This window comes from Acomys russatus, chromosome 4, assembly GCF_903995435.1.
Source record: "Acomys russatus chromosome 4, mAcoRus1.1, whole genome shotgun sequence".
Lineage (NCBI taxonomy): Eukaryota > Metazoa > Chordata > Mammalia > Rodentia > Muridae > Acomys > Acomys russatus.
The window spans coordinates 65943659-66015747 of NC_067140.1; the positions used below are offsets into that span (position 1 = coordinate 65943659).

Sequence of the window (72089 nt, forward strand, 5' to 3'; positions counted from 1 at the left end):
ACACAGTTACACACACCCACACATATTTTAAAATAATACAAATGAAATACTTTTAATTTTGAAAAATACTACACACCAAGGAATGAAGAAGATAATCCCACTCACAGAAGCACAGGAGAAAATATATTTCATGAGAGAAATACATGAACATAGGAGATCCAGGAATGAATCCTTCAGATAAGCCAGGAATAGCCAATAATCCATCTAACCAAAGTAACCGATAAAGCTACAAGAACAGCAACGCTCTCAATAATAACCTTAAATTAAAATGGCCTCAATTCACCCATTAAAGGATGCAAACTAACTCCCTGGATGTACAAACGTGATCAAAGTATTTGTTGCCTCTAAGAGACATACCTCATCGACAAAGACATCCCAACAGAAAGTCAAAAGATGGGCAGCAGTCTGTGAAGCAAATGGAAGCTGTGAGCGAGCTAGCATAGCTATTCTCGTATCTGACAAGGTGAACTTCAAACAAAAATGCATCAGAAGTGATAAAGAAGAAGGCCATGGCGTGGCAAGGAAGGGAAGAATTTGCCAAGAAAATACAATTGCAAATATGCACCAAATATTGGGATTCTCATCTGTGTAACATTAATAAGCACGAAAGTAGGTCCTTATACAGAAATAGTGGGGGACTCTAGTGCCCCACTGTCATCCATGAAGAAATTAAAAATCAACAGGGAAATTTCTGTGGTAAACTGTAGCACCGATTAATTGGATATATAGGATTTCTACATAATATTGTATCCAACAGAAACAGAATCCACATTTGTCTCAGCAGCCCATGGATCCTTCTCCAAAGCCAATACAGTACGGACCTTAACAAATGCAATAAATAGAAAATTTTTTCTATCTTATCATCCTATAGTAGAATAAAACCAGAAACCAATAGTCAAAAAGTTTGGAGATTAAACAATATGAGCAGTGGGTCATTGAAGAAATCCAGAAAGAAAGAGTCCTAAAATACAACCAAAATGCTATCACAATGTATCAGAGCTTTAGGATACAACTGAAGCGGTTTTAATAGAACCATTTATAGTTTATAGTTGTATGTGTTTCTGTCTATGTTGTCAGGACTAGAGCTGGGGACCCGGAAGGCCTAACATCACCTCCCCATCTCCCGTCACTCCCTCCTTGCTATAATCTCTTTTCTACATTCATGTATTTTGTTTTGTTTTGTTTGTGTCCCTCTAGGTTTGACCAGGGCTAAAAAGTGTTCGGATTTGAACTATTTATTGGACTGTGATGGGTACCCCAGTGCCTATTACAGCTGAAGTTAATGGTTTCTCCCCTCCCACAGACCAGCAGGGGCCTATAACTCAGCAGGAAGGAGTCTCCTCCTCACCCATCACTGACTGTTGAGAAGTGCTGTCTTACACAAGCCCAGGGAAAGGTGCAGCAGCTCCCATGAGTATGTGGCTACACTTGCTGTGCCATGCCTAGCTGACTTCTCACTGCCTTCCTCTATCTTATGGCCCTTACGTTCTTTCTCTCTCCTTTTCTCCAGTATTCTATAAACCTCAGAGTGGGTATTATAAATAATGTGGGTTTTTTTTTTAATGCTGACACCTCATCTGTCATTTATTCTCAGTATTTTGGGTGGCTAAGAATCTCTGCATTTGTCACCATTCACTGACATAGATGCTTCTGTGATTGAGGTTGAAAGTAGTCTTAACTGAGGCTGTGAACACAGGTATTTAGAAGGTAGTTTGACATGACACCTACTGAACTAACTATCGGTGGTGATAATGAGCCATACAGGACTTAATCAAACTGGAACTGAACTGGGTACTTCTTCCCTATTTGCTAGCTTTCAAGTGCCTGGCGGGGGGGGGGGGGGGCAGTGCTGCTATAAAGGCTGCTGGGGAGGAAAAGGCGTCCCCGGTGTTATCCACCAGTGATAGAATATACAAGAAGCTTTTCAGAAAAAAAAAGTGTGCCCAACTATTATGGGGATAAACAATGACTCTGATTAGATTTGAAGCCTGAATCACAAAAACAATCCTACACTTGGTACTATGAGTCTAGTGAAAAACTCATGCCTAGAAATTGTCCATATTATTTTTATCTCAATCTTTTTCTTTAGTTATTATTTGTGTATATACATACATATAAAAATATAAATACAACCTGCTGAGTCCACTTAATGTTACTCCTATGTACACGTTTTTAGGTCTGGTCACTTGGTCAATTTGGGGAAGACTAATTATCCCTACCTCATCAACCACTGAGGTGCAATTTCCTAAGTAGTCAAAAGCCTAACAAAAATCAGTAGGAGCCAAGCAATTATATTTTTAAAAATCTTATAAAATCTTGAAAAAATTATACATACCAATTTAGTTAGTATTTATTTTGATAAGATTTAAAAAGCATAGCCCCTGTTTCTATTACATACAGAGTTCGCTTCCATAGAGCCTGAGTGTCAGGGTTGATGGAGTTCTATCTCCTGTGACTGCCATTGTGAAAAGGAAAGTTAGTCAGAACAATTTTGACAAATGTATGTGGATAGACACATCTACTATTTTAACAAAAAAAAAATCTCACATTTATCACTTGCATACTCCTGAAAAACAAAACCATAGCAATATTGCAATTAAGTAGTTTTAATACACATTATTTAGGGTTATTAGCATAAGGCATTTCTGAGCCCTCATAATTTTCATTACACTATTAGAAAAGTAAAATATAATTTAATCTCATTTTATAATTCATCTTGGGAGAAAATCCTTATCAAAATTTATGTTCCCAAAAAAAGATTTTTTTAAGAACACAATTTTATTTCTACAATGAATGTTGTTTTTAAAAATAAACCACTTCCAGGACCATTTCCAGGGCTAGGAGGTAAGAGAACTTGCATGCAAGCCTGATGACCTGAGTTCAATCCCTGGATCCTACAGTGAAGCAGGAGAGAGCCAACTCCTCAAAGTTCTCCTCCAAACTCCCTGTGTGGACTATGGCATGTACATATGTGCATTTTACACACACACACACACCCAGACAGAGAGAGAGAGAGAATGAACAAACAAGTAAAATGGACTGAAAATAACATCATTTAAAAATGAAAATAAGTACTCTACTTTCAATAGTTTGTGTGTTTATTGTCTCTTAAAATATTTATTTTTAGAAAATTATCTTGTAGATACTGTAACTAGATTTTTTTTCCTCAGCCTCAGTTTCCAGAATTACCATTTGAAAGCACCAACCTCAAACCATTCCACTGGGAAGAAAGCTGAAAATCAGCATTTTAAGTAGCTACTGTTTAGTTAGGCGTGACTGTGGTACAGTCTGCCGAGTTAAATTAGCTACTGTTTAGTTAGGCATGACTGTGGTACAGTCTGCAGAGTTAAATTAGCTACTGTTTAGTTAGGCATGACTGTGGTACGGTCTGCAGAGTTAATTTTCTTCAGCTCAGAATTATAGGGCTAATTATTAAGTTCCTGCATTTTAGTTAATTTGTTTTGCAGAGGAAAATACAAAGATAATAGCATCTATACTTTGGTGTAGTTTGAAAATCGCCCCCCAAACATTATGTTTGCACACACACTTTAAAATAGGCGTGCAAATCCACTTCTGGAGGACACCCCAAAACACATTTTGGAAGAGACAAGGTCTATAAATGAGCTTGCTGATACAGGAAACTTTGGGATCTCTTAAGAGCGACAGAGCCCTCATCAGACACCGGATGGATTTTCACTCAGGAACTAACGTATGAGACACAAAACTCTCACCGATTCCATGAACTTCAAATTCTTGTCTTGAAATCTCAAAGAGTGAAACTTATGGAGGGCGAGTTTTTATAAATAACTATTTTTTTTTTTTATAGGAAGCTATAAAGAAGAGAGAAGGCAGAGCCCTGAGTGGCAAGTGGGTCTCAGGAGGGAGACATCACTCAAGATCCCCGTCTCTGAGTTAATAAGGCATTTGTGGGTGGAGGCGCTGGAGAGGGGTGATCGGGTCAGAGGTCACACCCTCACATATGGTGTCTATGAAAGGAGTGCTCTGTTAAAATAAGGAGGAAAGGGCTCATTAAGAAAAACCCTCTGCTCAGTCTCCACTTTGGTACTAGGGACCCTCCAGAGGACACGAGGCTCAGACCCAAGTAGTTTACTTAGCCCTCCCTCCCCTCCTCTTTCCTAGTCAGCTTGCCGAGGATAAGGCCTGTCCTCTTGTCCTAAAGCCATTGCTCTGGGACTATCCTCATGCCAGCTCCCTGGTACCAGAGACCGTATAGCCACACGTGGTTTAGACCCAGGGAGCCTGTCTGGGCTCTCTCTCTCTCTCTCTCTCTCTCTCTCTCTCTCTCTCTCTCTCTCTCTCTCTCTCTCTCTCTCTCTCTCTCCATGACTCCATCCATTCCAGTCACCCAAGTCCCATGGTGGCATGTCAGGGATAACTTTTTTTTCAGCCTGTCCCCTTCCCTCACCAGATTCTACCTGATCCCCATTAGGGACCCTTCAGCCATCACATGTGACCCAGAGTCTCACAGCCCTGCCAGCTGCCTTACTGGAACTTTCCACTTGTCCTATCCAGGCTTGAGAGCCAGGACAAGACCACACTGCCAGGAAAAATGCTAGAGACATCAGACTGTAGCAAAGAAACAGAGGCATGGGGAGAAGCTGTATCTCCAAATCAGCAGGCAAACAGAAAACGGAAATCCCAACCACTCTATAAACTATCATCGCCCCTGATTAAAAAGAAAGAAGGAAGGAAGGAAGGAAAGAAGGAAGGAAGGAAGGAAATTGCTCTAACAACAGCAAAATCACAGATTGACCCCAACACATGACAGTGGGTGAATCCAATACCCTACTCTCACAAATAGACAATTAATCTGGGGACAATGCTAAATAGAGAAATTATGTTATTAAATAACATTGTGAATCAAATGGACCTAATATCTACAGAACATTCCACAGAAAGAAACTAAAGAATGTTTCTTTCATTAGCCTTTGGAACTTCCTCCAAAACTGAGTATATATTAAGACATAAAGCAAGACTCAAAACTGGAAAAACTGAAATCACATCACACCTTCCATCCCCCTAAAACGGGATGAATCTAGATAGCAGCATCAGTAGAAATGACAGAAAGTACACAAACTCATGGAAACTAAACAATACACTGCTGAATGGTAACTGGGCAAAGAAAGAAATCAACATCTCAATGCGTTGGAAAAGCAAAAGCAAAAAACACCACACACATACCAAAAAAAAAAAAAAAAAAAAAAAAAAAAAAGAAGACAGGAAAAAAATAACTGCTGAAATCAATGAAATAGTAACAATAACAAAAAATACAAAGAATCAATAAAACCAGTTGGTTCTTTGAAAAGATTAACAAAATTGACAAACTTTTAGCCAAATTAACCAATAAGAAAAGAGATCTAAAAGAAATATATACATCTGTAGATTTATATGCCCTACAAAAGCTAAATCAATATGACAAAAACAAGTTTTTAAAGAACCCTAACTCCCAATGAAATATAAATGGTAATTTAAAATTTCTCAACTAAAAAAGCCCAGGGAAACCAGATGTGATGGTCCACACCTGCAATTCTAGCACTCAGAGAGGCTAGGATTGAACTCTGTGAGTTCAAAGCCAGCTTGGCTTACAAAGCAGGTCCAGGACATCCAAGACTACACAAAGAAACCCTGTCTCAAAAAACCAAAAAAAAAAAAAATTTTTTTTAAATCCCAGGGAAAATAGATTCAGCATAGAATTCTATCAGAACTTCAAAGAACTAAATTATTCCACGAAACAGGAAATGAAGGAACACTTCTAAAACAGGAAATGAAGGAACACGTCTAAATTCTTTTCCAAGCAGCCGGTATTACTCTGAAACCAAGACCAGATGAAGACTCAACAGACAAAGGAAAATTTTAGATCAATATCTCTGATGAACATTCAAATATTCTCAATAAAATACTTGCAAGCTAGATTTTTAAAATGCATCAAAAAGATAATTCACCATGATCAAGTTGGCTTCATCTCAGAGGTAGAGATGTTTCAACATAGGGGGGGGTCAACATATGTAACTCACCACACAAGTAGACCAAAAGGCAGAAACTACATAATCATTTCATTAGACAAGATTTCATTTGACAAAATTCAATATTCAATCATGATAAAAGTTCTAGAGAATCTAGGGCTACAGAAGACACATCTCAATATAATAGGCAATACACAACATGCTCGCAGTCACCATCTTGCTAAGTAGAAAAACATCAAAGCACTCATCACTGAAATAAGGAGTAAGAGAAGAATGTGCACCCTCCCTTCATATTCAGTGTTGTGCCTGGAAGTTTAAAACAGAGCAAGAAAAACAGATAAAAGCAATAAGGAGGATGCAAAATGATTCTATAAACAAAAGATCTTAAAGACTCCTGCAATTAAATGCATGCAGCAAAATAGCAAGATATAAAATTATATGCAAAAGTAGTAGCCTTTTTATACACAGATGACAAATATATCAAGGAAAAAAATCAAGGAAACAGTTACATTTATAATAGACTAAATAACTTGGAGAAAATCTAATCAGGAAAGTGATTAGATTAGATTTTTTAATGTCTTAAAGTAAAAACAATTTTAAAAATAAAGCAATTAACACATTCCGTGCAATCCTCATCAAAATTCCAATGAAATTTTTCACAGAAATTGAAAAAATAATCTGAAACATCATACAGAAACATTAGGCTGTTCTAGGACAACCAACACACACACACACACACACACACACACACACACACACACACACTGCTGGGGGATATTTCACTGCCCCATAGAGCTATATAATTTTTTAAAGCATGATACTGGAATAAAAATAGATTCTTTGACCAATGGAATAAAAATGAGGATTCACACATACACCCAAACTCTGATAGTCACCTGATTTTTGACAAAGAGGCCAATAATACACACTGAAGAAAAGACGGCATCCTCAACAAATGGTTCTGGCTACATGTAAAAGAATGAACCTTGATCCTTATCTCTCAGGGTGGAAATATAAGACTCTCACAAAACTCAACATGAAATGGATCAAAGATCTCAACATAAAACCTGGAACCCTGAATCTGACAGATGAGAAAGTCACGCATGTACTTGAGTTCATTGGCACAGGAAGAAACTTTCTGAACAGGTCCAATAGCACAAGCATCAAGACCAACAAGCAATAAATGGGAGCTCATCAAATTAAAAATCACCTGTAGAGCAAAGGACACCATCATTTGAGTGAATAAGCAGCCTACATGGAAAGATAAATCCTTACCAGCTATTCACTGGACAGAGTGCTAGTATCTAGAATATGCAAAGACCTTAAAACCTTAAACATCAAGTAATAAACCCCATTTTAAAAGGAGGGATGGAGGACAGATGGTGATACTCTCTAATTCCATCAGAAAGGAGGCAGAGGCAGGAAGATCTCTGTGAATTCTAGACCAACCTGTTCTGCATAGTGAGCTCCAGAACAGTCAGGGTTATGTAGAGAGACCCTATCCCAAAGTGATGGGGGCAGGAGTAGTGGTGGTGGAGTAAAACAGAGTTCTCAAAAAGGCATAATACAATGACTGAGAAATTTTGTTTGTTTGGTTGGTTTGTTTTGTTTTCAAGACAGGATTTCTCTTTGTAGCCCTGGCTGTCCTAGAACTCACTCTGTAGACCAGGCTGACTTTGAACCCATAGATATCTGCCTGCCTCTGTCTCCCAAGTGCTGGAATTAAGGTGTGTGTCACCACTGCCCAGTCCCCCCAAAAGTAAAAGTATTCAACATCCTTAGCCATCAGGTGTATGCTGATTAAAACTTTTCAGATTTCATCTTACCCAAATCAACATGGCTAAGAACAAAAAAAAAAAAAAAAATCAAATGACGAAAATGCTGGTGTGATTGTGGGGAACAAAAAGCTTTATTCACTGCTGGTGGAAATGCAAACTGGTGCTCCTACCTTGGAAATCAGTGTGGAGATTCCTCAAAAAGCTAGAAATCGATATATCACATGATCCAACTATACCTCTTGAGCACACACCCAAAAGACTGTATTCTACCATAGAGACACTTGCTCATCTGTGTCCATTAATGCTCTAGTCCCAATAGCCAGGAAATGGAAGCAGTCTAAATGTCCATCAAATGATGAGCGTAAAATGAAAATGAACTACAGTTACAAATAGAACATCACCAGTCAACCAGTTAGGAGAAATGAAATCATAAAATTCACAGATAAATGGAAGGAGCTGATAGCCGCCATTCCAAGTGAGATAACCAAGACCCAGAAAGATAAATGTTATCTCTTCTCTCTCTTTTGTAAATGTTAGCTTTAAAGCTTTGGATACATAAGCTACTTGAAATACCCACAGAGGTCAAGAAAGTTAGTAAGGGTGCATGTGAGGAGGGGAGAAAGAACAGAGCGCTATAAAGGTTTAAAGAGATAATGGTACATGAAGAGTTTAATGCACAGGGGGATGGAGGGTGTGAGGGATTGGATGTAACTAACACTAAAGACATTTAAAAAGTCAGGCACAAGAGCCGGGCGTGGTGGCGCACGCCTTTAATCCCAGCACTCGGGAGGCAGAGGCAGGCGGATCGCTGTGAGTTCAAGGCCAGCCTGGTCTACAAAGTGAGTCCAGGATGGCCAAGGCTACACAGAGAAACCCTGTCTCGAAAAACAAACAAACAAAAAAAGAGTCAGGCACATATATAGAGTTTAAACAACATTACCCCGTAATAGAATAACAGTGTCTCTACAAATTTCATAGGATAACAAACAAAAAGATCAGTTCCAGGAACGGGTTATCCTCTGCGGATTTATTGGCAAGGGAGCTCCAATGGACTCCCAAACTTTATGGGATATTTCCGATGATTTTGGTTAGCCCTCCATAACTTGACCGGAAGACCCTATTGATGAGGACACCATACACTAGATTCTTATAACATGGAGAAATCAAGCTGATGCTCACCTGAAAATTACATCCTACTTGATAGCTTTCATAGTGCTGAAACTTTCCATACTGTGAGAAGAGAAAGGGGATCACAAATCTTAATCTGTGGCTCCTGTGAGCTACAGCAATGGGCACCCTGCCATGACATGTCTACTGATACAGCAGTGGCATGGATGTGGTGGGGGTGACCAACTATTTTCTTCTTGCTTCTAAAGTCTGCTACACAGTCGAAACCTTTCCCTGGCAGTGTCATTATGGCCCATAATCTGTGGCTAGACAGGTCATAGAGCCTAATACAATTACCCAGGTAAATGAACATAATATTAAACCAATTCCTAATGACTTATCGTTAGAGTCACCCTTCGTTAGCGAAGCTTCTTCACGCAGTAAATGTTAATTAACACAGAGACCCACAACTGACCAAAGCACACAGAATATGAGACTCTGGAATGCTCAGGCCTAAACAAGACATCTATATTACGTCCCCTTTGCCCAAAGCTCAGGAATTATGGCAGAACTGGGGAGGGGTAGAAAGATTGTAAAGCCACAGGTGAGGGATGATTACAAGGAAACATGGTTTGCTGGAAACAAAGGGGTTGTTGTACGTATTGGATTCACACCAGTCAAGATGGCGTGGAGAAGACCTGCGCAGGATCAGACCAGACAAAGTTTCTGCATGTAGAGGGGAAGTGTCTGTCCTCAAAGGCCCAGCCCTAGCAAATGAGCTACAGAGACTTACCAGCTGCAGGAAGAGGGACAGTCAGTTTTCTTTAAGGCTGTGGCCCCTTGTGAGTAGTCCACCCCCAGTGAAATCCATCCACCCAAGAGTATAGGGGCAGCAGAAACTGTACTTGATTGGTTAACAAAAGAAAACGGACACTAAGTTGAGGCGAAGTTGAGAGGAGTCAGGGACAGTGTGAGAAAAGGCATTGTATGAAGTTCTCAAAGAACTGATAAAAATGAGAACATTTTTAAAAAGAAAGAATATGTTGTGAACACTACAAATGCTTCAGCTGAAAGAATATAGCTGATTTTTTTTAAGCAAAGAAATAACACCAGATGCAAAAGAAAATCCTAAGACATTAGCATAAGAAACAAAAGAGCCAAGACGTAACTCCTCCAATAATTACTAACCCTACAGTAGTAGCATCTAATGAGAGTGAACTATAGAAATTTGTGGACAGAAAACTAAAAAAAAAAAAAAAAAAAAAAATGGTTATAAATATGTTTAAGGAAACCAGAGGATTAAGGTCATTATGGAGAATACAAATAGCTAAGCAAAATAAAGAGATGCGTGGTGTAAGAGAGGAATTTGATAAAAATGATCTGAAATCTAGAAATGAAAAACACAATAGGCCAAAGAAAAGAGCTCTGTGGAAAGTCTCACCAACAGAATGGATCAAGGAAAAGACAAAACATCTGACGTTAAAGACCGGATGGAGGAACTGAGACAACCAGGCACGGGCAAAAATAAAAGCATAGAAAGTTACCAGTGGGAATTCCAAGATGTGTGCAACACTCAGAAACGACGAAATCTACAGATGAATACACATAGAAAACCTTTTACAAGGATTATAAAGGAAAGTTTCCCAGAGTTAGGAAAGAGTTGTTAATCCAGACACAGGAGGCATTTACGGCATCTAACAGCCGGAACCAGAGAAGAACCATCACTCATCATAATATACCCAAAACACAAGATACACAGAAGAAAGTGTATTGAAAACAGTATATAATCTACCAAAAATTAGCCAACAAGAGACAAACAAATTAAACAGATCTCTAATATGTATTTAAATATCTCCCAGCTGAAAAGCCACACCACATCCAGTTGGCTCACTGAAGAGGTTTGCCGATGTTTCTCAAGATGTCTTATAAAGTAGGAAATGAAAGAAAAAAATCTAAACTCATTTTGCAATTCCGGTATTACTCTGGTATTAACAGCAGATAAAGACACAATAAAAAGGGAAATTGCATACCAATTTTCCTGATTAATGTAGACACAAAAATCCTCAACAAAAGAGTTACAAATAGAAGTCAAAACTCTCTCAAGATTGCTCACCACAACCAAGTTGACTTCATTTCCAGAAACATGGGGATGGTCCCATATTTAAATAAATAAATATTATAAATTACACAAATGGATTCAAGGACAGAAACCACATGGTCACCTTCATAGGCACAATAGAGGCTTTTGACAAAAAAAAAAAAATGTTCCTTTAGAATACAGTCTGGTAGAAACTCACAATAGAAAGAATGTATCTCCACACAATAAAGGTTATGTGTGACAAACCTACTGCCATTATATTAAATTGGGGCGGGGGAATCTCAAAATATTTCTAGTAAGATCAGGAGAGAGGCAAATTAAAGGGGCATGGCAAGGAAAAAGAAAAATCGGAGTAACCCCCTTTGTAGAGCATATAATCACACACACAGGAGACTAAAGACTCCACCAGGAAACCCTGAGAATTGATAAGGACTTTCAGCAAAGTGGCAGGAGAGAGGAGACGGGGAGTGTAGAGAGTGCAGTCGGATGTAATGTATATAAAGAATAAAAATTAAAAAGGCAATAAAATTAACACAAAAATATCAGTAGCATAACTTTAACGCAGAGGCGATGGTGACACCTCCTGCAGGATTCCCCTCAAGACTGTCTGTGCCGTCCTTGGTCTTTGTGCCTCCATGCAAATTTTTGAATTGCTTTTTCTGCATCCGTGAAGAGTGGCTTTGCAATTTTTGTTGAGGTTGCACTGGATCTGTAGATTGCTTCTGGTAAGATGGTCATTTCCATGACATTAATTCTTAACAAGGCGTAAGCATTGTGTTTCCGTCTTCTAATGTCTTCCTCCGTTTCTGTCTTCAGCGTCTTAAAATGTCTGTTTAGAGGTCTTTTATTTCCTTAGTTAGGTTTATTTCCAGATATTTAGTTGTTTGCATGTGGCTATGGTGAACGGGTTCGTTTCTCTGATTTATCAACATATTTGTCGTTGGTGTGTAAGAACGGCACTCCTTGTATGTTAATGTTGTATCCCGCCACTTTGCTGAGTGTGTTTATCAGCTCTAAGACATTGTTTGTAGAGCCTTTTGGGCCTCTTATGTAGAGAAACTTGTCATCTGCAAAGGGGGACACTTTAGGCTCTTCCCCTTTGCTTCTCTTGTTTTGTTTTTAACTTTTTCTTAATTCTTTGTGAGTTTCATGTCATGCACCTCAGTCCCACTCATCTCCCAGTCCCCTCATATCTGCCTTCTACCCTTGCAACCTGTCCCCACAAAATAAAAAACAAAAAACTACAACAAAACAAAACGTAAAAAGCACCTCATTGTGGGAGCTGTAGTGTGTCCCACGGTACACCGTTCTGTCCACACATCTCTGCTCGCAAATGTTCATTGCAGTGAGATCTCTGACTTCTGTGGCACCATGGATATTGGATCCTCATCAGGACTCCTTCTGGTTATCCAGTTGTTGCCCTGCGTCATGGAGATCCTGCAGCTTTGCATCTGCAGGGTTGGCGCTTTCACATGCCCCAACAGTTCACAGATGATGATTTTGGGGTGCGCCGACTCAAAGTCCTGGACTTTGGCCTGGGTAGTAGCTAAGCCCGCCGACTCTCCCTTATCTGCACCATCAGGCCAAGCGCTCCAGCACTGCCCTGGCTAGGCCACCCAGTGCCGCCATCAGCAGGAGGTGGGGTCAGCTCTCTTTCTCTCATGCCCTCGGAACTGGCTCACCCTTACCCATGCCTCCAGCGCCAGCTCCACTATGCTACCCAGTCAAGGCATGGGCCCATTCTCCCAGAGGGCTGGGCCAGCTCTCCCACTCTTACACCCTCGGGGCTGGCTCGCCCGGGGCCCTTGCCATCAGGGCCAGCTCCATTGTGTTGCCCAGGCATGGCTAACTGGCATGTTTTCATGGCCTCAGGGCTCGCTCTGCCTACCTACCGCAGGTGGCAAGGGGCAATCAGGGAAGAGAATCACCCCTGCACACAGGCCAATGAGTGAGAGGTCCAGTTTTCCCTTGCTCACACCTTCGGGGCCAGCTCATCTGTCCCCATGCCCACCCCCCAGGATAAGCTCTGAGGTACTGCTTACCAAGCGAGATGCAAGGCCTGCTCTCCTAAGCGCTGCTACCTGTGAGAGAGATAGGACCAGCCAGCTATCCAGAATGCCAAAGCCAGTGAGGGGCGGGGCCAGTTCTGCACACTCCCTGGACATCCACGCGGTCCCTGGTGGCTGTCCAGACCAGGGACATCCCCCATGTTCTTTAACGGTAATATGAGCCATGAACAGTGACACCGACCCATGCCACGGCATAGCCACCAATCAAGACATGGGCCTTAGAGGCAACACGGGCTGGGACTTCACCACCGCCTCAGGTGGCAGGGCTTGCTACTCACAACAGGCTATTTCTCTCCACCCTCATCTCTCCGGCTCCATCTCTCTTTATAGTGCTCGAATTGTTCACTTCTCTTTCCCTCCCATGTGCCCACTATATACTTGCACATTGCAGTGGCTCCTGCTACAAGCCTACGAGCATTTCTCCCTGCCTGTGCCGGGTCAGGATGTCTGCCTCTACCCTTCCTGCTTTGCGCTGGGGGCAGGCGGGGCTCTGTGTGTCCTATGCCCACCTGCCCTGTGTGGCGGAGGGTGAGTTTCTGGGCGTCTTCCTGGCAGTGCTGTGTGTGGCACATCAGTCTGCAGGCCCTGCTTCTCTTGCTGTTTGGCCTAAGTCTTCGTGCAGAGAGTGAAGATACTTGGATTGGTCCAGGACACAGCCTGGCATGTTTTCAGATTTTTCTCTATCTAGTATAATGCTGACCCACAGGGATGTCATATATAGCCTTCATTACACTGTGGCATCCTAATCTATCCACATCCAAGGCTCTGACCATGGATACTGGATATTTTTTCAAAAGCTTTCTCCACATCTACTGAGATGATGCTGCGGTTTCTGTCTTTTGTTTCATTAGTGAGATTAATTATGTTTGCTTATGTGTGTCAAATCATTCCCACATTGACGGAATAAATCCAATTTGATCATGATGAATTATCTTTTTGATACCGTGCTGAATTCAGCTTCAGGGTACTTTATTAAATGATTTTTATATCAGTGTTCATTAAGGAGACCATTCTGCAATGTACTTTTACCTGATTTTGATATCAGAGCAATACTAGCTTTATAAAGAATTTAGAAGTTGTTTTTCCTTTCCTGTTTTCTTTTCGTGTCTGTTTTAATGCCTCCCTTTCAGCTCCAGTTTTATTTATTTGAATCTTCTTTCTCTTTCTTTTGGTTAACTTGGCTAAGACGTTTGTCAGTTTTGTTTATCTCCTCAAATAAGCTAATCTTCATTTCATTAGTTCTTTGTACTTTTTTTTTTTTAATTCTGTTAATTCCTGCCCTGAGTTTGATGGTCTCCTCCCATCTGCTATTTTGAGGTTTGGCTTATTCTTCTTTTCCTGAAGCTTTACGGTACATCATTACTTTGTTTCTTATTTGCTTACTTGAGATCTCTCAGGTGTTTCCACATAAGCATTTCTTGCTATAAACTCATATGACTGCTTTCATTGTGTCCCAAAGATTTTTGTGTGCTATGTTTTTATTTTCATTCAATTCTAGAAACATTTTTATTTCACCCTTGACTTCATCAGTGTCTAACGAATCATTAAAGAGTGCATTGTTTAATCTGGATGTGTTTGTATACTTCCTGTGCTACTGATGCCTGGTCCTGTTCCATGTGATCGGAAAGGTCCTTTTGCTTAGAGCACCTTTTCCACTCTTTTACCCTGAAGTGGTGTTTGTATGTGGGCTCCAGGGATTCGAACTTGGGCCTTCATGTTTGCAGCTCCACTATCCACCTCCTCAGCCCCTGGAACTTAGCTATTAAGTGTTCCATTTGATGAAATTTGATTTCCAACAAAACTTCTGTCTTTTTTATTGTTCTGAGGCATAAAGTTTGCTGTTTTAACCACTGTTGTTCATTATTTTTATTTATTTTGCATATTTCGTATAAATGTTTGCACTCGTGTATATGGTATACATATTTGCACATATATGGGCACACATGTGTGCAGATACACTAGCATGTGTGTACATGCATATGGAAGCCAGAGGTTGACCATCTCACTCACTCCCCGCTATAGTTACTGAGACAGGGTTTCTTTCTAACTCAGGGCTCACCAAGTAAGCCAGCATATTAACATTGGTGCAATTCATCAAACTTAATAGTCAAATTCTAAATTTACTCATAACAATGTGGTGCTTAATTATATGAAAAGTGTATCATATTCAGGTTCGTATGTCCATCGCCTCAGCTAACGTGTAAGAAAATTCTATCATTAAAAGTCAGAATCCCTCAGCTTGCTCTTTCCTGGCTACAGCAATCAGTGCACATCTTTCCATAGTAACTCGGTTCCCTCAGTAAAAAGACACAGACTGGACAGGATTAGAAAACAGAGCCCATATTTTTGTTGCCTCCAAGAAATGTATCTCCCCACCAGAGATAAACACCATGTCCTTTGGTTTATATTTTGTCTTAGACACTTCATTGACAGCACACCTCATGGTGCAAGCCTGCAAGCCCAACTACCATGTAGCTAAACAGGAGGGTTACCGAGACCATGTCTCAAAATTAGGAAAGAGAGAGGTCTTGTTGATTCTCTCTCTGTGTCTGTCTCTGTCTCTGTCTCTATCTCTGTGTGTGTCTCTGTGTGTGCGCCTGTCTGTTTCTCTCTCTGTCTCTCTCTTTCTCTACACACACACACACACACACACACACACACACACACACACGAAATCCATACTCTATAAGGTTCAATCATGTGTGTGTGAGTGAGTGTGTGTGTGTGAGAGAGAGAGAGAGAGAGAGAGAGAGAGAGAGAGAGAGAAGGAGGGGATGGGGCGGGGTCATGTGCCACATTGCATGTGTGGACGTCAGGGGACAACTTTTGGAGTCAGTTTTTTTCATTTTTCCTTGTTTCTGAGGTAGGCTCTCTCTTATTTCTGCACTACTTTTCCAGGATAACCAGCCTATGAAATTCTGTCCAGTTCTCCTGTCTCCACTGCTCACCTCTTCATAAAGATTCTAGGGTTAGCTGCACACCACCACACCTAGGTGTTTACATAGGTTCTATGGATTGAACTTGGGCATCAGCCTTGCTTGGCAATCATTTTTACCAGCTGAGCCATCTCCCCGCTCCAGGACTGTCCTTCTAATCCAGTGGTTCTCAACCTGTGGGGTCACAACCCCTTTGGGAAACTTCTATTCCCAAAAATATTTACATTATGTTTCATAATAGTAGCAAAATTACAGTTATGAATCAGCAATGCAAATAATTTTTATGCTTAGGGGGATCACCACAACTCTATTAAAGGGTTGCAGCATTAAGAAGGTTGAGAGCCACTGTTAACCCTGTGTGTGTGTGTTTGTGTGTGTGTGTGTGTGTGTGTGTCTATGTGTATGCATGTTGCATGTGGTGGGGGGGGGTACGTGTGCGTGTTCCATGTGCGTATATGTGTGCATGTGTGTGTGTCTATGTGTGTGCATGTTGTGGGGTGTGTGTGTGCGTGTGTGTGTGTGTGTGTGTGTGTGTGTGTGTGTGTAATCCTGTTCCTGGTGTCATGCCCGTGATCTAGAGGTGCTTGTTTATATACTTACTTAGCCTGCCTTGTCCTCGCTCTATGCTAGCTGTATCCTTTCACACTCCAAACTACATACCAAAAATAACTTTCCTAAAGATTCTTCTCATCAAATACTCTGTTTCCTCTCAGGTTTTCATTTTGCTGTACCTATTTCTCCCTTCCTCTTCCACGTTAGGCTCCTTCTGATGTCCAGTAATCCCTGCCTGCTCATAGTTAAGGGTAGGGGCCACGAAGCTGGCTAGACATTCTGAAGGTACCTGCTGAATCAGAGCATCCTTGCGTGGTGACTGTTCATCAGAGCTGTCCAGCTGGGGATGCTTTAACTGGCAGCGTTCTTCGGTCATTCTTTTTTACTCTGTCAGACTCCTGAGTGGCTGCAGCGTCGTGGCTGTAACCTATGGGCAGAACATGAGGAGTCCACATCTCAACAGCCTCTATGAAGAGGCCCCTTCATTTTCAGTGTGACATCCCTGCTTGCAACAGTTCTTCAGGCACAGGCCTTCAGCTCTCCTTTACTCTCTCTAAAAATAGTAAGCCGTGGGTTTTTGTTGAGCTGGGAAAGAAAAAGTTATTTGGCCCGCAGAGTAAAAAGACCTGGGATGGGCCATTTCATAAACAGGCTTTCAGCCCATTTCTTTTTACTTTATCACCATGAGCCACAGCCTCCACTTACAGAATAATCTGTTAAATCGCAGTGATCTGAAGAGGATTATTCAGTGAATACTAAGTAGGATTTTTATCATTGTCTGTACCTCACAATTATCAGGTTAAGAATTATTTTTCATACATGCTAAATCATTTCCTGGACTTCCCTTTGCTTTCCAGCCGCAAATGTTTGCTGTTTTCATCTTCTTCCAGGCTCTCTTGCCTTTTTTAATTTTTAACCAATACATGATAATTGTTCATGAAGTGTTTCTGGGGCATTGTGTGGTATTTTCATACATACACACAACGTGTAAGAATTGAATCAGGTTTAAAAAAGAGAGAGAAATTTGTTACCTCAGATGTTTACCATTTCTTTGTATTGGGAAAGTACAAAGTCTCTCTTGAGGATACACTGCAGCAGATAGTAACTTATCCTTAATCACAGCCTCACAACACACACACACACACACACACACACAAATACACAAACACTGTGCTAGTCATAGACTACTAGGACTTTGCTGTCATTTGGTGAGACTTTAAGAAATAGCCACAAATGTCCACTGCAATTTCTGATGCCCATGTCTCTTTGCTTCACTATCCAACAAAGCTCTCGGGGACGTGTTTCTGTGTCTAGTCAAGCAGCATTCTGTCCGGCTGTCGGGAGTGTGAAGCTAACTGCAACTTTGTGGTTTTCTGGACACCGCCTGAGCTGACAGACTCTCACATCTAAATGATCCATCTTTTCTTCATTTTCATCTCCCTTAAGAGCTTGTAATTTTCTCTAAGGACGAGAAATAATGGGAGTTAGATTGTACGAATATTTTCCCAACCAATTCAATTTGAGATGTAATAATAATAATATTAAAAAAAGCACTTATGACTTTAGGACTCAGCAGAAGAGCATCATTCTCCCAGCAGAATTAAATTACTTCTTTTCTGTTTCCTAGGAAACCTTTGATAAAAAATTTTTCACTCCCAATTCTGAGCTGTTTATGTCTCTCTTAGAAATGGCCAATTTCTACCATGTCGCCATAATTATTGTGTTTGTTTTCCTCTCTTATAACATTGAGTTCCTTTAAGGGTAGATATTGTATATTACTCGTTTTTATCTTCCCCCACCCATTATCATCTGGACAAAATCTGGTCTTCATAAACCTTTTTATAAAAGGATGAGTGAAAGATGGCAGGGTTCCAAACAAGGAAACTCTGCATGACTGTGTCTAACTTCCCACCACTCTGTAGTGCCTTGCCTAGCACAGTCTGTGTGTGTGTGTGTGTGTGTGTGTGTGTGTGTGTGTGTGTGTGCATGTGTATGTGTGTCTGTATGTGTGTGTGTCTGTGTGTGTGTCTGTGTCTGTGTGTGTGTCTGTGTCTGTGTGTGTGTTATGTATGTCTCTGCATCTCTGTCTGTGTGTATATGTGTACGTGTGTTTGTGTGTGTGTGTGTTTCTGTGTGTGTATGTGTGTGTGTGTGTGTGTGTGTGCGTATGCATGAGTACCTGTGTCTGTGTCTCTCTGTCTCTCTGGGTGTATGTGTGTCTCTGTGTCTGTGTGTGTGTTATGTATGTCTCTGCATCTCTGTGTCTGTGTGTGTATGTGTACATGTGTTTGTATGTGTGTCTGTGTGTGTGTCTGTATGTGTGTCTCTGTGTGTCTATGTGTGTCTATGTGTGTGTGTGTGGTGTGTTGTGTGAGATTGTGAACTGCAGAATCTTAAGCAAAGCAGTAACCAGGACAGCAAAGAAAGCACAGCCACCTCTTTGGGTTTCTGCTGCGCTTGTCTCCAGTTATAGCAATGTTATCTACAGAGTAAAAGAATTACTAGACTAGAAAGTTAACTGTGACAGTATGATTAAGAATAAAGAGCAATTAATAAACACTAACAAAGTTCTACTCCAGCTGCCCAAGTTCCAGTTTTTACTGCATCCGTTCTCGGCTGATAGGTAGAAACAACCCAGATGTCCAGTAAGCCAGGAAAACGCAGTGAATGGGAGTAAGTTCTTAAAAGGATGGAGAATGGAATTTTAAGCCACTGATTAATTTTTTATGAGCCCTGGGCCTTCGTGAGTCCCAAGAAAAAAATTGTCACCCTGTATCATTTGCACCTTTGACACTTCCACAAGGTCTTAGAGAGATGACTTAGTCCTGACAACATGGATGCTCAGGCTATCAGACTGGCTCTTCTCCAGGATGGTATCTGGGGAGTTCATGTGATTACGACTCATGTAATCTGTTTACAGAGATGTTTGTCTGCTCTGATCCTTGACAGGTGACATTTGATGAATGCCTATTTCTAGCTGTCCTTCAGGCCATAATGTTGGCTCCTGGATTCCTCAACCCCTAGCCCCACCCATGGGCCTCTTGCTGAAAGTTCTCAGTCTGCATGGTTTCTGTTGCAAACCCAGACCATTCCTTGTCAGCGAACATTTAGATCACATCTCTACTTCCTTTCCTTGGTATATGGGAATTTCTGGACTCCTACCTGCTGTGGACATGAGCTATCTATTGAGAGGATGAAAAGGCCCAGTTGTGCTGCTAAATACCTGGAATCTCAACATCCGGGAGGTTCAGCAAGAAGGATCCTGGGTTGAGACTACCCTAGATGCACAGCAAGACTTGTCTCAGGAGGACGAAGAGGAACCGAAAAGCTACAGAGTCAGCAGCAACTCACAGCCTCCAGGGTGATGTCCAGAACCTCAGAACTGGCCTGAAAAAGAGAAGAAACTAGTAACTGCTGCTGGCCTTCCTGCTCCATCCATGCCAGCAATACTGCTGACAATATCCTCTAATTGCAGGCTTCTACAGGAATCTTGCTTGCCTGGGCCTGATTTGACAAGCTTAAGTCAAATCCCAGTGGTTCTACAAGCGAGAGAAGTGGAGACCTGAGCTTTTGTGTTCCAACATTGGATAATAAGTCTGAAACTAGAAGTTTCTAACATCCAGCAAGAACATCCAAAAGGGCTTGGCCGAGGCTGGGGGAATGGCCCATTGGGTAAAAGTGCTTGGTCTTTGAGTGTAGGGACCTGAGTGTTACTCACCAGCAGCCACATAAAAATCAAAGGACAACATAGGGGAAGGGAGAAGGAGAGAAATGGGAGGGAGGGAAGAATGGGAGGAAACAGGGGAAGGGCTAACAATCAAGATGTAAAATGAATAAATTAATAAAATTATTTTAAAAAATCAAAGGACATAGCCGTGCATGCTTACAAACCCAGCATGGGATGGGGCAGAGACAGGCCAATCCCGGGAGCTCACTGACCAACTAGCCTAGCCTAAATGGTGAGCATCAAGTTCAGTGAAAAAGATCTTATCTCAAAGCAATAAGACAGAAACGCTATCCTGTGACCTCAGAAAATACACACACACACACACACACACACACACACACACACACACACACCATATCCACTTACTATACACACCCACCACACACACACATACAATTTTTTTTTAATTTTACAAAAAACTAGGGGGCTCAACAATATGCCACTTTTTTAATGGAGCCAAATTCCCTCTTTCATTTTATTACAAAACATTTCAAAAAGGCAAAGTTAGAAGAATTTAATAGTGAATATCATATGTCCACCACCTAAGACCACATTAACATCTTCCTGTACTTGTTTCATCATCTGCCCGTCCAGCCATTCAACCACCTTGTCTTTTTTGTATTTCAAGATAAATTGCAGACATTATTACTCTTGCTGTTAAATTCACATTAAAAGAAATATGCAATCTTTTTACATTTATTTACTTGTGCATGTGCAGAGTGGGGTGTCCATGCATGCCACTGTGCCTGTGTGGAGGTCAGAGGACGGTTTGCAGGAATTGGTTCTCTCCTTCCAACAAGTGGCTCTGGGGATCAAAATCCAGTGTCAGGCTCAACAGCCTGCGCCTTTACCTGCTGAGCCATCCACCCACCCAAAGGAGACAAATCATACGTGTACATTTGCTGAATAAGTTAGTACAGCATTTTCCTTCACACACACACACACACACACACACACACACACACACACACACACACACAACCTCTATCCCTACACCAGCCCCAAAGAAGGCACTCGCTATTCATTTTTTCCCTCTGTAGCTACTCAACAAAAGCCCTCTTAATTTTGGCTTTTTGGTGAAACTATGTAGCTATTGCTATTTTCCCACCTTTGGGAATTTGGCTCAGAGAAGTGAGATCCAGCAAAGAACTTGTCTGTTTCTCCTCTAGGCTTCTTCTTCCCTTCCTACCATCTCATCTAGAGATGGTGGAAAGGACATTCACTAAATGGTATATCCAAAGACCTCCGCCTGTAGCTTACAGTTACATTCATTGTCAAGTCTGCTAGGCATATCTCTTGTTGTTGATGGAAGTCTACAGTTTACTAGCCCTCCTCTTGGCAGAGTCTACTTTTAAAGACAACATCAGCTTAGGAAAGACTACATCAAATAAAAATATAAAACAAAAAAACCTAACCAAGCAGTCCATCCTGAACGGCAGGCCACTGTAATTGGTCTCCTCTTCCCTGTCTGAGTTACTGAAGCCTTTGGCTTTCATGGGTAACCCTGTTAACAGGAGATCCAGACAAAACTAGTCCAAAACCACTGTTTCTATCATGGAATGCATGATCCAACATGAACTAAGGAGATTTAGAATCAGATGACAGCCAGACATTAATAGGAAAGATGGCACAGGCGTTTTACATCCCAGTGACTGACCCTTTCATGCTCACAGGAAAGCCTTTGTTCAATGGATTTGGGGGAGAATGAGTGAATGGAAAATGGGTGAATGACAAAAAAGACCACAAGGATCCAAAGCAAACGGGTTTTGTAGCTACTACAGCAGCTTGAGGTTCATAATGATGTTTGATAGAGGGAGGGGTGGCCATGCGACATGAGGTAGAGCAAAGCCATCTCTTTGCTAACTTGTCCTAACTATCAGCCTACACACAGGTCTGCTGAGGATGCTACAGGGGGGCTTTGGCTTCCTGCTGGATGATCACCTCCCTCCTCAGAGTCTGACGCTGGTTATCACAGTCACCCAACAGGATCATTGCTCTCAGGACAAGGCAGTGAAGAAATGAGTTAAGGCTTCGTAGTCTTTTATTAGTTACCAATGACTTCATCTAGCGCTGGAGGGATCAGCATCATTTTCATTTTACAGCTGGATTAACAAAGATCCAGAGAGAGGATGGCTTGCTACCAGACCAGGCCAGATGTGTCCTCTGACTCACTGTCTTGTGAGGATGAGTCCCCAAGATGATCCAGGTGACTCGTGGCTGCAGTACTTGGCAGCTGGCTGCTTAGAGTTAAGGGTCTGCTCATGCAGCAGCAGGCCTATATGGCTGCCAGGGCCTCAGAGCTTGGAAATGGGGCTCCTAGCGCCATGTGGGCCTGGGGTACCCCTTCAGGACATAATGCCTTAGATTCTTCTGGGGGTGATCTCATATTTAGCCTCAGCTCCCATCCCTCATGATATGAGTCAATGTGATGTTTTCCTTAAAGGGGTGACACTGGGGTCCCATAAGGGAAGCAGGTTCTAGCCAGTAGCTCTAAAAGCATAGAGGAGCTAGAGGGCTGGCCAAGCAGCTTATTTGCTTTGTTTTGTTTTTTTATTGTAATAGGGAGAGTGCTTTGGCTTTTTTTTTTTTTTTTTTTTTTTTTTTTTTTTTTTTTTTTTTTTTTATGCAGCTCTTTAAATGGAAGGCTTAATTAAGAACAACCAGATTCCCATAAGAAGTCACCATTCAATTTTTTTTAATACTGCATATCATGTATTCACTAAAAAAACTTAAAGGCAAAACAACAATAACAACAAAAACCACTTTAATTGTTAGAGAATTTCAAAGAGTCTTGAGAACTTGGATCTCTCTCTCTCTCTCTCTCTCTCTCTCTCTCTCTCTCTCTCTCTCTCTCTCTCTCTCAAAGAGTCTTGAGAACTTGGATATCTCTCTCTCTCTCTCTCTCTCTCTCTCTCTCTCTCTCTCTCTCTCTCTCTCTCTCTCTCTGTCTGAGAACTACAGCTTCCTAAAATGTGTATCAATCACCCTATGAACTGCTCAAATGAAGATTCTGGCTTTGGACAGCTTTCTGTTACTATAACAAATGCTTAGGGTAATCAACTCTTTAAAAAGAAAGGGATGCTCTGGTGCATGCTTTGGGCTGTTTCAGTCTATGATCGCTTGCTTCTGTTGCTATGGGCCCGCTACAGGTGTCAAATCGTGGCAGGACTGTCGAGGACAAAGAAAGGAAAAAGAGGGGCTAGGTCCCACCACTCCCTTCAAGGGGCATAGTGACCTGAAGACCAGCCACCAAGCCCCCCTGTCCACCACTTCCCAATAGTGGGGACAAGCTGGACACTAAGGTTTAACACGTGGGCCTTTCAAGAACGAGATCCTAGCTACAACAAGGGGTCTAAGATAATGTCTGCATTTCTACTCAGCTGCCCAGAGATACAGAGGCTGCTGGCTCAAGGACCACACACTAACCGAATCACAGCTCAGCCTCTGGCACCTGACACAGGGCTGGATGGATATCATAGGCCCTGGAAATACTATAGGGCCCAGTCCATAATAATCAGGGCAGCGATAGTTTAGAAGTAAGTAAACTCGAGAAAGTTATTAGTTTCTCTAAGGTGATTGCTTTGACTAAGCCTGTGAAGAGCCAGCACTGATCCAAGGGGATGGACCCACAAGGGTCCCTGGAGAAGCCCCTCTTCTGTTGCCCATGAAGAAGTCTTTGTTTCACCTGGGTGTGGTGGCCCACATCTGTAATCCCTCCCCTCAGGGAGGCAGAGGCAGGCGGATCTCTGAGTTCGAGGTCAGCCTGATCTATAAAAGCAAGTCCAGGACAGCCAAGGCTACACAGAGAAACCCTGTCTCCAAAAACAACAAAAGAAGAAGAAGGAGGAGGAGGAGGAGGAGGCGGGGGGAGGAGAAGGAGGAGGAAGAAGAAGAAGAAGAAGAAGAAGAAGAAGAAGAAGAAGAAGAAGAAGAAGAAGAAGAAGAAGAAGAAGAAGTCCTTGTCTGCTTGTCTATCTCTACTCTCCTCAACCAGATCGAGGGTTTTTGCATGATCCGCTTTCTGTGGAACGTAGAGTTTGGTGTGTTGGGAGCAAATGGGAGGACTACAGAATACCAAGTTCTCATACCAGCCTCTGTCAAAGAACTCATGTGGGGGCTAAACAACCCATTGCAAGATGAGATTTGTGGACAGACAGACAGATGACGCGAGCTTCAAACAGCTGAGAGGCCTGGAAGTTGTTACAGCCAGGTCAGCCTTCCAGCGGGGCAAGCGCAGAGGGACTAGAGGTTTTGCACAAAAGCAAGGACAGATATGGGACAGAAGGGCCGGCCTGAGGGGCCCTGGTATGAGAACACAGCGAATGTGCACAAAGTTTCTTTGCTGGTTGCTCTTCCTCTGACTTTAAAAATAGAACAGATTTTGTGTAGAAAAGCCAGCGTGGGAAGTAAGAAGAAGACAGTAAACGACAGCAGTGCCGAGACTCCGAGGACTCTGTGCCATGGCACACCTGGCCTGGGGGCCTGGGCTCAGTCCTCAGCACCGCCAAACCCCAAACCAACAGCCCAGAGAGGATGCCTGCAGCTATTGGCTCTATGCCAGCGACCCCTCTAAGTGTTCGACTTTACAGAAGTGTAATTCTCAGGACAACCCTGTGTGATGGATGCTTTTATCCTCCATCTTACAGGTGAGGAAACTGAGGCACTGGGAGGTTAAGTTATTTACCAACAGAGTGGTGGGGCTGAAATTTAAGTCTGGTAGTCCAACTCCAGAGCAAAGATCTCAAGCAAATCACATGATTTCTGAACATGTGATGTCTGCCTACTCTCTACCAGGTACTAGCTAAACTAGCTGTTGGCTGTGATACCTTGCCTCATGCTCAATTGGTAATATATACGCTAATATATGGTGTTTCATTCTCTCTCTCTCTCTCTCTCTCTCTCTCTCTCTCTCTCTCTCTCTCTCTGGATTAGGTCTTACACTGTGGCCCCCAGGCTGGCTTTGAACTCAGCAATCCTCTTGCTTCCTCCTATGTGCTGATGTCACAGACATAACCCACCAGGCCTGGCTCCACCACACAATAAGATTAAATATTACTTTTGGAAATAGCTCATCCTGCATCTGCATGCCATAGTACTGTTGGGGGTGGTGTGGCAGGCACTGCTGACTCTACGTGGCAGACTATTCACAGAGAAAAGCAAAAAGACTTCGTAAACATTCGAATTGTGTTGTAACAGGTATAGAAGGGCAGGGCTAAGGCTTTGCAGTAGACTCTGTAGGTGACACAGTGCCGTGGAGCATCCAGGACAGGGGTGCAATATGAGAGTTGATGCTTTGCAAACCAATGTACAAAGAAAGAGAAAGAATGACAAGCCCACCATGATGTCGTTATAGTTTTAAATAGTCTTTTTGAAAAGACAGTATGCACACACAGTAAAATATGGCTAAGAGCTCAAAAAATCATTTTTACCTACCTCTGGCCTTCATCTTCCTCCTTTACTCAGCACCTTACTTTCCATTTTTAATTTTGCAATGTATCTAGGACACTATTTCATATCAGCATTTATCTACCAGCCTCCCTGAATGGCTGCATTGAATCTTACATGAATACATCTCATGGGAGACAAAGGGACACAGAGAGAGAGAGAGAGAGAGAGAGAGAGAGAGAGAGAGAGAGAGAGAGAGAGAGAGAGAGAGAGAGAGAATAAAACTAACTAAATAAACAAGTACACAGAAACACATGGAAAATTTCTTCACAAGCGCGGAAAACTGGAAACAAGCTAAATTCCCATAACTAGGGAGGGGCTGACTAAATCACATAAATGCTCATGAGCGGACGCTGACGTCGATGATGCTTGTCCCCAGTCTGGGCTTTCACAATGAAGAGCTCAGTGTGTGATTAACTAAGAAGACCATCTTACGAATAGCTTCTTTGTGCAATTAGGTTTCTATAAACTCATTTATATGTTTGTGGTGATGCGTATGCATGTTTCTTCTGTCTCCATATTGCCTGAGTTTTCTACATGAGTATGTGTTTCTTCATAGTAATGAGACCGATTAAACTGCTTTTTCAATATCTGATTACTCCATAGGCACAGGTTTTATGCAACATGCACCTGCTGTGTGCCAGTTCTGTTCCAGGTGTTTGCACTGGGGTACCCTGAGCTGAGCTTAGACTTCAGCTACTGTTTTTCATCTCTAGTCTGATTGTTTAGAATCAGAGAATGTTGGGCTTGTAAAAACATAGCTTGGGCCCTTGTTTGACAGGTGTGAGTACCAAACCCCAGAAAAGGTAAGTAATTTATTGAGGATCACACAGCCATCTATTCCCCCAAAATAACAGACAAGCACTCAACCGAACTGTGCTGCTGTCCCCTAAATGTGAGTGCAGATCCCTTCCAAACAGGTTAGTCATCTTAAATGCCTCCTCCCCTGGGAGATCTTGTCTAGGCAAACCTGGGGTGAAACATAAAAGGGCCCTGAGTAAGACTGTCATTAGAGGGGAGGAGCCTGACCCTGCCAGGCTGAGAAGCAGCTTCATTAGAGCTCTCGACTCTGCCTAGGAAGCAGGCTGCAGGGCATCAGCGGTGGAGCTTCCCTGGCCTAGTGCCAGGAGTCACTTAATTACAAGGCACCGTGGGCCTGAAAATGGCCCATTAAACGTACTTGCATTGCACCAAGCAGAACTCAACCTCCTCGCCACTTTCTAAGATAATAACCATCAATGAGTTTTGACATTTTATATACTTCCTTGAATGTTTGGGTGATCCCTGGCATAGCAATGCCACAGGGCACAGGCACGGGCACTCCTTGAGCATCTCTCACAGATACTCCCCCTCCTGCCTTGGCTCAGCCCACACCAGGGCTCTCAGAGTTCAAGTATTCCATCAGAGAATTGCCCCTACAAAGAGAAACTTCCCAACCAGCCTCTATAAAAATAAAATTCCTCTATTACATTCCTCTCTAAAATTCTAGAGGGCTAGAATGGCAGAGTTCTGGGGCGCCAATGTTTGAGCTAGGATAGCCCTGAAAACTAATACTATGTATTCAGTTTATAGCTAGCAAGCCCCTAAGGTTCTGGGAGGGGAGGGAGCTTCCCCCCAAAGGCACAGACACGCAATTCTGGAGCCAGCTCAGAGAATCAGTAGATCAGCATTGGCTTTTAATCAAAGAACAAGATTTTCGCTTCTTATTTACATGCTCCCAAGAATTCAGGGCTCTGCCCCCTTCACCCAGCAGGTGGGCTGTGTTAGGAAAGCCTTGTAAGACGCCCAAAGCCAAGCAAGACTCTTCCCAGGTAGGTAGACCAGATGTTCACAACATTTGTCTTCTCTCTTCAAAGCTCAGGCTTCCTGTGTGGGTAAGAATGTTTGCACACATTGAAGGAAATAAATGCACTAGAATAAATGCCCCAACTCCCAGATTCCCAGTGGTGGGAGAACATTCAATATCTGTTGGGGGAGGAATAGTTGAGTCCAGCTTGCAAAGCATGTGTCTCTGCCCACAGGTTATCTTAATAACCCCCTTAGGAGCCCTAGTAATAAGGGGAGAGTGTATTTATACTCTCAGTGTGTTCACCCTTTGCTAAAGCTCAAGGATGGGGAGGACCCACTCTTCAGACCAGGCTGCGTGGGTTCAAAGCTGTCCCTCTAGGGCTCAGGGCTCCTCAGCAGAAGCGAGGCCTGTGCTGGTATGTGCAGGGGGTTTTGGTGTGTGTGGAGTGCTGGGTGCCATCCCTGTAAGATCACAGGCCAGCGCCTGTGGACCTAGAGGGCAGCTGTGGTCCCAGGACTGTGGGATGAGATAAGAATCTTGCTTGGAGGAAAAAAGACAGCCTGGACTGGGCGCCATGACTCCTGAACTCTGGTCCCAGACACTGCAGCTCTACTGACATGCGCCTTCAAACGGCTCTGAGCTCCCAGGTACTCCAGAGGGCTCCGGAGTAAGAATGACTGGTAATAATAACCATTATCTCGCTTCCATTCTCCTGGTCCGCTTCTCATTAGTCTTGTGACCTTCCTGGGCCTGTTCGTCCTGTAATGCAGCCCTCAACTCCATGTTTCAAAGGCATCTTGGCTGGAGCCACTCCCACACCAGACACCTTCTAGGTGCAAACCAAAGCAATTACTGGGTGATTATGTCTCATGGATGTCATTGCTGGAGTGAGGAGGCCACACCTCTTCTCCTGAGCTCTGACTTCGCTGCCTAGGAGTGTCCTCTGATGTTCTTCATTAATGTGGCTCTGACTGGAGATTCTGGCACACAACCCTGACGATCTACACACCGCTGCACAGGGACGGAGGTGTCCATCTGGCTGTTGCATGGCAGGTGAGTAGGCAGTGGCTGGGGACCTCAGGTGGTGGGTGTTCCTGAGAGGAGCTTTTGCACGTGTGGGATGGGAGGTGCTGTTTGGGATGAAACCTTGATCTTTGCTTGTTAGGATTTCAGATTTGGTTAGTCCACAAGATACTCTCTCAGAGTCACCAAGAAATGGAAGAGCTAGCCCTGAATTACTCTGTGAATCATGGCCAAGGCTCAGCTAGAGTCAGATCTGTCCTGTATGTCTTGATAAACTAAAGGAAGCAGGAACTGAAACAAGAAGGAAGGACTCACACACACACACACACACACACACACACACACACACACACACACACACACACACTATACAGATTCAGAGACATTCCTGAACATAGTTGGGGACCATGGGTCAGATGAGACATAGAAAGAAGTCTCACGTGGAACTTCATGAGCCACGTCCCCTCCTAATTTGAACCCACGTACTTGAGGGGAAGTGCAATTCTCTCTGAGGTGAAAAGTGTCAGGTGGCTTTTCATAGAGAGATTTGCCCTTGGTGCCTCATCTGAACTACGGGAGTTATAACATAAATGGTTTCACAGGCCTGCTGAGAGGGGAGCCAGGGTACTTCACTCTACCACACAATAGCTCATGTGGGCCTAAAAGGGACAACAGACTCAGGAAATGTGTCCCCAAGGAACGGCTCCAACACAGGGAATAGGAACAGTGAACCCTGTTAAGTTCTGGGGCACAGTGAGGAACACAGCAGAACCAGGAACCTGCAGTCGGAGATCGCTAAGGGATATCCCCAACTTTACACCTTGGGGAAACGCATGAATCACCTCTTCTTTAGTTCTTTACTTTTGAACTTTCCTTGTTTCCTTGTTTCATAGTTTAACTTCTTCATGGAAGTTGATAACGCTAGTGGGCAGCCATGCCTGCCTGGCTCCTAGATAGGTGCTATCCTCTGAGTGGAGGCTGCGTCTCCATCAGCACTGCTGTAGAAAGAGATGGCTTTGTTTCCCTCTGGATTAGAGGTTTTCATGACCCTCATACTCTTGCCCTATGTGTTGATTTAATGAATCCAAACTTAATTGCTGAGGATGGACAAAGTCAGCGAGGGAGCTCCAGTACCAGATCTGTAACTCTTTGCATAGGTGACCACTGTAAACTATGGGGGTCAAGTGCTAGAGAGATGCCCCTGTGAGCAAAGGCTTGCTTTCTGTACACTCATAAGATCCTGAGTTCAAATCCCCAGAAGGCATGTGAAGCCAGGCTCAGTGGCACTCATTTGTAGTCCCAGTATTTTACAATGAGAGAGAGATTAAAACAGGAGAACCCCAAGAGCTCACTGGCCGGCCAGCCTAACGTGCACAGCAGCAGACAACAGAGACCCTGTCCCCCAACAATGCTGAAGGTGAAGACTGACATCTGAGAATGTCCTTTGGCCTCTAACATGTGTACCTGAATTCGCTCATGCAAATGTAAACTTACATGCACAGGTCACACACCCAAATAAAATGAAATGTTGGAGTCAGAGCTAATATGCCTGGAATATAAACTGAATGTTTTATTGAATTCAATTCCTCAGGCTACCTGGGTCCTCCTGCCTTCTTTGGAGTGTTCTCTCCCTCTGAGCATGGATAAATGAGATATAAAAGCCTGATAACAAATATGTCCATTACAAAAAATACCTCTTTCCTGCCCTGTGCAGGCAGATGTCACTAGTTGGTCCCAGAGATCTTTCCTACAGAGCCTGGATATAGTCCCAGAATTCTCTTCAGCATGGGTCTTCAGTATTACTACCAATTGGTCGGTGTTAGCAAATGCAGTGAGACCCTTTAGCCATCAATGAATTGCAATAGACTTTGAGATCAGAAATTCTAAGAGCTAGTAGAACACTCTGTGTGGTACTGGTGCTTAGGAACCACTGGTTGAAGTTGATGGGCCATTATTTACTTCTCTGAGAGACTCTGGCTTCCAACAGGAGCAGGAAGGCCAGGGGGATAAAGCCAGAGCCCCAGGAAGGCCTTAGGCAAGTCCTCCAATTAAGCATTTAGCTATGGAGTTCAGGTGCTTACGATTGCGATGCATACCAAAGAAAGAGTCAAAATGGGGCCCATTAAAAAACAATTATACTGAGGCTTGAGTCTGGTTTCTGTGCTCAGTCTTACTGGGTGCCATGCCAGGCTGGGACAGAGAATTGTCACTTAGCTCTGTGGTGTCACTGTGGTGTGGAAGAAGAGAGGTGTGGAAACTGGGTAGCTGTGGAGATCATGGCAGAGAGCGATGTGTGTGGGGCACAAACTTCTACGCATCAGCCTCCTTGTTCTGCCAGTCCTTGGGGACAGCTGGTAAATACATAAGCTAGAGGAGAAGGGAATGAAGCTGCCAGGATGGGATTGGGGGCGGGGCCAAACAGAATAGCCTGTAGAGCAATGGGATGTTTCTGGAACTCTTGCCCCTGGAGCTGGAGAAATGACATGTTCGCATTCATACAATAGAAGAGATCCCTGGACCACTTTGAGCCTCGGTGTCTCCATAGCAACAGAATGGCTTGAATAGGATGAACTAAAACAGTCATTCCAAGGCTGGCAGGGCAGTAACTTCAGGCAGAGCTGAATAAGAAAGAGTGAAAGGAAAGTCAGTGTGTGAGTTGTGGGTAGGTAGGTAAAGAGAGGGGAAGTATTTTTGGCAAGGAGGCAATAATTTTAAACCCCCCCCCCAATCTACAGAGTTCATAACTGTGGGTCTGGAATTGTGCCAAGTGTCTCATTCACAGTGACAGTGTCCCTTCTGGTTGGAACCTGTTGTTCAACAGTGTTTGTTAGTGGCTTCTTACACTCCCAAAATCTCCTTGTTTAATTGGTACAGTTGGTCATTGCCTACTTTATGCTTCTCAAGCCATAGAAGGAAGGTCTTATAGCCACCACTTCCCAGGGAAGGAAAGCTAAACCTCAGAGAGGCCCAACAGTTTTCACAGGGCCACATAGGCAGTAAGTACATGAGTCAGGATGACACTAATTGGCCGAACACTGGAGTGGCAGCCAGGAGGTATTGCTTAAATACTGATGACAGTAACACAATTAAAACATATTTGCTGAGTTCCTAGTATGTGTCAGGTGATGCTCTGAATACTATGGACTGTTTCATTTAATCCTCTAATACTTGGTGACAGGGCTTAACAACAAGCTGTGTCCACCTGGCGCCTGAGTTTCAGAGAGATTTACTCACTTGCTGCAGTGTGCACAGCCCATAAGGAATAAAACCTATATTGGGACTCAGCTGCATACCTCTGAACCTGTGCTCATAGTACCTCTTCAAAATGCAAAGAAAGGCCAGGAGGAGGCAGTGAGTGCACAAAGGGAAGGAACCAGGGAAGCCATAGGGAGGGCGGGGTGTCTTGCAGTGCTCATACCGCGCCCTTCTTTCTCTCTGCCTGGTGAGCACAGCCTCTGACCTAGGCTCTGGTCCAGTTATTGGATGTCCACCCTTCATATCCCTGAGGGAGAATGCCTAGGGGCTGGTAATATGCTCTCCGTATTGTCCTCAGGCCTTAGGCTCTGTCAACCAGAGATGTTCCAGCTCAGGTACTGCCCATCCCAGCCCCTCCCTGGCACCTGGCAAGGAGCTGTGTAACCATCCTTACATCTGCACACTGATCAGAAGATCAAGAGGAGCACTTGGGGACCAGAGGTACTTGTTTCAGCAGCTAGCCACAGAACCCCCAACCTGTTAGGTCCTTCTGGGTCATTTCACAGATAGAACCACTTGAGGCCCAGAAGAGAGGAAGCAGCTTGCCCAGGTCCCACCAGGGCTTGGCAGCAGTAGGTAAGCATTAGATTCCTCATCATATCCCATCTAAGGGTCAGAGAGAGAGATTCATCCACTTATCTAATATTCACGGAGCATCTGTTAAGTCTCAAGCCCTAACCCAGGCTCTTAAGGCCCAGGGAGGGTTGGGAGCCAGGGCTGACTGCAGTGGAGCTTTTAGTCCAGAGGAGAAACATATCGGCAGGCAAGTCTAAAGCATCCTTGACCATGGTTACAGACAGAGGCTTTGGTTTCAGATTGCAGCATCTGAGCTGAGATGAAGGGTGAGCGATGCTGTTTTGTGGACACCTGTAACCTGCATGTATCTGCCTCCTCCTTTACATTGCTCTGTTGGTCAGATCTCCTCCTCCATGCTTCCTGTCTCACTGTCCCTTTAAGTCAGGGAGACCCCAGTTAGGATAGGATTGGATGTGAGCACCGGAGTGGTGGCTTTGCCCCCTGCCTCCCTTGCTCTCCGAGGCCTGGCCACCATCTCACTCTGATGGGTGTGATGTTGACGGGTCTAGATGACTCGGGTCACCTCAGAAGCATCTCCAGGCCTAGACCATACCGAGATGGGGGCAGTGACCTCCCGAACTGTGAGGAGGTATAAAGCTGCCGTAAGACGGCAGCTCACGGTTCCCTGGTTACTGTGTCTGCAGAACCACCAAGACATAAAAGGAAGAGCAACATTGAAAGATGAGGACATGGAAAGGAGCTGAAAGGATAAGTATATTAGCTTAGCAAGAGGAAGAGCGTGTTAATATGTCAGGGTGGGTAAGCTACCCTCGAGGGCTGCGACAATTCAGTGGAAGCCTAGTGAGATGATGGCCCGATGGGTGTAGGCAGTCAGGGTGCTTACTGTGCAAGCCTGGAAACCTAAGTTCAGCCCCCAGAACCCATGATGGCTCAGTGGGTGTCAGGGTGCTTACTGTGCAAGCCTGGAAATCTAAGTTCAGCCCCCAGAACCCATGATGGCTCAGTGGGTGTCAGGGTGCTTACTGCGCAAGCCTGGAAACCTAAGTTCAGCCCCCAGAATCCATGATGGCTCAGTGGGTGTAGGCAGTCAGGGTGCTTACTGCGCAAGCCTGGAAACCTAAGTTCAGCCCCCAGAACCCACGAAAAAGTACAAGGGAAAATCTAACTCCATAAAGTTGTCCACTGATCTCCACATGTGAGCAACGCACCCATGTCTCCTCATATACAGTATGCATGCATATGCATGCCCACACACACATCGAACACACACACACACACACACACACACACACACACACACACACACACACACTCATAATAATATATTTTAAAGGAATTCAGCTGAGGGAGCCAGGTCTAGTGGCAGGTGCCTTTGCTGGCACTTAGGCTATAACAGCAAGAATAAAGAGTCCAAGGTTTACCTACAAAAATGTTATGCAGACTGAGCAGGTTGTGTTTATGCATTTAAGAGAGAGAGAGAGAGAGAGAGAAACACAGAGACACAGAAAAACTATTTAAGATAAAGAATTTGAATTTGAAAGAGCAACAGGTATATGGGAGGACCTGGCAGGAAGAGATTGAAGAAAATGACATAATTATATTATAATATAAAAAAGTGAAAATTATAATTTAAAAAAGAATTCAAGGTCATCCTTTGGCTACATAATAAATTTGAGGGAATCCTGGATTACATGAAATATTGTCAGAAAGAAGGAGAGAGAGAGAAAAGAAGGAGGAGGAGAGGAGAGGAGCGGAGAGAAGAGAAGAGAAGAGAAGAGAAGAGAAGAGAAGAGAAGAGAAGAGAAGAGAAGAGGAGAGGAGAGAAGGGAAGAGGGAAGGAAGGAAAGTGAGCTGAGGAAACTTGAGCCTGGTCTGGCAAACTATGAGAGAGATGGTCCCTGAGAGTCAGAGTTAATGATGACAGTGGTACTGACTCATCCCACAGAAGTAGGAGTAGGGATTGTGGTTATTGGGATGTAACTATCTCAGCCTTGTCATGCCTGGATATAAAGGGGTGGGATTTGATGAAGGTGCTTAGGTCTTGGGTCAAAGCAGATCAAACCAGAACCAGAACCTATCACATTCTGAGACATCTGTATCCTTCTCACAGATAGGCAAGAAAGGGTAGGAGGAGAAAGATGGGGGAAGGAGGTGGAGAGAGGGGGTGTGGCCAGATATTGAGAAATAGCCTGGCTATAAGGAAAATTAGGAGCTGGGGAAAGAAGTACATGAGCTGGAGGGAGTTTAGCATGGGGGAGGAAGTGAGAAGAGCTAGCATGGACTATGTGTGAGAGGTATGTGGGATGCTGAAGGAGACTGGAGGCCAACATGGGCTCTGGTATGCTATGTCACCACAGGAGTCATGTGTTCCTTCTGCCAGTGATAAGGAAAATGGCTGCTTTTGGTAGAGGGGGACCAGCTTCTTCACACGTGTCTGAGGAATCGTGGCTTTTATCTAACAACCAGAAATCCTCCTAGAGTCCAGGCTGAGCCTGTTTCTGGATACTTGGACTGCTTTGGGAAACGGAGAGTCCTTTGGACCTAACATCCTCCTGGCAACAAGTTTATCCTGTCCACTTTTCCAGCTCCAACTCAGAGAATGTAACTTTCCCTTCTATCTTTTTTTGGACAGTGACCACAAGCCTAAATGTGCTTTCTCTGACTCTTTGTGCCTTCTCATGGTTTAGCTGAAGAACCCTGCCCACCCCTGCCTTCTTCACGGTGGCTTTTGATATCTATTGCTGAATGCGCTTGCTTTCTAGGAGCCTAATGGAGGAGGCATGGCTCTCCTCTTCCCTGTTGGCATCTCTATCCTATGCTGATATTTACAGCCCTGTTGTTTTTCTTTCAAATTCTAATAAAATGCTCAGTGAGCTAAAAAGAAAAAAAATAAAGATTATACGAAGGTACTAGAATCTTTACGAAGGTAGGCATTTTTACCTAGTGCATTGGTTACTTCTCCGCTGCTGTTATAAAAGACCAGGACCTGACCGATTTATACGAGAGAGAGTTTATTTGACTTACTGTCCCAGGGGAATAGGAGCCCATCTTATTGAGGAAGTGGCGGCAAGCGGCAGACATGGCAGCCAGAGCAAGGAGCCACCAGCGGGAGCGCAGAGCCTCAAACAAAGCACAAAGAAGAAAGAAAAAACTAGAAACCGGTGTGAGGCTTTTAATACTAAAGCCCATCCCCCAGTGACACACTGCTGCCACGCCTCCTAAACTTCCTCTAGGATGCCTCCAACTAGGGGCCAAGTGTTCAAAGCCTGAGTCTATGGGGGACATTTCTCATCTAGGCTACCATATCCTAATTCTTGCTCCCCATAGGCTTGTGACCATACCACAGTGCCAAATACATTAGATCTAACTTTAGAAGTCCCAATAGTCTTTCATGATCTCAACACTGTTTAAAAGCCCAAAGTCTCTTCTGAGACTCAAAGCAATCTTTTAATTGTAACCCCCTGAGAATTTTTTTTTTAAAAAGCAAAGTACATACTTCCAACATATAATAGCATTGCATATACATTATCATTCCAGTAGAGAAGGATGGAGAAACCGAAGGAAATACTGGACCAAAGCAAGACCAGAAACAAGTTAGGAAAATGTCAAGTCCTGTAGTCCCATGTCTATTGTCAAAGGGCTTAGGTGGCTCTACCCTCCCAGCTTTCCCTCCGGCAACACACATCTCTCTCTTGTGCTTGCTCCCTTCCTGTAAGCAGCTCTTCTAGACAGACGTCCCATGTCTCTGCCGTCCCCAACATCTTTGATCTCCAATGCCATCCAGGCTTCGCTTTCACAGATTAATGCAATGGCCTCTGAGGGCCTCTTTTCCTCTCAGGACCTTCATCCAAGGACTCCCTGCCACATGCTGTCTGGCCTCAGCAACTCTCTGAAACTACACAGGAACAATCCGTAACCTCTTTACTCTTCCATCCTTCATGCCCATAAAGCCAGCGCCATATGGACAACACTGCCAAATGTGGCTCCAGACTGGGACAGACCCTGGTCCCCTCGACTCACATCAGCACCAACATTTTTATTCAGTTTCATTCTGGGAAAAGATAACTGCCTGCACTCTTTCACAGGTTGGAAGCTTAGCTGGGTGAGATCTCCCCCTGAGGGAACCCTCCCTTTTATTCCAGAACAGAGCAAAACTCCTTAACAATGGCAGTCTCTCTTCTAGTGCATGTGACTGGGCTGTGACATTAGACACCCTACTACTCCTTTTCTCTCTAAACTGTACATTTTTTATTTCTTTTTGGCCCACTTGCTCTTCCTCACTGTAGACTTGCATACGGGTTATCAAAAAAATCACCATATCGTAGTTCCAACATCACGCAATCTTAAAATTTCCTTCGCCTACAAAATTACTTTTTAATTTAGCTCCAGGTAAGATCTCAGGACAAGTCCAGAAGGCAGCTAGATTCTTTGCCAAAATATCACATGAATGGCTTCTGGCCCAATTACTGTTTAAAAAAAAAAAAAAAACTTTGCTTTTTTCTGGACCCCCTTGAGCTAAGCCTCCACAGTTCACATTACTCTCGGCAGGCACTGCTATCTTCAGGGCTGCTGCTAGAACAGCCCAAGTCCTGCTTACCCCAGTCAACAGCTTTTCTAGTCTAAAGTTCCAGAGTCTTCCATATTCTTCCAAAGAACAACATGGCCAGGTTCTTCTCAGCAGCAGCCCACTCTCAGGTACCAACATCTGTATTAGTTACTTTTCTATGGCTGTAATAAAACAAAAACAAAACAAAACAAACCACCATTACCAATAGCAGCTTAGGGAAGTCAGAGTTTATTTGATTTAGGGTTCCAGAGGGGCAGGACTCTATCGTGTCCGGGAGGCTTGGCAGCAAGAAATTCAGCCAGAGCAGGAAACTCACATCTTCAAACACAAGCATGAAGCCCGGAGAGAAATCTCGAAGTGGGTCGAGGCTTTTAATCTCAAAGCCCATCCCTGATGACGTACTTCCTCCAGCAAGACCGTACCATCTAATGCTCCCTGAGCAGTAGCACTAACTGCCACTAACTGGAGACCACATATCCAAATGCCTGCGACTATGGGGACATGTCTCCCTGAAATCACCACACCTACCTTCTTCAGGCCACAACCCTTGCTAACCGCTGTTCTAATGCCTACGATGCAGGGTCCTCTTGTATTTTAGAGTCCTAGATTTCTGGGTCTATGATGCTTGAGGTGTCAGAAGTAAAGGTAGCAGTGCACAGGGTTCTACACGCAGACAGACTCCAGTGCCAGAGTCCATGCCCCACTGGTTACAAAATTCTGTAACTCTTTCTGTTTCCATTTGCAAAGATCATAAGACCCCCACAATGGTTAATGAAGATTTAAAGAAGCAGCGTGCATAAAAATACTTAGAAAACTACTGTCTCTGCCCACAATTAGTGTATTCCTGCTGTATGCACCAAACAAAATAAAGGCAGGAGCCGGGTTACCCCTAGGCAGGAAATAACTATTTAAAGATATTCCTAACGGTAGAGTTCTTGTTGCTATGACAAAATATCTCAGAGGGTAACCTAAAGAAAGAACGGTTTGTTTTGAATGACAGATTCAGCAGTTTCAGGCCATAGTCACTTAGCTGCAGACATTTGGGCAGAAAAGCATGGTGCCTGAGCATGTGGGTTTGTTGGTGAATATTAATAATTAATATTCATTCATATATTAGTAAAGACTAGTTACTCCTCAACCAGCAATTTCCCCAAATAGCCACACATGGAGACGATGATTTATTCAAAAGCTAAAGCAGAGCTGAACATAAAATCTAATCTACTAATCCTACTATCAATGTATCTCCCACTCATCCAAGGTCCCCAGCACTTGCAGTTATCATCTGCTCTGGAATCTGTCCTCTGTCCTTCCCTCCTGTATCTTCATCCTTGTGGTCTCTCTCTCTTGACCTCCCTGCGCCCACCCACCCACCCCGCCTGAAACTGCATGCCTTCGCTTCCCTCCCTCTCCCTACTCAGCCCTGTATCAGCAATGATAATATCCAATCAGGGATAATTTGGGAGGCAAGAGTTACAAATGTCATTTCGGGGTACATGAATGTCTGCTCAGAAAAGACAGCAAGCGGGGGGGGGGGAGTAATTAAAGTAAGAATATATAGCACCAGACCAACCCCCAGGATGCTTTTATCCCATGAAGATGGGAAACAGACCTAAGACCCAACTCTCAAAGCTTCCAGGGTTTTCCAAAATAGCACCACCAGCTAGGGACAGAGTGCCCAACACATTTTAGGGGGCACATTTTATATCTAACCCATAATAATATTACTTCATATCACATCATTGCATTTCACCCCTTCTGTGTTGCTTTTAAAATACGGGTGATACATCGAGAAATAGGACGTTTCCTCTCCTTGAATCTGGGCAGGCCTTTGTAACGGCCATAACTCATAGAATATGGTGGGGACCACAGAGTAAGACTTCTTAGCTCACAACACAGGAGGTTTTTCAGCTTCCTCCGGGGTCTCTTAGATCACTTGCTTAGAGGTACAGGACCCTTCTGCGGTCCCAGGGAGCGCCCCATGTGGAGAAGACTGATGTTCTCAACTTAGGTCCGCTTCTCCATGTAAGTGAAGCCCACTTGAATCTGGTCCTCTAGGCCCAACCAGGCTTGCAGAGAAGAACAGCCCAGCTGATGGGATTGAGCCCACGAGGAGCCCGGGCTTACGCACTGGCCAGAGGAGCACTGAGCAAGCTCCTGACTCACAGAAACTATTTGTCGTCATTTACTTTCTGTCGTTGTGATAAAACACTGACTGAGCAAAACCAGCTTGGGGAGGAAGTGGTTTGTTTAGCTTACATGTCCAGGTCACAGTGCGTCATCAAGGCAAACCAAAGCAGGAGCTCGAAGCAAGAACCTGGAGGTGGGACTGAAGCAGAGGTCACGGAGGAATTCTGCCTCCTAGCTTGCATGCACTGGCTTGCTGAGCCACCTTTCTCATACAGCTCAGATCCTCCTGGGTAAGGATGGCACTACCCATAGTGAAATGGCCCTCCTATGCCAAATAATAATCAAGAAGATGCCCCGCAGATACACCCATAGAACTATCTGATGAAGGATATTCTTTGATTGAGGTTCTATCTTCCCAGATAACTATAGTTTGTGTCAAGCTGACAATAAATAAATAAATGAATAAATAAATAAATAAATGGTGCACAGCATGAGGTAGCAATTCTGGTTTCCCTCAGCTAAACTCTGAAATAAGGAACAGATTGCTAATATTCTCTTGTCATTAATTTCTTAAAATGAATTTGATGCGTATTACTGACTCCAGTTATTGTTTCAAAAATTATTATATTCTAAATATACTATAAGAGGTAAATTTTAAAAAATCAATTTTAGCTCAATACAGTTAGGCATATGAATGCTTATCACAACTTTATCAGGATGCGTGGCATTCTGGTCAGGCGGCATGTAAAATACCAGGGAGTCACCAGCCACAAATGCAGACTTACTCCCATGGCATGTGGTGGGGACCAAAACTCAACTCAAACAGCATTACTGTTGCTGACAGAACACATTTTGGAAAGCTCCAGCAACGTGTGTGTTAACAAGTAAACACCTGACATAGAAGAAGGGCAGGTTTATTTTGGTTCGTGTTTCAGCGAGTACGTCTGGGTGGCGAGGACTCGTGGCAGGAGAGGGCGCTTCCCCCTTGCAGTGGACTAGAAGCAGAAGGAGAAATCCGTGGAGGGACTTGCTAACACAACAGCACACGTGGCCAGACAAGTACCACAGCCCAGTCCTCATCTCCCTCCAAGTCTTGGTGGTCTGCTGCTGGCAGCAATCCAGCCTGACAGGAACCTCACCCCAAGTATCAGAAGCCACCGTGTAGACTGTTGGGTCCCCAGCACTCAGTATGACACCCAACACCTACACGAAGGGGCCTCGGATAGACAAAGGGTGAGGACTCTGGGGTGGGCTCAGATCCGTCATTCTTCTCTCCCCTAGAGTGGCCCCGCCAACTGAAGACTTTGCCTCGATGCCACCTTCCCAAGGAAACCTTGTTTGTTGCTCTTAAGACTGAGTCAGGCCCCTCTGTCACTGTCCCTCCAGCTCTTGTCCTCCTCACAGCATGTATCTAAACAGTAATCTACCAAGTGTGGGCTCGGCTACTCAGGTGATGCCCCTGCAGGTTTGGAACATAATGGCAGTTAACAGTTGTTTATTTCTCACATTTTGAGTGCTCTCAATGACAAGGAATTGTCCTCACAACCACTCCAGTCGCGTCATTACTCCCATTCTGCAGAGAACAGACAGATCAAGTAGAAACTGGTTCCTCCAATAGACAGCCAAGTCAGGCTCTGATCCCCGTCATCGTCAACTCAGAGGCCCTACCCATGAGCACTGAGCTTCACCACAGCATGTCTCTCTTGCTCATCAATTTATCTTGGTACCCAGACACCAGACTGATGAAAAGAATGTGTCAGCAGCCCTCCACACTGATCTGTTCTCTAGATATGAATTAGCCTACTTGCTAAAAAAAAATTTTTTAACTCCAAAACCAATTTTCTTGGCACTTTCTCAGCTATTCACAGACATCCAGACAATAGCAAAAAAAAAATTGTTGAATAATACATCTACGTTCTTGGGTGAATCTCAACTAGAAACTACTCTCTAGTTCCAACTTTCATGTTCTTGCATTTTGTTTGTGTGGGGTTTTGGGTTTTTGTTGTTGTTGTTATTGGTTTTTGCTGTTTTGCTAGTTTGTTTGGGGCTTGGAGCCTTGTTGTTTTGTTTTTGTTTTGAGACAGGGTCTCACCATATAGCTCAGGCTACATAGTGGAACACACTATGTAGACCAGGCTGGCTGAAACTCACAGAGATCCTTCTGCTTCTGCTGGGATTGAAGACCTAGTATCATAGGAACTTTACAGAACCTAAGTACAGTTGAGAACAAGAACCGATGGGCTGTCCTAAATAGATGGACCAGCACTGACAGGGTGAAGCAGGCGGGGAAAGGAGTACAGAGCTGGATACAAAAGCTTGCCCTCACTTCTCTCCTCTCCCTACTCAGGGGTCAGGATCACCAAGGTGGGCTGGCAGAATTCAGAAAATGGTTCTGCCCACCACACCCAAGATTACCCCTGCCCTGAGCTGGTGGTTCGGAGGGGCCAGTTATTCAGGCTTACCCTGGAGCTGAGTGGCGTCCTGGAGAGTGAGGAAACCCTCATCTTCACCGTGGAGACAGGTAAAAGGCTTTGCCAAGAGCTGCCCCTCGACAGGCTACTGATTTAATGACCAGTCAGTACCCTGGGCTTTATAGGGGGGAAGGAAGTCTCTAGGAAACTGGCTGAATCCCCGGGGGGCCTCTGATAACAGTTTCCAAGGGACAGATGGAAAATGCCACCTGCCCACAGCAGCCAGTCGGTGAGGGGACCGCTCTGGAGCCCTGTGTACAGAAAGAAATCCAGAGCTCTTGATGAACATGGAAAAGTCCGCCACTTTTGGAACTCAACTTCTTCTTTCCTTTTCCAGCCAGATAAAAGGCCAGCTGACACTTTCTTCTTTGCTCAAGGGATGGTAGGGAGCCATGAAAGCTGAGAGATGCCAACTCTTTCCCTGGGCTCCCTGAGCCTGCCCAGTCCTTCCCTTTACAGCCTTCCAGCTTGAAGGACCGAATCTGGACTTTCAAGCCTATAGCTTTCGCTCTTCTCTAAAGGAACATTAGGAGGCAGTCTGTTGATCCTTTCTCCTCCTTTCCAGGGCCCCAGGCATCTGAGGCTCTCCACACCAAAGTCATATTCCGGACAGGGGAGCTAGAAATAGGCGATACCTGGACAGCTGCGAAGGGGGAGCAGACAGAGAATACAATCACGGTCAGCCTCGCGAGTCCTTCCAATGCAGTCATTGGCCGATACCTGCTGAGTGGCAGGGCCTCTTCCCGCCGAAAACACAGCGACCGAAAGCTGGGCCAGTTTATTCTCCTGTTCAATCCCTGGTGCCCAGGTAGGAACTGCCACATCTGAGGCCGAGGGTCTCCTGGAAGCCATCCTCCTCGGAGGTGGGCCAACCCAAGGCAGTGGAGGCGGGGAGCAGCGAGAGGAGGGGGTGCGGAGTGGGGTCAGGGCAGGTGAAAGAGGAAGAAGGCTTGAAAGCAAGTCAAGGGATAGAAAGACAAAAACCAAAATCCAGGACCAGGAAGAGGTCCCCAATATCAGGCGTGACAATAAAGCCTGTGCGAGAGTCAGGAAGCCAGAGGTCAAATGGGGCGGGAGAAAAGTAGGAGAGGCTCAGGAGTGGGTAAGAGCGGTGGTGAGGGTGGGGTGTGGGTCGTTTTACTAAGCTGTATCCCTCGGTGTGGCTGGTTCCGCCCCTGCGAAGTGGGAATAAAAATAGACCTAACTCCTGTGGATGTGGTGGGAATTCATTTCAGCTGGTGCTGCAATATACAGGTCGCTTTACGAGGTCAGCTAGGATCAGGACCTTGTTAATGTTTACAAAATATAAGGCTGTGCTGCGGGGATCAAGGTGGGGCAACAGACATATCAAGATTCAAGGGGTTTAGGCCCTACTGGGGGTGGGGGGCACACAGAAAAGGTGAGTCCTAGCAGAGAAGGGCATGGAGCCACTAAGCCCCTTGCCCTGTCAGCATCAGGTCAGGCGCCAGGTTCCGTCATATTGCTAAGCCCTTCCCTGGGCAGAAGGGAGAAAACCTCAGCCCACGCGGGCCCCGCTAACTGCTTTTCAGATGACGATGTGTTTCTGGACTCAGAGGAGGAGAGGCAGGAGTACGTGCTTAACGACAGTGGCATCATCTTCCGAGGCGTGGAGAAGCACATCCGAGCCCAGGGCTGGAACTACGGGCAGGTCTTCAGGGGCACAATCAGACAGGGCGGGGAGGGGGGCTTGGGGGGCCCGGGTTGCAGGGAACCTGGGCTGGGGTGTGATAAAGGCAACCTAGGAGACATCTATCTACTCACCTCTTCCTAGAAAGGTTGGATTTCTGGTTCCACGGTGGCCATTTGAAGAAGGATTTTTAAAGTCCCCAGGGGGAGTTGGTTCAAATGGCACAGACACAAGGGACAGATCAGGTGGGGTTGCGGGAAGGCCTGGAATATGGATAAGTCTCTGGCCTCTGAGTACAGCTTCTCTGGGGGCAGTTTGAAGAGGACATCTTGAAAATCTGCCTTTCTATCCTGGACCGAAGCCCTAGTCACCAGGACGACCCAGCCACTGATGTGTCCCACCGCCATGATCCAGTCTATGTCACCAGGATCATCAGTGCCATGGTAAGCAGGCCACTACCATCCTTGCATAGCCCAAACTAGTCCCGGCACTGTACCCTAGGGATCTCACTAAGTCACCTCTTGCATTCCACACTGCTGTGTGACCAAACTCTATGCTCTCAAGCACCCTGTGTTACATTCAAGTGTGTAGGCTAAGAGTTTGGCAGGGCACCATGAAAATGGCTTGCCCCAGCCTCTGGATGCTTCTGCAGGGGGGTTCCCAAGTGGTCAGGGAGAGTCACATATCTCAAGCCTTTGGCTCAGGTAGTTGGTAGCTCCTGGTTTCCTGCTCATGCTCTGCCTGCCGGACTTCCCAACCCTCACTTAAGCCTCCAGGCTAGAGGGGACTAGAAACTGGGACTGGCCAGTGACCATCACTTCTGTGATCAAAAGCACTCCCTGGACATTTCAGGCGGAAGAGTATAAGCCCAACCCCTACTTCTCCAGGAAAGGAGCGCCTACTTTAACGTATCATAAGCTGGCAGACATATGCCACAAAAGGCACCAAGCGAGCCTACTACTTGTATTGGTTTTTTTTTTTTTTTTAAATACAATTACATCATTATACCCTTTCTCTTTCTGCCCTCTAATTCCTCCCATGTACCTCTCCCTTTGCTCCCTCTCAAAATCATGGCCTTCCCCCCACACCCCCGGTGTTGTTGTAAATGCATACAAGCAAGTGTGTGTCTGTGTGTGTGTATGTGTGTGTGTGTAATGCTTAAATATATATTTAAATATATAAATACAGCCTGCTTAGTCTGTTTGGTGTTACCTGCATGTATATGATTTCAGGACTGGCCACTTAGTACTGGATAACAAATTAGGGCCCTCCTCCCTAAGGAAGCCAGCTTCTCCCACTCTCACCATTCCTTAGCTGTCTATAGTTCTTTGTCTATGGGTAGGGCCCCATGGGATTGTCCTCTTCAACATTAGCATTGTCTATGGGTGCTGTGCTAGTCCAGGTCCCCTTTAGGCAGCCATAGTGCTGGGGCATCACGGCTGAAGCTTCCCAGTTGTTCCTAGGAGACTTCCTGGTCCTCTGTGGAACCTTCTACCTCGCAGGTGATGAGGTCCTGGTTGGGGACTTGGGATTCTAAAAGTAAATCTGTATTTCTTAGATGCTCTCAGATCCCCCAAGACTTCAGAAGGATGATGGAGGCCAGAGGGTCGGCAGCAGTGACGGTTCCTAGGCCTGTCACAGTGCAGCCCAGAGACAGCCATGCCAGCTGCAAATCTAAGTCCCAGACTCATGAATCACTCCTTTGCTAATCAATTTGGGCAAGTCTGCTAATCCCTCTGAAATGCACTTTTCTCCTCTTGGGGGAAAACACCAGAGGATAAGAGGCTTTACCTGGTAGACTTAAAACAAGGTAACGCTCTGGCATACGTTAATCCATAGGTAATCCTTGGGCCAGTGCTTGATGCATGGTAGCGTTCAACAGACACCTGGCTGCAGCTCTGATTTCGTACATTACCTCTAACAGCCCCAAATTTAACTAACACACAGATACTTAAAGCAGAAAATGCCCCCAAATCATAGGTGACTTTTGACAACAACAGACTATCCAAACTGAAGATAATTGAAAATTATCAAGTGTAAAAAGTAGGCTTTCTTTCAGTTTTGTGTTTGGAGAGGTGTTTGCATGTTAATCATGTGATCTACATTCCAGACAGACAGACAGACACACAGAGAGAGAGAGAGAGAGAGAGAGACAGAGAGCTGTTTTAAGAAAGCAGAGTGCCCTACTTTTCAGGCAACTTAAAGGCAAAGAGTGGTCCCTTTGACTTGCGATTCCAACGTTTGGAGATGATTTTACAGTGCGCGCGGGGATGCCCGCCCAGTGACTGACTCGCAGCTCCTCTGCTCAGGTGAACAGCAACAATGATCGGGGTGTGGTACAAGGCCAGTGGCAGGGCAAATATGGCGGTGGCACCAGCCCACTGAAGTGGCGTGGCAGTGTGGCCATCCTACAGAAGTGGTTCAAGGGCAGGTACAAGCCAGTCAAATATGGCCAGTGCTGGGTCTTCGCTGGAGTCATGTGCACAGGTACGGAAAGATTTCTCTTCAGCACACACAGCCCTTAAATTTGCATATGTTTACATCGATTTGCATTCGCTGCAATCAGTTTTCATTAATGAAAGGGAAATAGAAATCTGGTTAAAGAAGAGAGAAACCAAACAGTTCATTTGTTTGAAATGTGTTGCTCTTTCTTTTACTTGGCATCCCTCATTGGGTGTCATGGATCAGCCCTGTGGTCCTCAGATCCCCTCAGAAAGGTACATGGATGGCATTGTCGTCTGGATCCAGATGAGGGTGACAGTAGCATCCTCAGAAGCCTCTGAGAGAATACAGAAGACTTGGTGGTTCTGAGGGAGGAGCACTACAGTGGAGAGGCTGGGGATTGAGTCTAGAGAGGCAGATCAGCCAACCACAGTCTCCCTGCTCCACAGTCCTCAGGTGCCTAGGGATTGCAACCAGGGTGGTGTCCAACTTCAACTCAGCCCACGACACAGATGGCAATCTGAGTGTGGACAAATATGTGGACTCTTTTGGCCGGACCCTGGAGGACCTGACTGAAGACAGCATGTGGTAGGTCCCGGGCTGCCCAGCCCTAAGTGTCCGAGCCTCTTCTCTTCTCCTTGTCAGACATTCCTTCCCGATGTTGTCACCTCCCTCTAAGCCCCAGATGTTTATCCACGTGTTTCTTACTGCCCTTCCTAACCCCAGTTCAGTAAAACAGGAATCAGGTTCCCCTCTGCTGCTTGCTTCCTGTGTGACCCCCGTATGAGTGACCACTGCTCCTAATCTCATATTCTCGCTGTGCACATAGAAGATGACAGTAGCCCAGACCTCCTCACCAGGGCTTACACTCTGCCTGCACCCTCCCCATCCAAGATAAGCACAATTCCCAGCTCTTGAGCGCACGAAGAATCCCCTGTCTCCTGACTTTCGTATATACTATTCCATACCCAGAATACTGTTCCCTTTGGTGTTTCTCTGGCTAATTTGTTTGAATACAGGCCTCATCTTAGATGTCACTTACCTAGAGTAGGCTTCCAACAGCCATTCTCTGGTATAACCCCTCATTTCTGCCCAGCATTTATTATAGTGTTGGAGGCTTTCCTGTCTTCCTGTCTATCCCTTTCATTAAAATGAAGACACACATATGCACAAGGATACACACACACATTTCACACACAGAGACACATGCACACAAATAAAAACAGGCATACAGATACACATGTACCTGCATACATGTAAACACACAAAAACAAAATATATACCAACATACAAGTAGAAGGATGCATAAACACAAAAACACACAAACATGCAAGCACACAGACATACAAATGTATGCTAGCATACAAGCACTCATACACACAAGGGCACAAACACCCACAACCAAGCAATCATGCAGACACAAGTACATTCAAGCACACACAAACATAACACAAGTACATTCAAGCACACACAAACATAAAAGCACTCAAACACACAAGGACACAAACAAAAATATGCAAGCATGCAGACACATAAACACAAGCATATGCACACATGCCCAGGCACGTATATTTGCATGTACACACATACACTACACACATGTTCACATAAACATACACTCACATATACATACATAAAGACACACATAACAATTGGCTACGATGATGTCCTGACATTTTGCCTGGCACAGCAGCACATGCTTGTCATTTTAACACTCAAGGGGCTCAGAAAGGAAGATCAGAGACCAGCCTGGCCTATGTAAGGGATTGCAAACCAGCCTGGCCTACATCAGCCAGATCTGAGTGGCATCAAAAGTTCCTTGGCCTTACCTGCAGTTGTATTTCTGGTATCATGAAAGCAAGTTGTCGATACATGTATGTACATACATGCACACACAAATGTGAATGTGCCCATCAGACAAGGCAAATAAGTGGTTCATGAGGTGCAGACCCAGCACTGGCCGGTCTACAATAGGGCCTTCCCCCACTGTAGGTACACAGCTGCCTCATCTATGCGTCTCCGGCAGGAATTTCCACGTCTGGAATGAGAGCTGGTTTGCACGACAGGACCTGGGCCCATCCTATGACGGCTGGCAGGTTCTGGATGCCACGCCCCAGGAGGAGAGTGAAGGTAGGGCTCATTGGGTAGACCTAGCCCCCCCCCCCCCCGGCAGCACACTGCTCATGCTACCCCTCCTGCCCAGGCATGTTCCAGTGTGGCCCTACCTCAGTCACCGCCATCCGTGAGGGTGATATACACCTAGCCCACGACGGCCCCTTCGTCTTTGCTGAGGTCAATGCAGACTACATCACCTGGCTGTGGCATGAGGACCAGAGGCGGGAGCGCGTGTACTCAGACACCAAGAAGATTGGCAGGTGCATCAGCACCAAAGCCGTGGGCAGTGACTCTCGTGTGGACGTCACAGGCCTCTACAAGTATCCAGAAGGTGAGGGCCGTGGGACAGCCTTTATCAGCCTCCCTGTGGCAGTCTGTGGGCTTCAGACAGCACCCGGAAAATCTGGGGCCAGATCTCCAAATGTGAGAACAGACACAGTAGCTGTAGTTCACAGCATTGACTGTGCTGCCAGCATCTGCTTCCTCTGCTGGCTGGGCCGCTCTCCTGGGTTAGCTTTCCCATATACAGCAGTACTAGTGCTGTTTCCTCAAGCATTTGCCATATGCCAAGGACTGTATAAGCATGCACATGGGGTGATAATTGGACAGCGAGTGATCATGGGGACAGTGGCAGGTGTTACAAGTAGGAAACACGGACTAGACTCGGTGCAAAACAATAGTAGCAGCCACTGGAGTCTGTCACCTCCCAGGCCTCTGCCACAGTCCTAGCTCCTGGTTTATGGAAGAACCTGCATTTGTTTGGGGTAGAGAAATAAGACAGCTGGATGTTTTTTCTCATTGCCGCCTCCAGTACCGTACCCTGAAGGTCTCCTTTTCCCATAGGGATCAGGTCCCTGGACAGGGTGGTAATCTGACCCATATGTCCAGTCATTTCTGCTTGTAAGACATGCTACCAAGCGATCAAGATCTGCTTCAAACCAGTCAGTTTGTCACTGCTGCTCGTTGCACACAAACCAGAGCGGGCGACACTAGCAGGTTACAGGAAGGAGGAAGAAGCTATTTTGGATGTCTCTGCCAGAGCTGCTGTGTCCACCCTAGCGTGCCCCTCAGGCTTTGCCCCTGCCCAGATAATCTGAGGTTCCATAGGACTGGTGAGACAGCCATGGGGCTACCTCCCCCTTGTGGTAGGGTGCTCGATGTTTACCAACCACTCTGCCACTCTGCGTTGAAGCACCCCAAACCTCGCCTCAACTCTCCCAGGCATCCCACAGACAACAGCATCACCTTGGATCCCATCTCTGCTAGGGATCCCACGACCAGCCTTTTGTCCTCTTTTCGTTGCATCAGAAGTAGGCTGGTGGGCGAGGAGAGCTGGTCCACCATCTGCTGAGACTTTCTGGAATTCAAAATGTTGGAGTCTTGGGATTTTATGTTCTGTCCTGAGTTGGCCTTGGCCTGAAAAGAAATCAGCATCCTATTATATGAGGGTAATAATGAGTTTCTTTTCGCCCAGTTGTCAAAGACGCTGAAAATCTGCATTTGTATGTGAAATCTCCTGATCTGATGTGTTAGCAACTGTTGTAAAGTATATTTAAATAGAGATGCAAACCAGGGAATTTGGCAAAGGGCTCCCAGTTTGTGCTGAGCCCTCTAAGAACCGTGGGAATTGAAGGTGGTGACAAGCGTGGTGGGTTTGCCCAGAACGACAGAGTCTGGACCAGGGTTGGGGGAGAGGATACTTCCTGCCCCTAATGTGAGGGTGCCCTGCAGGGTCACAGAAGGAGAGGCAGGTGTACAGCAAAGCTGTGAAGAAGCTGCTCAGCGTGGAAGCCTGGGGGAGGAGGAGGCGGATCCACAGGGCCCGCCTCTGGCGTGATGACCTCCTGAAACCTGCCACCAAGCCCAGCATCACCGGCAAGTTCAAGGTGCTGGAGCCACCGGTGCTTGGCCAGGACCTGAAGCTGGCTCTGTGCTTGACCAACCTCACCGACAGGGCCCAGCGGGTCCAAGTCAATGTGAGCGGCGCCACCATCCTCTATACCCGAAAGCCAGTGGCAGAGATCCTGCGTGAATCCCATACAGTGAAGTTGGGGCCACTAGAAGGTAAGATCAGGGTAGTCTACTGGGGTCTGGCCAATACACCTACTTTTCCAGATTCTCTGGGGGATGAACAGCATTGACAGGCATTCCCAGATTTATATTCATCCTCAGGGAGAATAGCCCTAAGCTTTGATGTCAGTGCCTGCCTCTTGTCCCCACTTTACAGATAAGAAAATTGAGGGTCAGAGGAGGAGGGAATCACGATCATGTGGTTTACTGTCTTATGATGGCAACGTAAGTTCACAGGTGGCAAACCAGCCTTGAGGGTGAGGGTGACTTATGTCCTAGTTATCACAGCCAATGTGATTATTTACAGACCAAATAAACACATGGTTGAAAGCATGTCAGGAAGCACAGGACATGCTCTGTGTTCCTTTTCTGAAGTCTGCAGGCCTCCTAGATACCAGCAGTGGCTCCATCCTTCAGAGAAGTAAACCCAAAACCAGAGTTCAAATTCACACCTGCTACACGTGGTGACAGAACCCAAGCCCAGGCAGCCTGGCTTAGAGGAACTCCTGACCCAGGGCAGCAGGGCTAGGGTCCCACTCCCAGAGACTGCCAGTGCCCAGCACCTCAGTGCTCAGTCGTTTATCTCAGGCTAAGCAGTGGATGGCTCGTCCCTGCCAGTGATGCTCAGTCGCTTGATGGAACATTTGCCTAAAGTCCGTACTTGGCATTTCACTGCAAAATGGCACGGGCACGGGCCTTTTGATAATTTTTGAATAATTTTAACTGGCCATGTCGCTTTTCTTGTAATTCAGCAGGGATGTTTTTCATGCGCCTTAAACACATCACACTCGGTGTTTGATTTCCCAGATGGACCTCGTTTGTTTACTCTCTCCTCCTTTTCCTAAGTGGGCTCTCTCCGTCTTGTTATCTGTCTCCACCTCACATATCACACATATTGTCCCTTCGTGTCTCCCTAGCTGTATGTCTCTCTTCTTTTCGTCTCTGTATGTGTCTCCCATTTCTGTCTCTGTCCCTACATATCTTCGCTAACTCTCTAAATCTATGTGTGAGTTGTGTATGTCTGTGAGTATCATGTGTCTGTCCCTGTCACTTTTCTCACATGCCATTTGAATTCTAAGGATACGGATAAACAAAGTTTAATTGCTGTCACCCCTCTGGACCAGTTCCTGGCAAATGCACCTTGTCGGCTTAGACAGGCATAAAAAGCCATGAGGGAGGTGCCACACATCTTTTAGCTCTTTTTGTCATTTCTTGTCACAAAATCTTAATCACAAAATAACACTTCATAATAGAATAAATTAACATCTCCTGCCTTTTAGGGTTTTTTTTTTTTTCATGTTCAAAGTAATACATATTCATTAAAGAACTCAAAAGCAAAAGAGAAAAATTGCCTCTTATCTCACCACCTGCCTACGGACTGTTGACAGGCTTTTCTTTTAAATGTGCACTGCTTGTTTGCCTTTTGAAAAGCATAGTTCTAATTAAATATTGCCATGCTGTGCACTCTTCATATTATATTATAGCTCATTTTTATTAGCTCTTCATAGGAATCATTTTACTTGGTTTAAAATTTTAGATAAATTCAGGTGGCTTTTTGGTTTTGGTTTTTTTTAGGTTTGGAGTTTTTGCCCCAAAGAACCAGCGTGAAGTTTGGTTGATTTTTTATTTATTTATTTATTTATTATTTTTATTTTTTATTTAAGTAATTTATTTAGATTATATCTCTGTTGCTATCCCCTCACTTGTATCTTCCCATTCCCCCTCCATCCCTCTTTTAGCCTATCCCCCTCCCCTAGGTCTGTGACAGATGGGGACCTCCTTCCCCACCATATGATCACAGCCTATCAGGTCCCATCCTGATAACCTGCTTCCCCTTCCTCTGAGTGCCACCAGCACCCGCCCCCAACCAACCAAGGGAAAGTGGTCCAATAGAGGGCACCAGGGTTTGGTTGATTTTCAATACATTTTTTTTATTTGTTTAATGTCCATTGATTTCTACTCTACTTAATATTATCCCCTTTATCTTCCTTTTGTATGGTTCTCTTTTTGTATGACTCCTGTGTGTGTTTCTGGTTGGTTGGTTGGTTGGTTGTTATAATACTGCAAATTAAAAATATGAGGCTTTATGCTTTGTAGAATCTGCATACTGAGCTCCAGCTCTGCCCTCTTCACTTTTTCATTTTATTTTGAGTCGGGGTCTCACTTTCTTGCCCAGGCTAGACTTGAGTAGTCTTGTAGGTCCAGCAGGATTTCGAACTCGTGGTCCTCCTGCTTCAGCCTCCCAAGTGGCTACAGCTACAGACCCATGCTGTCATCAGCTAAGGCTACAGACCCATGCCGGCAGCTACAGCTACAGACCCACACCATCAGCTATGGCTTAGATCCATGCCGTCATCAGCTAAGGCTACAGACCCATGCCGGCAGCTACGGCTACAGACCCACACCGTCAGCTACGGCTTAGATCCATGCCGTCATCAGCTAAGGCTACAGACCCATGCCACCAGCTACGGCTACAGACCCATGCCACCAGCTACGGCTACAGACCCATGCCGGCAGCTACGTACAAACCCGTGCCATCAGGCCCAGCTGTTTCTATGCCTTTTCTTCTGCTGTGCTTTGGCCTTAATTTTCTAGCTTCCTATGGACGCTTAGATTAATGATTTTAAAGCCCCCTTTTCACTTAATATACTGAATGATTAAAATTTCCTTCTAAGCTCTCCTTTTGGCATTTCCCCCACAAAGCATTCTCAATTTTCATTTTCATTTTGTTCAAAGTATTTAAAAATGTGTCTTGATATTTCTTCCTTGACCAGTGTTCTTTTAAAAGTGTATTGAGTGAGGCACAGAGGAACAAACATATAATTCCAATAGTCAGGAGACTTAAGCAGGAAAACCCTGAGCTCAATGCTTGCCTGAGTTAAGTAGCGAGATTTATCTTTTTTTATTTCAAGTAATATATATCCTTTAATCTGCTAGCATTTTTGATTTTCCAGTTCTCTTCTTTATTGCTTTCTGTTAGGTTTGCCATGGTCTGAGGGCACATGCTATATTATTTCTATTTTGTAAATTTATTAATATGTTATATACAGTATGAAATACGATCTGTCTTGGTGACTGTTCTTTATGGTCTTGGGAAGAAAGTGCATCTGTTGCGTTGGATGACTGTTCACTAGTTGACTATGACTGCCAGCTGCCTGAGGTGCTGTGGAGAATCAGAGTCTCAGCATGTCTTAACTAGGAATAGAGTTTATGATTTGGGGGTCTGCACATTGCAAGAAGCCACTTTGCTCAGGGGTCTAGACTGGTGCCAATGCTCTGCCCGAACACGTCATTGGTGATATATGTTTGTTCTGTAAGATGAAGCTCAGGAATTTGCATTCCAACGAGTTTCTAGTTGATTCTGATAATGCTGGTCCTAAGACCACTCTTGGAGAGCCATGGCCTATGACCATAGACTTTCAAGCATGAGTGCACTGGCAAGAAATATCAGTGATGCTGGCTCACAGCTGACGGAGCTGACAAAAGCCAATCACTCACGGTCAAGAAATATTTGGAGACATTTCAAGGAAGTTTCCCTCAGTGAGCTTGGAAGTTGAAAACCATTGTTTGATGTCTGTCTTCTCTGGACCTGATACATAATAAACTCTCAATAAACCATAAATAAATCCCAGGTGAGGTGGACAGGTGGTGTATCAAACATTTCCATCTTGAATAATTACGAAGAGTTTGTGCCCATGTCTGGGCACTCTTGGAGTTCTTATAGTACTCACTGACCTGGATTTGAATCCAGTTGTTTGTGGGCTCCTTGCTGTACTTGCTGTGCACTTTTGGGTAAGAAAAGACCCTCTCTGAGGCTTGGGTTTAGCGCTCCCCCCCGCCCCATCTGCTCTACTTTTCAGAGAAGAAGATCCCAGTCACAATATCTTACTCTCAGTACAAAGATGATCTGACAGAGGACAAGAAGATCCTGTTGGCTGCCATGTGCCTGGTCAGTAAAGAGGAGAAGCTCCTGGTGGAGAAGGACATTACGCTGGAGGACTTCCTCATCATCAAGGTGACTCTTGTCCCCATCATGTTCCTGCAGAGCTAGCGGAGGGCATATAAAGCTGGGGTCTGAGCCTTGGGCAGCAGTTTCATCTAACAAGATGCGTGGGGGCGGAGGTGGATACAACTGATCCCAATTTCTCTGGCTCAGCCAGAACCGTGGGCTCCAGGGAAGTAGAGATGAAGAGGACGCTGGGTGATTCATGGGTACTCCTCTCCAGGTGCTGGGCCCAGCAGTGGTAGGAGTGGCAGTCGCTGTGGAAGTCTTGGTGGTCAACCCCCTCTCGGAGAGTGTCAAGGATTGTATGCTGATGGTAGAAGGCAGTGGCCTTCTCCAAGGACAGCTCAGTATTGAGTAAGTGCTGGGCTATTGATTGACAAGGGCAGGGCCAGATCAAGGAAGAGGCACTGAGAAGGTAGCAGGAGAGACTCTGGGCTTCAGGAACACACCCACTGCCTACAGCATCAGCCTATGTCCATTTAGCCGTGAATTCACTGCCCCAGCAGATCTGCCACTCACACCTATTACTAATATTTTCATTCATTTACCCTCTTGCTTATTCACTTGCTGTCTTTGTTCAATTTTTATTTATTCATATATAAAGGGGTTGTGCCTGCATGCATGCCTGTGCACCATGTTTATGCCTGGTCCCCAGAAGAGTCCAGGAGGCATCAGGAGCCCATGGATCTAGGGTTACATTAGCTTGTGTGCCGCCATGTGGGTGCTGGGAATCAAGCCCACGTTCTCTAGAAGGCAGGCCGTGCTCTTAACCTCTGAGCCGATTCTCCGACCCCATTTACTGTCCTTTATTCATTCATTATCCACTCTTTAATGCATATTGTCACTTGTCAGTTATTCACTCACTCAGCTCAGTCTTGACAGGTTTATTTATCTACCAATCCTTTGATTAATTTGCTCCCTCATTTGCCTACTCATTCATTTATGCATTCATTTACTCTTTTTATACAGCCCTTGGCCATACTAATCTGTGCGCTGAGCAACATGAAACTTATTAGGGACGCTAAAATGGCTGTTCCCATGAGAAGAGTGTGAGGGATGAGTCCCCATGGTCTAGGAGACCAGAGTCAGCCCTTGAGTGACGGTGGGGTGGGGTTAGGGAGAAGTTCTGGTGCCGTTGACATTTGGACTGACCAGTAAACAACAATGCGAGGTGCTTTTCTGACTTTGAGAAGGAAAGTAGGGTTCCCAGGCAGAGGTCTGAAGAAAGGGAAGGTCTCCTTAGGGAGAGATTTCTGGTTCTGGTCCCCTGGTGTGTTGGGAAAGGAACGGGCAGCTAGAGCCAAAAGCCAAGAAGGGAAGTGCAAGATGTGCTCAGGATGGGGTGGAGGTGGGGCGGGGGAGGGAGTGGGAGACTAACATGGCTGGAGTGGGGTAGAGGGAGGGTAAAGCTGGGAACATGTTGATCCTCCTAAAGATCTGGGGCACCCAACCTGACAAGCAAGACTCAAAGAGAGAGGACTGACTGTCTGCCTTTTTCCCTGCTCTTGTCTCAAGGGTGCCCAGCTTGCAGGCTCATGAGAAAGCCTTGGTCCAGTTCAACATTACCCCCTCCAAGAGCGGCCCAAGGCAGCTGCAGGTGGACCTTGTCAGCTCACAGTTCCCAGACATCAAGGGCTTTGTGATCATCCATGTGGCCACAGCCAAGTGATGGGCCAGGACGGACTTGGGGGAGGAGTCTGTCCAACTGCTGCTTCTCCCATGTGAGAGCCAGGTGTCCTGGCTTAGTCCTGCTTCTGTCTTTGCCCTCCTTCATGAGCTTAGGCAGGTCCTTCCAAGCCCGCTGAGGTGCTGGACTCAGTAAGTCCTCACCTTCGGGACTAGCGGCTGACGTAAGAGGAGGATTCTACAACTCTCATCGCCTTGGCCTAGTTAGCTTTGCCATCACAGCCCAGGAAACTCACAGCTCCTTGTGTCTCTCTCATCTCTTCAAATGTCCTGGCCACATTTAGGCCCAAGAAGTCTCTAGGCCAAAACACTCTCACTATAGAGGAGCCTTGCTGGAGCCACAAGGCAAAGTCGGAGCAAGATGGAGAACCCAGCCATTCACCCAAGTGTTATCCCCAAACTTGTATTCTTTCAAAAAAGCGTTGGATCATTAGATTTTAAGTAACAGGAGAGTTTTCCCTCAGTGGGGACACTGTCTCTGGATTGGGGGGGGGGGGGGCGGCTAAAGCTGCCTGAGAGCATCCAAGAAGACAAAACAGTTCTCCCCTGAACTCAGTAATGGGAGTATACTCCAGCTCTGGCCATTCTGAAGTTCACAGGGCCACCCCCAGAATGCTCAGCACCCTTTCTTGGAACCAGGATGGCTCACTCCGTACAGATCCTACACTTGGAGTCAAAGCAGGACACGGATGCCTGGAATAAGGACCAGAGTAGGCAGCACCAGGCCATGAAAAATACAACACTGGCTACAAAACTTAGCACTGAAATTTTCCGGACAGCCAAAGAAATTAAAATTAAGCAACAGTTTAAGAACTTTGTGCAAGACAACAGGTGCACCAGCAATGCAGTGTCGCTTGATGCAAATGAGGTTGAGGGGGCTGGAGAGACTAAAGGGACCTGTCTGCTCTTCTGGAGAGCATGAGTTTGGTTCCCAGAACCCATCTCAAACAGCTCACAACCTCCTGTAACTCCACCTCCAGGGGTCCAACACTTCTGGTCTCTGTGGGCACCTACACTTACAATGCACATACGCCCTCCTCCCAAACACAATTAATTGAAATAAAGGAAAAATTTTTTTTTAATACAGATGAGGCTAATGTATGTTGAGAGTCAAGCAAATACACAGTATTTGCTAGATGATTCCTGTAGCACCACCACTCAGGTACTTCTCTGACAATTCTACAAAATGTGAGAGGAGACTTGGAGGCCAGATGTGTGAATGTGTCAAGAGGCTCAAAACAAACCATGAGCTCAAAGCCAACCTGGGTTACATAGTGAGTTCCAGGCCAACCTGAGCCACAGTATCAACACTGGTTGAGGTCAAGGGGGCAGGAGTAAACAGAGGGAGCAGCCTAGCCCTGCTGAAGGCCCTGTGACATCAAGGAAGGTGGAGACATGCACAGCCCTGGAACTAAACTCACTAGGACTGTGTTTGTGTTCTGAAGGGGAGGAAAACTGCCTGCCAGCTCGCTGCTTCTTGTACAACTCCTTTTCCCTTGGTGCTTCCCATCTGACCTGAGATAAACCTTTAATGGGAGCAAAACTGGCTTCGTAAGATGTTCTAGCCTTGGCCGTCAGCACTAAGGCTTTACATGAGACTCAGACTTTCTACTTCCTTTAAGTCACTCCATCCCCTAAAGAGCATCTGTTTTCATGAAGGCTCTGAACAGCAAGATAGGTGAGGAATCATGTCCTCCACGTGTCACGTCTCCTCCTTTGCCCTTCCCAAGTCTTTAGTGCAAAGGCTGGCAAAGTCCAGCATAAGAGTTTTAGGCTTTGCAAACTAGAAGGCCTCTGGTTGTAGCTATTCAACTTTGATTCTACAGCATTGGATTAATATAGATGGTGCACAAACAAATATAGATCGTGATAAATATTACTTAAAACATGGCTGCAGGCCAAGTCTACCCACAGTTGGAGTTGTCCAACCCTTGCATAGAACAGGAAGGGTTCACTCAAATGCTAGGCTCCAGCTCAAACCAGGGCTAAGGCAAGCTTTGAAGAGACCCAGAGGGAAGCTAAAATAAACTCCCCACTTGGGACAATGATTCTAGATTGAGTCATGACTCAAACCCAGGCTATATTATAACCCTGATATTAAACCAAATCATAGCCCTTGTCTTCAAACCAAGTCCTGGCAGGTACCAAACCGAATCCATAGCAACACTGCCGCTGGACCAATGCTACAACTCGGAGGCTGGATGATGGTTCCTGCTCAATACAAGGGCCTGAGTCTAGCCTGTTGGTTGAGTCCTGATCCTAGACTGAGCCCTGGCCTCAGTTAGAACTTGTTCTAGCCTTTGGCTTTATCTGTTCTCTCCAAATCTGTGCTTCTAAAATAGTACCCATACCTGCTGTCCCAGTCACTGGGTGGAAATGACCGTCTTCCTGGACCAAGTCTCCAAGCATTACCTTCCATCCTATTCAAAGTCACAAGGCAGACATACTGAAGAAACATGCGGCCTCCCACTCATCCTCTTACTTCTCATTGAGAGAAGCTAGGTCCGCAGTGTGGTCCTGCTGGAGTATCTTAGTCGGGGTTCCTATTGCTGTGGTAAACACCAAGAATGAAACAACATGGGACAAAGGGGCTTATTTCAGCTTACAGTCCCACATCACAGTCCATCAGTGAGGGAAGTCAAGAATGAGAACAAGAACCAGGAGGCAGGGAATAAAGCAAAGACCATGGAGGAGTGCTGCCTACTTGCTCTCCATGGCTAGCTCAGCCCAGGACCACTGGCCCAGGGCTGGTAATGTCCGCAGTGAGCTGGGCCCTCCCACATCAATCATTAATCAAAAAGATGTCCCACGGACTTCTCACAGAACAATCCTCAAGACTCTCTCTTCCCAGCTATGCTTAGGTTTGTATCAAGTTGACAAAATCCAACCAGCACACAGAACATCTGATCAGGCCTGTCTCTTCTGTCAGATGGGTCCCACTTCTCTGATGCATGTCCCTAAAAAGAGAGACACTATGAAAGTACCATCCCTGGACAAAAGGTCACCTGATACTCCCCGTGCACAGCAGGAGCCACTGCTCAGCAGCGAGATGAGTCCCCTGGGTCCTCCAACAAGTTCCCAATATCCTCCAAGCTCAGCTGCTGTGACTTGAGCTTCCCAAAAGACACTCAAAGATGGAGTTTAGAATACAAGATGTTTCTAAAGTCTAACCTGGGGGTCCAACACCCATGGGCAGGGTTGGGAGAGCTGGAGTGAGCAGAGAGAGAAGTTGATCCATGATAGAAGCCTTATGATAGCCCTGGGCTACATGTCCCCCTTACCTCACCTCAGATAGCTCCAGAGCTGGAACAGCCTGTCCGAGTGTCCGGGTTGTCTGGCAGGCTGTGTTTCTCTGATGGAGGACATCACTGACTTACCTAAGAACACTATACTGAGCACAAGAGCTCTACAACTGGGATGTCCCTAAATAGACAACAGCATCTACTAGCACTGCTCCCTGCACTGCAGGCTACGTAAGTTCAAGGACAACACAGCGCTATTATGTCCCTCACACACTCTCAAGCCGGTGAAGACACATGTTCAATCAGGACATTTTTTTTTAACAGTATGACACACAAAGTGAGAAATAAAAGTAAACACATAAACAAATCATTGAATGAATCAACTAATTGAATTTAGTGTTAAATGCCAGAAAGAAAACAAAAGTGACAGCCCCCTCACTATGTCTTATTTTTAGAGAGGAGAGCCAGAGGAAGGCTGGGGTTTTAAGTGCAATAAAAATAGCGGTTGAACTTATGCATGCTGGGAGCTACCTTAGGATCCTTACAAATGTTCATCTTTCCATCCCAGCAACTCTATAAAGAAGACTCTGTTGTTCTCCCCTCTTTGTAAAGAGAAAGGAAAACAGAGTACAAAAAGGTTAAGTCGATTGCATACAACCCATGATGGCTAATGGCATGTTTTAAGCTTAAATTACTGTATTTAAGAGATCTATAAAACAAAAATGCCTCTAACCTGTAAACCCCACTTGCCCAAGGGCAGATGACTTCCTGGGATGCTGTGGGCTGTTGTTCAGGTAAGATAACACGCCACAAGGTTGGTTGCCCCAAAGGCCCAGGTTGTGTGCGTCATCACATGTTGGCAGGAAGTACGTCAGAATGTGTTCTTGTCTCTGATTGCAGGACAAAAAGGCAGGAAGTGCGTAGCCTGGTGAGTTTTGCCTTTAAACCCCTTACTGATGTAATTCAGCATCCTGTTCTCAGTATGTGTTTCAGGTATGGCCTGACCAGTATCCATGGTCCTGGCCATATTGAATAAAGCCTCTTATTTGTGAAAAATTTATGAACTGTCAGACTGGTGAATCTCTGAGCAACCCCACATCCGTAACACACCTAAGCGGCAGTCTACAGTATCAGAAGTTTGCTTCATATGAAAAGCAGGCTGTACAAAGATCTAAGAAACCCTGTTCCAGGCAGAGGAAAGTCTAAGGTTTGCCTTAGCTTTCTGTTACTATAACAAAATACCAGAGATAATCAGCATATATATGTGAGAATGTTTGGAGGCTGGACAGAGAGCTTAGTGGTTAAACACAGGCTGCTCTCCTAGAGGGCGTAGGTTTGATTCCCACCACCCACACACTGGCTTACAAACATCTACAACTCTAGTTCCAGAGGATCAGTGCCCTCTTCCGGCCTCCACGGGGAATAGGTATGTATGTGGTAAGCAGGCATACATGCAGTCAAAACACCCGTACACATAAAATAAAATAAAAATTTAAGAAAAGGAAATGCTCATCTTGGCTTGTGATTTTGGAGAGTTCACTTCATGATCATTTGGCCCCGCTGTTCTTGGGCCCTTGCTGAAGCAGTGCATCATGGGAGGAAGTCCATGGTAGAGCAAAATTCCTTATCCATAGTGACTAGGAAGTGAAAAGGGGGTAAGGAGAGAGACCAGGGTCGTATCCACTTCAGAGGTCTGACAGAATTCCAACAAAGCCCAACCCCTTAGAAGTTCCAGTACCCTCTACTGGTGCCATGGCAGGGACCACACAGATTTGTGGGACTCCTATCAAAAGCATAGCAGGGACATTCAGGTAACAAGGATATTTGGCTCTTGGCTCCCATCTCAACAGCCTCTCTCTCTTCCCCAGGCTGAGAAACACTAAGTCTTCTTTAGTGTGTCCCAGCACAGGCTAGGCTGAGTGTCCCTGACCCAGAGAGCCATGTGCTGGAACTTTGACCTTAGAGATTAGAATGGAAGAAATGTGCAAAGGACGTTAGAGATATTGGTGGTGATGGCAGAACCCTCAGTAATGGCCCAGATTCTGCCATGACACATTTACTGTGTCCAGGTACCAACTGCTGCCTAACAAGGCAACCCATAATTTTAGGCTTAGAATAATGACAAAGTGCTCATCTCTGGCATCTGGATAGAGTTTGGAGGGGAGAGCTGCTCTCTGCTCAACTTCGCTCAACAACAACAATAACACCCATGTGCCCGTGCGCACCCACCTCCACATATCCTGGGTTTCCTTACCACGTGGCAACCGGTTACCCAATTGCAGTCTGTGTAGAAGATGCTCTCTTATGCAGTAAGTACTTTTGTCCCACCCTTGTCTTCAACTGATGAGATGAAACTCGCCCCCATTGAGGAGAGCTGTCTTTTTACTCAGCCTAATGACTCAAATCTCACCCACAAGCACCCGGAATGTTAAGTCAAGTTTCCAGGCACTCCAAGACCCACGTAAGTTGACCCCAAAGCACCACGGTGCTGCAGATGGCTGGCAGCTGTGTGGGCCTGGACCTGTAGAAGCAGTGTTACTTAGACACACTCTTAGGCTTTGGAAAGCTGGTCTGTACCAGCAGAGGCATAGGAGGCTAGGCATTCAACCGTGTGACAGCAGCCCTCCGTGCTTCCCACACAACAAGCAGACAGCTCATACTCTTGTTTCTGTTTTACATTCTGTAGGTGTTGGGTTAGGCAGCTTCCCACAGCATAAGAAGTCCCCAACAAAGGAGCAGACAGTGAGCGAATGGAGGCCACCTAGGACCAGGACCCATGCCTACCACCCAAGGGGACGTGTCTTTAGCTCTTCGTGGATGTCTGTGGAGTGAGCTCTCCTGATCACAGAGGCTGGATGGGCATGCCAGCCTATGGGCACATGTGTGGGGGAGGTTGCTGATATAACAGTAACGTGTGACTCTTAGAGACTACATTGGCTGTGACCTCTTCCTGCAGCATTCACGGAAGTACTTAATTTAGGTGAGTGGAGTGGTTCTCAAATTTAAAGTTGTCAAAGTTGGAGCTCCAAGAATCCCTCAGATTTTAAGACAGCTTCTGGGTGAGGCTAGGTTCCAAACTCATGTTTTACTAGGACAAGGTCAAAGGATATAAGCCAGTCTGCAATGTCCCCTTTTCACTCTCTCCTCCCTCAGGAAAAGTTGTCAGGCAAAGAGCATGTGAGAATGGCTGTAGTCTGTGAGCTGAGAGATGTTACTTGGGACTGGAGACTTTTTTGCTCATTGTAAGTCTTCCCACTGCCACACACCTGAGCTAGTCCAATGACAGTGGTATGGTGATGCATTTCCATTTAAAGTTGTGCCCGGCATGGCTAAAGGCAAGGGAGAGTTGTGTCTTATCATTACTGCTCCTTCGCTTCGTACTAGAGTCCCCCGTGCAGTAAAAATAAGAAAGCACAACAGCTTCTCAGAGTTGGAGTCAACAAAACTCGACCCAAAAATCTTAAAAGAGAAAAGATGGAAACTAGCTGTCCACAGGGGACTCTGGAGTGCTCCAACACAGGCTTAGGATCTGGAGAGTGTCCAGGACTGGGTGCAAGCCAGGAATGACTAGAATGTTCTAAGCAATCACCCCACCTCTAGCTGACCTTGCAGGTGTGCACAAGCAGGAAGTAAGGGATAATGAAGAGTAGCGAACTTCCTGCCAAAGAATGAAGGTGTGCCTCACTTCCCAGAGAACCACAGGGCAGCCTGAAAGTTTCCCACTCAAGGCACTTTCCAGCTAACACACCAAGGTTCCAGTGTCTCCACAGAGCTCTATATTTAGGTCAAGAAACTCACTAACAAACAACAAAACCCCACAGCAGTACACACTGGGGAGACAGGGAGCTTGCTCCCAGATTCATTAGGTAAAAGTCTGGGTCGGGGGTGAGGGGCTGACATATAAGAAGTAACAAAATACGGCACATGCCCAAAACAAAAACCTCAGAAACAAACTGTTCCTGAGGAAGCCCAGACAACAAGCCCACACAAAATCCACTATCTTGAATATTTTTTTTAACTAAAAGATGAAAAAGAGTAGCTCGTCAGTAAACAATTTGCTATGTAAGCACGAAGACCAGGAAGCATAAGCCTCTAACGCAAGTTCTAGGCCAACAGCTCCCTGGAGCTTGCGGCTAGTCTGGACCAATCAGTGAGCCCCAGGCTCAGTGAGCGACCCCGTCTCAAAAACAAGGTGGAGAATGATTGAGGGTGACACCCAAGTCAACCTTTGGCTTCCATACACACACATGCATGCATATACCACACACACACACACACACACACACACATGCATATACCATATACACAGAGAAGAAAGGCAAAAAAAAGCTAGAAGATGCTGAAAGCAAAACCTTAAGATAAAAACAACCACTAAATGGTAGACATTCGACATAAGAATTAAACAGAAATTCTGGAGTTGAAACATATTAAGCCTAACAAAAACTTTGCTTCCAGAGCTCAACAGTAAATCTGTACTGCAGAGGGGGAAAAAAAAAAAAAAAGATTGTCTGGGTCTTTGTTTCCTTGTGAGCACTCTTTTAAAGCTGAGTCTTTGGGCAGTTAATTTGTAGGCTCAGCCAGGACTCTAGAAATAAAGTCCCAACTTCACATATACAGCCCATAAATTGTAATCCTGAGTACATATGTTTGCTGCAGCATAAGAACCCCAAAATGGAATAACAACCCACTTGTCTGTCCTCAAGTCTTTAAGTACCTGGTGAGCATTTAAACATCTTGTAGCATTCCCAAGCTGTGGAATACTAAGCAGCCCTGAAAAGGAAGGAACATCAGTAACACCTGGAAGAGTGTAACAGAATTATGCCAGTTTTTGTTTTAAAAGCCAGGCTTAGAGCTGGGTGTGTCACTCATTGGTAGAGTACTTCCCTAGGATGCAAGAATCCCTGTGTTTACGTCTAGTCCTGCATACCCTGGCTGTGGTGACATATGCTCGCAATCCAGCATTTGGGGAGAAAAAAACCTGCAAGATCGTGCTTGACTACATAGCAAGATCAAAACCACCTGGGGTTACTTGAGATCCTGCCTAGAGAATTCTAGAAGGTTACATCCTTTATGATTCCAATTTAAATGGTCTTAAAACGAGAAGGTGATAGGAATGGAGAACAGGGGGAACAGATTCCCTGTCTCCCAGAGTCTAGGACACAGTGGGAAGAGTCTGAGTGTGGATATAAAGGAACACACAGCACAAGGAGCCCCCTGGGATGGACTTATGAATGTATTAAAGATAATATCTTAGCTGTAATACTGTCTTACAGCTTTTCAAGATGTTACCACTGGGCCAAGTATGTGAAAGATACAGGGGATCTCTCAGTATTGGTTTTCAGTTGTAGATAAACATATAGTCATTTCAAAACAACAGGCTTAATTTTAAAAAATAATTGGGATTTATTTTAGTGCCTAGCACGATCAAGCCTCAAGAATGTCCCATGTGTGCCTTGGAAGAATCTGTATATTGCTATTGGGTACTATAGTTTTGCCAGGTCAACACATTCATAATAACTGACATCTTTGTCTGCTAAATCTAAAATCTTGGGCCACTTCAAGATTTGTGTATTGATTGCTGCCCATCAGCTTTCTGTTGCTTTGACAAAAATGCCTGAGATGATAACTTATATAGGCAAATATGTGATTGAACAGAGCCCACAGATCCTCCAGCCTTTGATAAGTTTCAAGAACACATTAAAAGTGCAGGCTGTTTCCAAGCAGACAGCATCTTCTCTTTATGCTTTTAAGACCACACATTGGTGAAGAAGGAGTAGCCAACTGGTATACCAAGCCACTCAAGGTTGCTCCCAGTCTCTGACCTTATCAAGATCTCTGGGGTGGGTCTCAAGTCGGGCGAGTCATTGACTTGCTATTCCCTCAATCTCTGTTTCATCTTAATCCTTAAACTTGTTGTAGGTAAGACAAATTTTGGGTCAAAGGTTTTATGGGTGAGTTAGTGTCCCTCTCCCTCCACTGGAAGTCCCACCTGAATACAGGAGATGATGGCTTCAGGCTTCTTAACCCCCAGTGCTAGGAGTCTCAGCTAGGGTCACCCCCATAGACTCCCAGGATCCTCCCCTGTCCTGGAGTTGCCACCTACCACAGAGTTTCATTCTCTCTCCAGGTCTCTCCCCTCCCAGTTCCCTCCATACCTGGTCCTCACCTGTTATCCCCCTCACCCTCTCTCCTACCCAGTTCCCTCTCCCCATCTACTTCAGATGTCTATATTATTTCCTCTTCTGAGTAAAATTCAAACATCTTCTCTTGGACCTACCTTGGCTTCTTTGGGTCTCTGGATTGTAGCATGGTTATCCTGTACTTTATAGCTCTTACCCACTTACAAGTGAGAACATACTATGTGTGTCTTTCTGGGTCTGGACCTAGACCCCCCCTACACATATGTAGCAGATGTGCAGCTTGGTCAACATATGGGTCCCCTAACAATAGGAGTGGTGGTTGTCTCTGATTCTATTTGTCTGCCTTTGGATACCTTTCCCCTAGCTGGGCTGCCTGTGAGGCCTCAGTGGGAGAGGATGCACTTAGTCCTGCTGTGACTTGAGGTGCCAGGGTTGATTGGTACCCAATGGGGCTTCTCCCCTTCTCTGAGATGGAGATGGGAGAGTGGGAGTAGAGGAGAGAGGGAGCTGGGACCAGGCTGTGAAGTGATTTTAAAGAAAAACAACAAACAAACAAACAACAACAACCAAAGCTCTCTGGGCTAAGAATGCATCCCAGTGTAGAGCTGGATGAAGCCCCATTCATGCCCAGTGTAAACAAGCATTTCTTTGGCTTTCTTTTTCCAGCTCTTTGAGATTGCTGACTTGTCTCTCTGGTTGTCCCAGCTAGCAGTGGGTGACATTGGCTTCTCTGGCTGTGTCCTAGCAGCTCTGAACATGAGTGTGCTGCGCCCTGCTCTCCTCACAGCCTGTGCTCAGTCTGCACAGGAGACCGCAGCTCTAGCCTAAACCACCCTGAGTTTTCATTGTTTTTACCAGAGTCAAATGGGTTTCCTTAAACGAATGCCCCTCGGTCTAGTGTTGGATGTCAGCCAATATTTCTTGACTTACATTGCAGTTATAACCCAAGAAACTCACTGCAAAAATATCACCAGGTGATGCTGCCCTCGACCTGTGCAGACTCCTTTTTAAATCTGATAGAACTATTCATTAGTAAACTCCAACTCTGCTTCAATTCTTCTCAGAAGTTAAAAATACATTTAATGCCCTAACCTACAGAGCATAGGCCCGCATCTCAGGGCACTGCCATGTCTGGTTATTTGCCCTAGTGATCATGTAGCTGATGGAGACTGCAGCTCAGAACTGTTGTCAACACTCCAGACAGTACCACACAGTTTACCACTAGACTAGGAACAGTCTAGATTTATTTGAAGCATCATTTCTACCAAACACATGGCTTTTCTACAACAGTAAAAATCCAAAACTCCTAAATCAAACTTTTAAGATGTAGATCATGTGTATGTGTGCGCGCGTGCGTGTGTGTGTGTGTGTGTGTGTGTGTGTGTGTGTGTGTGTGTGTGTCCTATTTTTTTTTTCACTTCACTAAGTCCAGCTGTCAGTGTGTCCATTTTACCTTCAATAGACACACAGAATACGCTCCCATCATCACCCACTCCACTGGGACCCATGTCATCGATCACCTTGCTGGGAATTTTGCAGTGACCTCATTAGCCTGCCTAGTTGTGTCCCTCAGCCTCCCCCGTCACTTCTCCAGGCACCCCCTCCCACTCACGGTGAAAGTGTCCTTCAGAGTTTCCTAGATCCTCTGGCTTCATCTGTGATTATCATTTTACAGCTGGGGGCCTGCATCAGCCAGGTCTCCTCAGAAGACAGAAGCTATGGAGTGATTTGTTAGTGAGAAATAGGGAGGGCCAGAGAAGAGCAGAAGGACAGACTTCTAGGGCAGCTGTCACTGTTACCGCTGCGACAGAGTGTCCAAGGAAGGGCATAATCTCTGTCTGCCCCTACCAAGCCTGAGAGCCAGACCTAACTGGAAAAGGAGCCTGTAGCTCAATGGAGAAGCCACTGTGGCAAGGGAAAGCATTGCTGAGGAACCGCCCACAAGCCACCATCCAACTACGCCAGAGGAAGCTGCCTAGTACCGGTGCCCACTGTGCATTACAAAAGCCATTATTTTCCTGCCGAGTCTTGGTCCCAGAGAACTCACCCAGGCTGCAAAAGAGAAAGCCCTGACAATGTCTCTCCAGCACCTGCTACTGACAAACCTGAACATCTGCCCTGCAAAAAAAACAAAAGCAAAAACAAAAAACAAGAATGGGTGGGTTTGGAGCTGTCAGGAAACCTTCCCCCTGTTCTCTGGAGAACCAAGTACACTCACATAACAAGACCAGTGCCTCTGCACTACATGGAATGCTCTCTCAGCTCCCTTCCTCCTCACATGGCCTGTCCCCTAGCTCGTTCTTCATGAAGAAGGCCCTTTGCAGTCACTCCAATGAAACAGAACCATATTCCAGACACAGTCCATCTCCTCCACAGGCACCCACTGTGCGTCTCCTTTAGTACAAGCTGTCTAATTTAATGGTGATGAGTATTTAGGTCTTGTCCAATTTGTTAAGTGTGTGTGTGTGTGTGTTAGTTTCTTGAGACAGGGTTTTTCTGTGTAGCCTTGGCTGTTTTGGACTCACTTGATAGACCAGGCTGGCCTCGAACTCACAGAGATCCACCTGCCTCTGCCTCTATTTGTTCACTCCTGCATGCCCAGCAGAGTTGACTAGAAAAGAATACTGTCTAGCACTCACAGTAGGTGCTCAATAAATATGTTTAGATGGAGACAGGGTCTCTCTGTGTAGCCTTGGTTGTCCTGGATTCACTTTGTAGGCTAGGCTGGCCTCGAACTTACAAAGATCCACCTGCCTCTGCCTCCCTGAGCGTTGGGATTACAGGCGTGTGCCACCACTCCTGGATGTCTGGTTTTATATTAGGAGCATATAGTGAGAGAGGACAAATACCAGCCAGGATCATCTGGACAAAAACACACTTCACATGGTCGCAGTCTCCTTTACACTGCACCCAAGAGCTCTTGGCTGCCATGCTCTTCAATCCTTATAGGGCTTATGTACACCCAGAAATGTATTCGTGTCAAAAATGTGTAGCACTCAGCAGGATGAAACAGGAAGATCAAGAATTTGAGGCCAGCCTCAGCTACATAGCAAGCCAACAACCCAAAACAGGAACAGCTAACTGGATTCTGTCACAGACTAAAACACACACACACACACACACACACACACACACACACACACACACTTCACACACATACACTTCGGGGCAACCAGGACTCAGAATAAAGCCTCACCAGCCCCTACATGTGCTATCTATGTGACTCTCCAGGGTCTAGGCTCCTCAATTACAGATATTAGCTCTTCTACTTTGTGAATGAAATTACACTGTCTGCATGTTTTGAGTTTGGACTTTGACATCTGTTACTCAAGGCTTTGTATAGAAGATTCAAGTTGCCTTGCGTTGCTGAAGACGCACTGTGCATCTCCTTTAGTGTGAGATGCTCCACTGTACCAATATACAAGCTGTCTAATTTAGTGGTGATGAGTATTTAGGTCTTGTCCAATTTGTTAAGTGTGTGTGTGTGTGTGTGTGTGTGTGTGTGTGTGTGTGTGTGTGTGTAGGAACCAGGCCCGACTGGGCTGCCTGCCTGTCTTGCTGTTTCATGTCCTGTTTCTAGCAGCTCCCATGTCTGTGTTTATCTTGGTTAGCTAGTCATGTTTACTGCTCTGAGAACGCACCCCTCCCTTCCTCGAGACTTTTCCTCCTGTGTGCAATCACCTCTTGAGGGAATTCACCTGGAAGGAGGATTCCTGTTTTGCTGCCTATAAGAAGGCTCTTTGGAAGTCTGAGAACGAGAAGAATAAACTGCTGCCATGGCTGCTGCTGCGGCCGCTGCTCTCTTAGCACGAAGGACCCGCTGTGTTATTGTGTGTGTGTGTGTGCGCGTGTGTGAGTTAAATCCGCAGTCCCTTGCCATCCGCGGGCACCACATGTGTGTGTGTTGGTTTCTTGAGACAGGGTTTTTCTGTTGGCTCTCTTGGACTTGCTTGGTAGACCAGGCTGGCCTCGAACTCACAGAGATCCACCTGCCTCTGCCTCCCGACTGCTGGGATTATAGGAATGCACCACCACGCCCAGCTTGTATACATTCTTATACATGTCTTTTTGTAGATATGTCAGCATTTCTATTGGGCATTTATTTTAATATGGAAACACTAAATTGCAGGACACGTGTGTGTTCAACTTTACCAAGCAAGCCCCCGCCTAAGACTGACTCTTAATCTGTGAGTTAATGCACTCTAGCCCAACTTAAGTGAAGCACCCAGTGATATTCACAGCCCTTAACAAGACACTCTGGCAATGGGCTCATTTTCCCTTTGACACCCAACTGAACACTGGTTTACTAAGCAGAAAAGAACAAAGATACAACATGCACAAGAGTAACCAACTCTGTAGCTAAGTTCATAGCTACAGATCTCACTCTTAAAGGGAAAAAAAAAAGGAGCCAAGTGTGGTGGCACACGCCTTTAATCCCAGCACTCAGGAGGCAGAGGCAGGCAGATCCCTGTGAGCTCGAGGCCAGTCTGGTCTACAAAGAGAGTCCAGGACAGCCAAGGCTACACAGAGAAACCCTGTCTTGAAAAAGGAAAAGAAAAAAGAAAAAAAACAAAGACAAAGACAAAACAAAAGAAGAAAAAGGGGGTGGGTGTAAGGAAAGGAGAAGAAAAGAGAAAGGGAGACAGAAGACACAAACCAGAGAAGACGCAAACCGCATTCCTATCACCCATGCTTGAGAGCCCACGCATGCTGGGCAAGTCCTCCTCGAAGAGCGATGCTGCCCCCTGGTGGATCTGGACCTTTCCAAGATCATCATTTTAAATCTCTCTGATTTACAAAACTAGATGATATTCAGTGCAAATTTCCCCTTTCATTTTTGTTCCTCTCAAAGCAGGCTCTTCCCATAAGCAACCAGTTCCATAGACACAGAGACAACTGGTATGTGCACCTGCATTCAGTAGTTTTCTTCCTCCTTTCTTTATATTTTTTAATTTATTTAATTTTTTGTTTTTATTTTCTTTTTTAATTGACTACATTATTTATTCCCTTTATATCCCTATCCCAGTACCCTCCACCTCTCTCCTCCCAGTTACTCGCTTTCCCCTCCCCACCCCCCACATCTATCCTTTCTCTCCTTCTCCCTAGAAAAGGGGAGGCCTCCCCCCCCCCCCCATAGTCATCAGCCAGTGCACATCAAGCCGCAACAAGACTAAGCACATCCTCTTCCACTGAGGCTAGAGAAGGCAGCCCAGTTAGGGGAAGTGATCCAAAGGTAGGCAGTCCAGTCAGAGACAGCCCAGCTCCTACTTTGGGCATCCCACATGAAGACCCAGCTGCACAACAACTACACATGTGCAGAGAGCCCGCTGCAGTCCCGCGCATGCTCTCTGGTTGGCAGTTCAGTCTCCATGAGCCCCCATGGGTCCATTAGTTGACTCCGTAGGTTTTCTTGTGGAATCCTCAATTCCCCTGGCTCCCCCGATCCTTCCCCCCACCCTCTTCCACAGGATTCTGGTCTACCTAGATGTCTGGATGTAGAAGAACACAAATAAATCCATGCTTATCACTCTGCAAAAAACTGAAGTCCAAGTGGATCAAAGCCCTCAAACTGAATCTGTTGGCACAATGCTCCTGTGGACTGTGTACACTTTACCCTAGTTCGTTCAGATGCTGATTTCTGTGCCCCACTATCTGGCTTCAATCTGGACATTGCCTTGTGGTGTTTATTCTAAGTATCCCCTGTCTCAAGTTTGTGTAAACATGTCACCATTTGTTCTCTGTATTGCCAATAAAAATCAACTAGCCAATGCTGAACAATAACAGAGAATAGAGTGGGCCATCCTGGTGGTGAGTAAGGGGAAGAGAAAGAGGAGGAAGGATGGGATGGAGCTATGAGGTAAGAACTGGGAAGCACCAGGAGGAATGAGCTGGACCTAGGATATGAGTAAACAGCAAGTATAATGTGGGGAATCTGAATGGGAGGAAAGACTAACATAGAGGTTTAGGATGGAGTAATTATTGCACAGCATTATGCTATAGGCTAATAAAATAGATCCGAGTCTCTATGTGTGGTTATTTGGGTATAAATCTGGTTAAGGAGTAATAATAATCCTTCAACATGGAACACTAAATCTAATAGAAGAGAAAGTGGGGAAGAGCCTTGAACACATTGACAGAGCAGGCAACTTCTTGAACAGAACACAAGAGCTCAGGCACTAAGATTGACAATTAATAAATGGGATCTCCTGAAACTGAAAGGCTTCTGAAAGGCAAAGGACACTGTCAAAAGGACAAAATGGCAGTCTATAGAATGGGAAAAGATCTTCACCAACCCTACATTTGACAGAGGGCTGAGATCCAAAATATATAAAGAACTCAAGAAACTAAACATCAACAAAACAAGTGACCCAATTAAAAATGGGTACAGATCTAAACATATTTTTCTACAGAGGAATCTTTAATGGCCAAGATGCACTTAAAAGAAATGTTCAATATCCTTGTCATCAAGGAAATGCATATCAAAACAACTGTAAGATTCCATCTTACACCTATCAAAAGGGCTAAGATCAAAAACTCAAGGGACAGCACATGCTGGTGAGGATGTGGAGCAAAGGGAATACTCCTCCATTGTTGGTGGGACTGAAACTTACACAACCACTTTGGAAGTCAATTTGGCAGTTTCTTTAAAAACTGGTAATAGATCTACCTCAAGACTCAGCTATACCACTCCTGGGTATATACCCAAAAGAAGCTCCATCATACCACAAGGACACTTGCTCAACTATGTTCATAGCAGCTTTATTCATAATAGCCAGAAACTAGAAAGAACCTAGATGTCCTTCGATGAAGAACGGATTTTTTAAAAGATGGTACATTTATACAATAGAGTATTACTCAGCCATTAAAAACAATGACATCATGAAATTTGCAGGCAATGGAGAGAACTAAAGAAGATCATCCTGAGTGAGGTAACCCAGACTCAAAAATATGAACACAGTATGTACGCCCTTATAAAGTGGATATTTGCCATAAAGTACAGGATAACCATGCTACAATCCACTGACTCAAAGAAGTGAAGTAACAAGGAGGGACCAAAGCGGCACGCTTGCATCTCACTGAGAAATAGAAATAGATTAGACATGGGGATGGGGGAGGGGGATGGAGGAGGATGGAAGGAGAGAACAGGAAGGATGAAGTGGGAGGACAGAGGGAGGGAGCACTAGGAGAGACAACTGGATTTGGGGGAGGGGGCATCTCTGGGATAAGCTAGAAACCCAGGACAGTGTTAACTCCTAGGAATCTATGAGGGGAATT

General features: G+C 45.2%; 1 protein-coding gene across 1 annotated transcript; it reads left to right on the forward strand.

Annotated features, from left to right (window-relative positions):
• Nucleotides 1–28388: 28388 nt before the first annotated feature.
• On the forward strand, nucleotides 28389–55845 carry Tgm6 (transglutaminase 6). Its single transcript, XM_051144612.1, has 13 exons — nucleotides 28389–28538; nucleotides 41342–41515; nucleotides 42031–42273; nucleotides 43016–43134; nucleotides 43428–43556; nucleotides 45423–45600; nucleotides 46005–46143; nucleotides 47582–47685; nucleotides 47759–48001; nucleotides 49402–49734; nucleotides 53601–53755; nucleotides 53967–54100; nucleotides 55262–55845. Exons 1-13 carry the CDS (start codon nucleotides 28532–28534, stop codon nucleotides 55413–55415), a joined length of 2112 nt encoding a protein of 703 aa, XP_051000569.1. The 5' UTR covers nucleotides 28389–28531; the 3' UTR covers nucleotides 55416–55845.
• The last annotated feature ends 16244 nt before the right edge of the window (nucleotides 55846–72089 follow it).

Bases quoted from the DNA above. Each gene is read 5' to 3' on its own strand.
- Tgm6 (XM_051144612.1), top strand. The intron at 41,516-42,030 runs GTAAAAGGCTTT...CCTCCTTTCCAG, and splicing joins CATCTTCACCGTGGAGACAG to GGCCCCAGGCATCTGAGGCT. The intron at 45,601-46,004 runs GTACGGAAAGAT...CCTGCTCCACAG, and splicing joins CGCTGGAGTCATGTGCACAG to TCCTCAGGTGCCTAGGGATT.